Source organism: Telopea speciosissima, chromosome 3 (assembly GCF_018873765.1).
Source record: "Telopea speciosissima isolate NSW1024214 ecotype Mountain lineage chromosome 3, Tspe_v1, whole genome shotgun sequence".
NCBI classification, from domain to species: domain Eukaryota; kingdom Viridiplantae; phylum Streptophyta; class Magnoliopsida; order Proteales; family Proteaceae; genus Telopea; species Telopea speciosissima.
This window is the reverse complement of record NC_057918.1, coordinates 63,167,864-63,239,952: the sequence shown is the minus strand read 5'-3', so window position 1 is coordinate 63,239,952 and position 72,089 is coordinate 63,167,864. Positions and strand designations below refer to the sequence as shown.

The following is a 72,089-nucleotide window of genomic DNA, read 5'->3' as shown; positions in this document are numbered from 1 at the left end:
GGGGAAGAACTGTTGGAAGAAGAACAATCATCCGAAGAAGATGAAAGTGAGCAAGAATCTACATCAGAAGAATCCAATGATGAAGGGTCCGAAGGGGAAGAAGAAACAGAGGATGAGGAACCTTGGCAACCAAGGGCGCTTCTGGAGAAGTATGAGAACATTTGCAGACCTGCACCATGGGAATTATCATTCCAGGTGAACAAGATCCATCGAGATGTGGATAAAATCCAGGAAATGCTCATGAGAACGGTGGTCTTGGATGATAAGTACCAAGAAGAGCTTCAACAGCTGGAACCTGTTAAAGAACAGTGGGTGCTCCCTCAAGCAATTCATCATTTGGAAAATTCTATAAAGCTAACTTTAGCCTTGGCACAAGACCTATGTGGGACTCCTCCTCCGTCTCCGTATCAGGGTAACAGAGAATACCATGTGTGGGCAAGAGCACATGACGATTTCTATATGTGTCATATCAATGAGGGAGGAGTAGTAAATGACCCAACAGGGAATATTCACCCAGTTATTTCAAGCCTGGAAGAGAGGTCCGAAAGTTCAGTTTCTCAAGGAGAAAAGAAGGATCGTAACTTCTATAAGTCATTGGCAGAAGTAAGAAATTTGTACCAAGTGGCTTCGAAAGCCTTTCATGCCATTAGCCAACTGATACTAGAAGAATCTCATACAGTCCAGCTGGTTACTAAAAAGCAAGAAACCTTAACAGGAATCCTAAATCAGGCCCGAAAGTCTATTGTGGCCTTGTCTGAGGAAGGAGGTAAAACCCAAATTTGTCCCAAGGGTCCTCTTATCATCACTGATAGTGACGAAGAAGATGGAGACTTTTGCCCAGTCCAGTTGGTCATAAAAGAAAGAGAGTCAGAGGTTGCGGAAACCAGGAGTGGCCGAAACTTCAAGAATAAGGAGTTAACAGTAGAAAACCATCGGTCTAGCCAATCAACTGCGGTTGTTGAGCCAGAAAACCGAGTACTAGACCAATTGAAGAAGGCCCAAGCTAACATCTCAATCTGGGGATTATTAATGGTGTCACCAACCCGCCAAGAAGCTATTTTGAAAGCTCTTACCAAGGTTCAAGTGCCCATAGAAATGGGGCTTAAGGAATTATCTTACATAGTGGGGGCCACTTATGCCATTCAGTCACTCTTTTTCTCAGAAGAGGATTTACCCTCGGGAGGAAAGAATCACAACCGGGCACTCTACATTACGGTGGAATGTAACAAGAATCAGGTCCCCCAGGTTCTGATAGACAATGGGTCCACCCTCAATGTAATGCCCCTTAAAGCAGCCAAATGCATGGGTTTATCTCTAGACAAGATGAAGTCATCCAGTCAGACCATCAGGGCATACGACAATTCCAGGAGGGAGGTAATTGGGATTCTTACCACTAGTGTCAAGATTGAACCAGCCTGCTTTACCATAGACTTCTAAGTCATCGACATTCAAGCATCCTTCAATATGTGGCTTGGAAAACCATGGCTGCATTCAACAGGAGCCCTAGCATTAAGTCTTCATCAAAAGATGAAGTTCATATATGACTAGAAAGTAATTACCATCTTTGGAGACCCAAAAATGGTGCACACTTTGGCCAACATTGAAGTAAGTGGTTCATCCTTGCAGGAGGTGCAGCTGGGTGGGTTTGAAATTGGCCACATATGTACTACCTCTGCAAGTGAAGAAGATCAGAGTCTAGGGAAATTCCTGATGATGCAGAGCGAGGCCTCTGTAAAGATCATGAAAAGATAAAATATTTTCCTGGACTGGGATTGGGAAAGAACCAACAGGGGATGCCAGCATTCCTAGAGATACCAGCCAATGCCAACTGATGTGGATTAGGATTTAACCTGAAGGACCCAAGGAAGAAAGCCGCAGGACAGAAGAATAGTGCGGCAAATGGTGTGCCATACTTCAAGACTCTAAATGGGTACTTCGTGAAAGAGGGAGAAGACTTCCCTTACTGTGGAAATCAAAAACCATGGTTCGATCAAGAGCAGGGTAAATGTCTGTCAGGGCTTGAAATATTCTTCGGAGATGAGGTGGACTGGATAGCCATGAAATTGGATCAAGCCAGCAAGAAGGAAGTCACAGGGGATCAAGGGATCAGCAAGCTGTTCGAAGTGGCGGTGATCATTGAAGAAGAGGAAGAAGGACCGCACCACATCTTCTTATACAACCTCTCCAAGGATCCATAGCAAATTGGGCAAGAATGATGGAAGATTTCCATATTGATGAGTCTAAAGTTGTAACCAACTCTAGCATAATCCTGTCTAAGTCTGTCTTTGAGTCTGTATCTGAGTCCTGTGAAAATGTCCAGTCCATTGGGTCTATTTGTACTCTTCCCCTTATCATGAATGAAATTGCTGATTCTGAGTATGTTTCTTCTTCTTCTTCCCATTCTTCTGATGATGATAATGTCCTAGAACATCGTAATCTGTTAGAACAATTGGAGCAAAGAAGAGCTCAACCCGTCCGAGAGGACACCCACCTCGTAAATATAGGGATTGATCAATGCCCTCGAATGATCAAAATTGGTGCTTCTCTCAACAATGACGAAACTTCCCAAATGATCTCTCTCCTCAAGGAATTTGAGGAAGTCTTTGCCTGGTCCTACAAGGATATGCCTGGCATCGATCCAAAGATTGTGCAACATGAACTACCAACATATCTGGAGGCTCGCCCAGTCAAGCAAAAGTTAAAAAGGATGCGGCCGGAATAGAGTGTGAAGAATAGGGAAGAAGTCATCAAACAATGGAATGTAGGATTTCTCCAAGTAACCCAGTACCCTCAATGGTTATCCAATATTATCCCAGTCCCTAAGAAAGACGGGAAGGTTAGAATGTGTGTGGATTTTGGTGACCTAAACAGGGTCAGCCCAAAGGATGATTTTTCATTACCCCACATTGACATTTTGGTAGAAAACACTGCAAGCCATGCTCTACTGTCCTTCATGGATGGTTTCTCAGGATATAACCAAATTAGTATGTGCCCAAAGGACAGGGAGAAAACTGCCTTCACCACACCCTGGGGCACATTTTGTTACAAAGTAATGCCTTTTGGGTTGAAAAATGCTGGGGCAACATATTAAAGAGCGGCCATGGCTATCCTACACGACATGATACACAAAGAAGTAGAGGTATATGTCGATGATATGATAGTTAAATCTATTGATCGACAAGGCCATTTTATAGCTCTCAGAAAGTTCTTTGAAAGAATCAAAGAATATAAGCTAAGGCTGAGCCCTCAAGAGTGTGTGTTTGGGGCCAAAGCAAGAAAATTACTGGGGTTTCTTGTCAGCGAAAGAGGGATAGAAGTGGACCCTGACAAGATAAAAGCCATCACGAAAATGCCACCACCCCGGACAGGAAAAGAGGTACGAGGGTTTTTGGGCCGCATCCAGTACGTCAACAAATTCATATCTTGGTTGACATCTACTTGTGAAGCTATCTTCAAACTCCTAAGGAAGAAAGAGCCGAAAGAATGGAATGAAAAAGGCCAAGATGCCTTTATGAAAATCAAAGAGTATCTACTTTCTCCTCCTATACTTGTCCCTCCAGTGTTCGGTGAACCTTTGCTCCTATATTTGTCAGTAGGAGAAACAACGGTCGGATCAATGATGGCCCAAGTTGGCAAGGCGGATGGAGAAGAGCACGCAATCTACTATGTAAGCAGGAAATTCCTCGAGTATAAAACTCGATATGCTCCAGTAGAGAAGTCATGCACATCTCTGGTTTGGGTAACTAAGCGTCTGAGGCACTACATGGTGTCACATCCCGTCAGGTTGATCTCTCGAATGGATCCAATTAAGTACCTCTTCGAGAAACCAGCATTGACAGGGAGAATGGCTAGGTGGTTATTGTTATTATCAGAATTCGACATAACTTATGTCAATCAAAAGTCCGTGAAAGGGTGGGCAATCTTCGACCATCTAGCAGCATTTCCCTCAGAGGATGATTCCCGGGCAACAGAGGACCTCTTCCCAGATGAAGATTTGCACTCCTTAGAAGCCGAACCGACTAAAGAGTGGTAATTGTACTTTGATGGAGCCGCCAATCAAAAAGGATTTGGCGTAGGGGTATTATTGATTACCCTAGAGGATTTTTACTTGCCGATGGCCTTTAGATTAGAATATAGTTGTACCAATAACATAGCAGAGTATGAAGCTTGTGCTATTGGGTTAGAAATGGCTCTGTCTGTAGGGGTTGACAAAATTAAAGTTTACGGAGATTCCTCCGTTGTGATCTGTCAAACACAAGGAACGTGGAAGACTAAGGATGAGAAGCTGAAGCCCTACCAAGTTTATCTGGAACAACTGACTCAATGCTTCAAGGAAATTTCTTTTGAGTATCTACCCAGGGATAGCAATCGGTTTGCCGATGCTTTGGCCACTTTGGCGTCCATGGTAGAATGTGATACCCGGGACAAGATCCAACCTTTCCTAATAGAAAGGAGGATCCGCCCAGCATATGGAGAGCCAGTCAATGCACTCACTGAGGATGGAAGGCCTTGGTATACTCCAGTGGTCGACTACATCAAGGAAAGGAGGTACCCTAAAGAGTTTTCAGAAAGAGAGAAGAGGCATTTACGAAAATATGCTACTCAATTCATCCTCCAGGGAAACTTGTTGTATAAGAGGTCTTATGATGGTATCCAACTATTATGTGTATATGAGGATCAGGCTCAAATCATTATGGAAGAAATCCATCAAGGAATATGTGGACCACACATGAATGCAAGGATGCTGGCTAAGAAAATCCTCAGGATGGGATACTATTGGGTCACTATGGAAGCTGAGTGTGCTGCCTTCGTGAGGCGATGCCATAAATGCCAGATATTTTTCAACATCATTCATATTCCTTCGACAGAGTTGCATTCATTAAATGCCCCTTGGCCATTTTCTACCTGGGGAATTGATGTAGTTGGTAAAATAGCTCCAAAAGCTTCAAATGGACATCAATTCATATTAGTCGCTATCAACTATTTCACAAAATGGGTGGAGGCTCAATCTTATGCAGTTTTAACTTCTGCCAAGGTGGGAAAATTTATAAAAGAGAATCTCATCTGCAGATATGGTGTGCCGCAGCAGTTGATTTCAGATTAAGGCTTGCATTTCAGGGGAAAAGTGGAAGAACTCTGTAACCAATTTGGCATTAAGAGGCATAAGTCTACTACTTACTGGCCACAGACTAATGGAGCGGTAGAAGTAGCCAACAAAAATATGAAGGTCATATTGCAAAAGATGGCAGACACACAAAATGACTAGGCAGAGAAACTTCCACTGGCCTTATGGGCATATCGAACATCCATCCGAACCTCTACCAGAGCTACCTCGTATTCTCTGGTATATGGGACGAAAGCTGTATTGCCGGTAGAAATTCAGGTCCCTTCTCTTGGAGTCTTACTCGATAGTCAATTTCTAGAAGGGGAATGAATAAGGGCCACACACGAAGAGCTCAATCTCCTAGATGAGAAAAGGATGAAGGCCATGGACAATCTCAAGAAATATCAGCAAAGAATGGCTAGGGCATTCAATAAGGGTATCCGCACTCGAAGCATTGAAGAAGGAGATTTGGTCCTTAGAGAGCAGCGAGCTCCAATCCACGACCCAAGAGGAAAGTTTTGACCCAATTGGAGTGGACCCTACAAAGTCAAGACCATATTGCCAGGATAGGCGGTCTAACTCTTTGATCTTGACAGAGAAGATCTTCGGCGATTGGTCAATATGGACCAGCTAAAGAAGTATTTTGTCTGAGATATATGAAGCAATTTTGAACTATATTCGACCTGATTCCTCCAAAGGGATATGTAGGCAACTCGATGTATTCGGGTACGGTCTCAAAAAAAAAACAAAAAAAATATAAAAAAAAAAAAGAGAGAGGGCATTGTGTTGGTTTCCTCCCATAAATTCTGCCAGCCGGCATCCCTTGTACATATGGGTAAATCTCGCTATTTGTCCTTCTATCCCTTGATCTAGCTTAGGAGTAGAGTCATCTAGAGCTGGTTATTAACGAAGGATTTATTCATTCTATGTCGCAAAATGCTAACCCAATCCTTGATGCAAGTAGTATTAGGGGATGAAAGAAAGAAGGACTTGATGAACAGTTGCGCCAGTGGACTCTCTGGATGAATGTGGATGGGCCTACACTTTTACAGGATCACCATTTAATAGTATTGGGAAGAATCGGTTGCTTCAAGCTCCATCATGACTTGCTGAGGGAAGTGTCGAAGTGCTGGAACCCCCAATTGCATGCATTTCGCTTTGAAAAAGTCTGGCTGGCTCCAACCATTGAAGAATTCAGGGCTTGCATGATGTCACCCCCTCGAGAAAAGTTGTTCCTCCCAACTATGAAGAAAGAACACCTTTTTAAAAATTTGGAAGATTTCTTTGCCATGAATAAGAAGGAATTAAAGCAAGTTCTCAATTATGACAAGGTGGATGCGTTGAAAGTTGTGAAGATCTTCAACAATAATAGATTTGAAGAAAAAAGACAGATCCAACGTAGAAAGTGGGCGTACTTATTCTGTATGATTGGGAGGTACTTGTTAGAATCTCTGGGAAAAGGCATGTCTCCAATGATTGCAGAAGTAGTTAAGCAGATTGAAGAAGGATGCGACATCGCTCCTACCATTTTAGCATAAACATTCAAGTCAGTCTCAGAAATATGGAATAGACTACCTTCATGGATCTCCAGCGGTGTTCCAAATGTGGTTGATGAAAAAACTAAAGTTGATAACACCAATTCCGTGTCCTCACCTCCGACCTATGCATTATCAAAAAAAAAGGAAAAAGCCAGAATTCCACAAGGTCCAAGACTGGAAGACTGTCCAAGAAATCCAATGGAACTACCCTTGGATGAAGGCCGAGATAGAAAAACCAGAAACACTGGGGTACAATTATGTGAGATTCATGGGTTTAACTCACACCAGTTTTTATATCCCTTCCTTAGTATCTCCGAGGTAGGAACATCCTAAGATGGAGAATTTTAGAACTCCAAAGATGTGACACAAGAAGTGGTGATTCTGTTATCCGAAAAATGTTATAAATAAGTGATATCAATTTGATGTTCCTATCTTTACTTGTTTGTCTATCCTTTCTCAATTTCTCTGTCCTTTCTCATGTAATGAAATCATTTACCAATGGAATTTGTGCTTCTAAAGAAAGGGATGGAGTCTCATGTGCATTTCAAAGAAGAAAATATCCAATGAATTCATAAAAAAATTCGTTTATGTGTACAAAGAAAAAAAAAAAAAAAAGAGAAGAAAAGTGTGCATAAAAATTGCACCAGTATCCATACAAAAAAAAATATATATATATAAACAAAAAAAGAAGGAGTGTAAATGTACATAGTTGTAACAACATTTCCCAAAAAAAAAAAAAAAAGAAAAAGAACAAAACAAAAAAGAAGAGGAGGAGTCACGGCTCAGGGGAGTAATCATCAACATCCAAGCCTTCCCCCTCTCCACTTTGGGACGCCATCAGGGCATCTCTCTCGACTCGACCCACGTGAGGTTGAACTGCAGCTGCTCATTCGCAAGCCTCAGTCTCTCAATCTCTCTCCAACAATGGTCAAGCTCAACCCTCTAAAAAAGAGAGGGGAAAATCAAAAGATAAGCATGAATAAAAAAAATAGAAATAAAATAAACAAAAAAGAAGGGGGGGAAAGAGATGAAGCATTACCGTCCGATGGCCCGCATCAACGCGAGATATGATCATCTCGTCCATACTCGCCATCATATGCCTCATGTCGGCGTATCGGCTCGCGTCCACCTGGATAAGATATCCATTCGAAATATCAAGAATTTGAAAAGACAATGGATAAATGTTAGGAAAGTTAGGTGTGCTCACCCCATCATAAGGAAGGGGGAGGCCTAGGTCAGCGTCTGCAGCCTGAGGAGGTGGCAAGATGACCTCAACCATCCCAGGCTCATGGTGGCGGATAAACTAAGAACGATATCCTGGGATGTGGTCATCTGGACCAGCAATCCGCAAGGCTGGAGCCTCTCCAGAAGGCCCAACACTTGACTCTGCCTCCATCGCTCGAGAGGTGCGAGAAGAGCTCCCACCACCATAGACCCCTAGAATCACGGGCCGACCTGGAAACTGCCAAGAAAAGAAGCAAGTCAAGATAAAGGCTAGTTTAAAAATCTAAGGAAAAGAGGGAAAAATGGAGAAAATCTCACCTAAGGCCCCTCGCGTGTGAGGGGGATGCAGACTGTCTCTCGGAGAAGGAAGTTAGTAAAGTCTATCTCGGCTAGCACCAGCCTCGTCGCAAGCTCACCAACCCTCCAGTGCTCGATCTCCTCCCGATCCATCAAGGCTGGCTAATGGACCCGAGTAGGAGGAGGGCAGGGTACCAAATGAGCCTTAGACCACTGCAGGGACACTCGCTCTCCCAAGTAAAAGGCAAACCCCCATGGGCCCTCGAAGAGGACCCTATGGGTGGAGAGAGCTAGGGCCCTATCAAACAGGTCTGGCTCTAAAATCATCTCCCCCAAATAAGGGTTGAGAGAAGCCTGTCAAGTAAGAGTCAAGATTAATGCAAAAAAAGAAAGAGAAGAAAAGAGAGAATAAGATAAACAACCAGTTTAGATTTACCTCGGTAGGCTGCAGCTCATTCAGGAGGCCGCGAATGGACCCAAGGTCCTTATGGCAACCGCTCCTGAGCAAATGGGACTTACACCATCACGTAGTCCGAGGTAAGGTGGTTCCGGGGTCATCCCCAGGTCTGAAAGTGGGGACTCGGAACCGAAGGATCTCATAGCTCCACGTCTGTAATAGATAGTCGTAAATGAGCTCAAATAAATAAAAATAAGATAGAAATAAAAAAAAAAAGAGAGAAAAGCAAAGTTGAGAAAACTTACCCATAGGACGTAGCAGCATCCGATCAGGTTCGGCGACCCCACAACCAGATAGTCCAACATATCTAGGAAGTAGGCGTACCCCGAACAGCCCCAATCGTAGCCCGGGCCCACGTCAAAGTGCTAAAAAAAGTGAACATATGTAGCATCGGCTGTCACTTTACCCATCATGTCGCTGAAAATCACTTCGGCTAGCAAAAAGAGGAGGAAGCATCGAGCCTGCTGATCCTGGAGGCCAGACAGTGACTGGTCTATAACGACCCTCTCGTCCCAGGCACCCCTCAGGACCGACGCAAGGATCTCTCTCCCAGTGACGACAATCCCCAGCTACTGCCTGTAATACTTTAGGCACTTTGACGGCTCCGTCGAGGCTATAATCCTCTCCTCCGGAGTCAATGTCATGGGTACCCCTCCAAAGGGTAATCCCGTGATCATGTAGAAATCTAAGGGGGTGACAGTCGCCTCACCAAATGGAAGGTGAAACGTATGGGTGCTAGGTCACCACCTCTCTATCAAAGCCCTTGCAGTCGGGTTATCCAACTCGCAGGTTAGGGATGAGACAATGTGTCCCAACCCGATCTGAACCACCCACTACTGTACCGCCAGGCAGAGTGTGCGGTACCACTCTGAAATAGCCTCCAACCCACAATACTTCTTGAGCGAAGGAAGGGGGTTGCCCTGCAAAGAAAAATAAGGTAAATGGTTAGCCAAAATAGTTAGGACAACAGTTGAATAAATAAATAGTAATAAAAAAAAAAGAAGGGGGAGGCATTGCCTCGATTTATGTGCTAAAAGATACTTAGGGTAGTGTCTCATGGCATCGCTTTGATTTGCATGCCACTAGGTGCCTAGGATGGTATCTAGAGGCGTTACCTAGATTTGTGTGCTAAAATACACTTAGGGTAGTGTCTGATGGCATCACTTTGATTTACGTGCCACTAGGTGCCTAGGATGGTATCTAGAGGCGTTACCTTAATTTGGATGCCAAAAGACACTTAGGGTAGTGTCTCATGGCATTGCTTTGATTTACGTGCCACTAGGTACCTAGGATGGTATCTATAGGTGTTACCAAGATTTACGTGCCAAAAGACACTTAGGGTAGTGTTTGATGGCCTCGCTTTGATTTGTGTGTCACTAGGTGCCTAGGATGGTATCTAGAGGCGTTACCTTGATTTGCATGCCAAACGACACTTAGGGTAGTGTCTGATGGCCTCGCTTTGATTTATGTGTCACTAGGTGCCTAGGATGGTATCTAGAGGTGTTACCTTGATTTGCGTGCCAAAAGACACTTAGGGTAGTGTCTCATGGCATCGCTTTGATTTGTGTGTCACTAGGTGCCTAGGATGATATCTAGAGGTATTACCTAGATTTGCGTGCCAAAAGACACTTAGGGTAGTGTCTGATGGCCTCGCTTTGATTTGCATGTCATTAAGTGCTTGGGGCAGAATCTAGGGATGTTACCTTAAATCTATGCGGTGAGGTATGAAGCTAATAATATAAATAAAATGCATAAATTGAAAGGGAAAGAATAAGACTACTGACCTGGCCCCATATGGAGCAGCAACCATGGTGGGCAGTTTTGACTAAAGTAACCCCTGAAGGGTACCATGTAGCTCGTGCGTCGCGAGCAATAGTGCTGAGCAGTAGCTCCCTGAGAGACTGGTGCCCTCGTCGACGAAAAGACACGATGTGAGTGAATAAAAAGAGAGTGAAGTCAAAAATAAAAAACAGCAGAGTTTCGCAGCAGAAATGAGAGTGAAGAAATGAGGGAGGAACCCTCAATTTATAAGAATTCTCCATCGCGCCCACGACACCGTGGAAATCTCCATAGTCCCGTGGGACAGCGGCCCATGACATCGTGGAGGTTTCCCCACGGAGCCGTGAAGTCTGGGACCGAGCCGTGTACACGGGGCCGTGCAAGCACGGTGCCGTCCATACACAGGGCTGTGCGGACCCTCACACGACGCCTTGGACAAAAAAAAAAAAAAAGAAAGAAAAGAAAAGAAAAAAAGAAGAAAGAACAAAAACAAAAAGAAAAAACAAATCCCCAGTGAAATCCCTCAAAACTGAATGCTTTGGTCGAGTGGTGCCTTATCACCCTCCAAACTTGATGGTTTCGGTCGAGTGGCATCTTATAACCATCAAAGTTTGACTTTCGGTCGAGTGGTGCCTTATCACCCTCCAAACTTGATGGTTTCAGTCGAGTGGCACCTTATAACCATCTAAGTTTGACTTTCGATCGAGTTGTGCCTTATCACCCTCCAAACTTGATGGTTTTGGTCGAGTGGCACCTTATAACCATCCAAGTTTGACTTCCGGTTGAGTGGTGCCTTATCACCCTCCAAACTTGATGTTTCAATCAAAGTTTGATTTTAGATCGAGCGGTGCCTTATCGCCCTTAAATTTGATCTTTGGGCCGAGTGGTGCCTTATCTAGATCTTCGGTTGAGTGGTGCCTTATCACCCTCAAAATTCTATCTCCATTGGAGTCCCTCATATTCGATCTTGTGGGCCGAATGGTGCCTTATCTAGATCTTTGGTCGAGCAGTGCCTTATCACCCTCAAAAATTGATTGAGCAATGCTCACAAGATAAGGATTTGGTTCTTCCGAGTTTTTCTTTTGAGGATTATCGAAAGATTTCATCGTGATTAATTGCCTATTTTTAGCAACTCTGTCGCCTTTGAGCAAAGCGTCAACAGTACATGCTCTTGGTGACAAAATTAGTTGGTCTTTTGTCTTTACCCTGCGGCTGTTAGCACAGGCCTCGGCCAAAGAGGGGCAAATTGTAAACATTGATTTTTGTCACCCCCTAATTGGCGATGATGACAACGGGACATGGCGATGGACGACACACTCTCCCTCTTTCTAGACCCAAGATACCTGATCCATAAGACTAAGAACCATGCTGAGCACAAAATGACCCATTTTAGGCCCAAAAACAAGGAAAAATGGCACTACGCCCCCATGGCGCTGTGGACTCCTTCCCACGGTACCGTGGGGATGTGCACCAGATTTCCACGGCGCCATAAGGGGGTGTGACATCAGCTTGCTGACGTCACCCATGGCATCTTGGAAAAGTCCCCCACGGCGTCGTGGACATCTCCGTGGCGCCGTGGAGGACTTATTTGGCCAGGAGAGAGAGGGGGTCCCTTCCTATAAATAGGAGGGTCCTCTCCCACATTTTCCAAGGAATTTTGGGTAGAGAGACCCTCCCCAAGTAATTCCTACCCTCTTTTCTCTCTTTTCACCCTCATTTCTCCTCCTTCTCCCATAAGAGTGTGAGTGAGTGAAGTTTTCTTGGTTGCGGATAGATCCTTCGAGTATCCCTCTGAGTATAGAGCGTTTTTGCTCCTAGGCATTGTTATCGCGTCAATGTGCGGCTAACAATCAAAACCCTTTTATTATAGATATTATTCTGTCTATTTACTCCTCTCCAAATCACTTGAAAGAGCCGTTACTCTGCCCAGAAAGGAATCGGCGTCAGTCCATTCGTCTATCTCCCCTGAGCCAGGGGAATACAACCATACAGGTATAATAACTGCATTCTTGTTAATTCAATGTAGTCCTTTCATATTCCATCGTTTTAGTCCGTATTTTTCATCTATGTAATGTAGTTTATTATGTTTTAGTTCAATTCATAGCATCTAAATGTAGTTCATAATATCCCCCATCCCCGGAATAAAAGAGAGAGAACATTCGTCCTTATGTAGCATCTAATATAGAGAGACTGGCTTTGGCCGAGCGAGGTCGGTGCCTAACACCTTCCCACACTCGTAACCTGACCCCTTACCCAAACCTCTGGTCAGATCATATGAAGTCACGTAGCCCGATCCCGTTCACAACGGATAGGGCTACACTTAATGGGTCCTAGGCCCTAACCCTAGGTGGCGACTTCATATTATATTAGCATATTTTAATGCATGATCCCAATTCCCTATTTATCAATATTATACATTGACAATATTATCCATATCCATATACATATATATATACCAAACCCTATGTCACCATATATAAGGGCTGAGGAACCCTCGTCCCGAGGACCACGGTACTTACAGCAATCATATAGATACCAACCGATCTTTCCAACCAAGACCTTTCAGATTTGAAGCCTTTTGGCTTACTGAACTAAGTTACATGGATGTGGTACGAGAGGCTTGGCAAGCTCAGAAAGTCAGGGGTTCCCCCTCCTTTCAGATCTACAGGAAATTAATAGCCCTACAAATAAGCCTCAAATATTGGAATAAGCATCAGATTGGAAATATCTTTCAGAACATTGAAAATGTTAAGGCCTATCTGGCATCTTTATATAATATCAGGCCTTCATTGTGTGATGACCAATGGTTCTTGGAGGAAAAACATCACATAGCAATTCTTAAAAAGTTAGCTCATCAAGAGGAAATAATATGGCAATAGAAATCTAGAAACAATTGGTCCATGAAGGGAGATAGGAATACAAAATTCTTTCATCTCACAACAGTCAAGAGAAGAGCAAGAAATGCAGTGAAATTCATCAACTCTGGAGGGGTAACAATAACTGATTCACAACAGATTGGGATAGCCTTTCTAGATTATTATAAGGATTTGTTCTCCACCTCTAATCCATCCATGGATGAAAGTTATTTCGAACCGATCAGAGGGAGAAATTCCTTGGAGGATAATAGAAGACTGGTGGCCCCAGTCACGGAGTTGCAAGTGTACACTACAATGAAGAAAATGGCTACCAATAAAGCCCTTGGGCCAGATGGTTTTTCTGGTATGTTCTTTTAGAAGACCTGGTCGATTATTGGAAAGGAAGTTTCAACCTCCATTATCAAGTTCTTCAATACTGGTACCTTTTCCCTCTCCATCAATCAGACTTATATTGCTCTCATACCAAAGGTGGACCATCCTTCCTCGGTCTCTGAATTCAAGCCCATTAGTCTCTGTAATTTTATTTATAAGATCATCTCGCGGATACTAGTGAAGCGATTGCACCCACTTCTCAACAAGATCATATTTTTTAGTCAGAATGGCTTTATTAAAGGCAGACACATTCAGGACAATGTCTTGATATGCCATGAACTTCTGCAAAAAATCAAGAATACTTGGTGAGGCAGCAAGGGCTATTATTCCCTCAAGATTGACATGAATAAGGCCTATGATAGAGTTGAATGGCAGTTTTTAAGAAGTGCACTCTCGAATTATGGTTTTGATCAAGCTTGGATCCAACGAGTGATGATTTGTGTGGAAAGTATCTAACTGGAAATTCTACTGAATGGATCCCTTCTACCTTATATCAAGCCTACTAGAGGATTGTGTCAAGGGGACCCTCTTTCATCCTATCTATTTGTTCTCTGCACTGAGGTTCTATCAACCAAGTTGGCTATTGAGTTGCAAGAAAGAAGGATCCAGGGGTTGCAAATCAAACGAGGTGGAGAAAGAATATCTTATATGGCCTTCGCGGATGATCTTATTTTCTTCGGGGAAGCGACTATGGCCGAAGCAAGATTTTTAAATAGTGTCCTCGATAAATATTGTAAGGCATCAGGGCAAAAGGTCAATCTCAGTAAGTCTACGGCCTAGTTCAGTCCTAATGTTCAATCGACGATGAAGCGCCAGCTAAGAGAGTACTTTCAGATCATTCCAACTACTCCCCTCGATAAGTATCTGGGCATACCCTACACCAATGGCAAGTTATCCAAGCAACAATGTGAAAATCTTCTCTCAAGGGTAACCAACAAATTACAACATTGGAAAACACAATATCTCAGCCCTGCAAGCAAGACTATATTGATTCAAGCTTCTCTTTCATCAATGCCGCAGTATGTCATGTCCTGCTTCAAAATTCCAGCAGCGGTGCAGAACTCATTGGATAAGGTCAGTCGTAGCTTCTACTGGTCTAATGGAACTTCATCTTCTGTCCCTACTATCTCTTGGAACTCCATTTGTCAGCCTAAATGGAGAGGGGGATTAAACATTAAAGTTGCTGCTCCGATGAACCTGGCTCTTCTTGCTAAGAAGGGGTGGGATCTCATGCTGCCTCCTTCATCCTTGTGGGCTAGATTAATGAAAGAGAAGTATTTCCCCAACACTAGTTTTCTTCAAGCCAGATGCCCAACGAGCGCCTCATGGGGCTAGAAATCAATTTGCTCCACTCGTGATCTGCTGAGGCTAGGTATTTTTCATCAAGTGGGTAATGGCAATACCATCAGTCCGTGGACTAATTATTGGATACCTGATAGCCCCCCTTCTGCAGCTCCATTCCCTCTACTGGCTCATGCTCCTTCCTCGGTGGATTTTTTCAGTGAACCTCACTCCGGACAGTGGAACAAAGAGAGGATTTACCACTGGTGGCCCCCTGATGTGGCATGTAAGATTTTATCCATCCCAATCCCCATCTTTCACACTAAGGATCATATAGGATGGCGTATTACATCTTCAGGAATGTTTTCAGTCACCTCGGCATATTCTCTAGCGATTGACAAAGGTGCACAACCAATTAATAAGGCGTGGCTCAGAGTGTGGCATCTCCCAACGGCTCCCAAGATTCAGCATTTGATCTGGAAAACACTCCACCAGAAACTCCCTCTTCCAGATCTCCTAAATCTACGTGGATTCAATCAAAATCCATTTTGTCATATATGTCAGACTCAGTCGTAGACAGCCTCACACTTATTCTACTCGTGTGATAAAGTGTGGAATATTTTGATGCAACATCGGATATGGCTGATCGGGTGGACCATGATCGCAACCACCCCAAAGAGCTTAGGCGTTCCACACGGGCGCGCCAACCATCCCAACGCCTTCGGCACATCACCTAGGTGCCACATCATGTCTTGGAGCACAAGTTATTGGGGCCTAGCATATCTTCTAGATTTTAGAATATTTACCTTCCTATTTATTAGTTTCTATTTGTATGTAGGAATATAGGCTTTCCTATTTATTAGTTTTCTTATGTGCTTAAGATCTTTTGTGATATGCAACTTGGGTTGCAAGTTTTTGCAGTTTAGGAAGGTTTCCATTATTTCTAGATTTTATTTTCCAATCTTACCAAATATTTGTAACCAATTCTTGGGCTATAAATCCCCAACCATGGAATGGAATTGAGACATATTTTGAAGAAATATTTGTGCAGCCTTTGCTCCAACCGATCCTTGAGAGATCGCCCCTCCTTGGCCTTGAAGAGCCACCCATTGGCAGCCTAGAAGAGTGCCACCAGCCCGCGCCTAGAAGAGCGCTTCCAACTCGCGACCTAGAAGAGCCGTAGCTCCTCACCACTATCACCTCCACCGTGCCACCTTCGCACTCCCACCTGATGAGCACATTTATGTGTGAAATCTTAGGGCATAAAACATACATTTTACCACATTGGACAGAGTTACTCGGTGCTTTCTTGTGCTTTTCAGGTTTTAGGTGAATTCTTGTGAAAATAGAGGAGATAATGTTAAGAAAATGTTTTTAAGCTGTTTAGAGGTGTTAATGACTTGGATGCGTAGCCCATCGAGTCAGCTTCGTAACGGTTCAAACGACACTTGATTCCGAGTTGAAACGAAGAAGTTACGGTCGTTTCCATAACGAAGCGCAAAAATGGTCTATAGGGGTTTATTTGTAATTATTGACAGTCGATCAGGGACAAAGTGAAGCGAAAGTTTGGATTCTAGGAGCTTTAACATAATAACCAAAAGTTATATTTCCTGTACCTAAAAGATTTCATTTGGAGGGCTCTGGACAGTCCAACTTCAACTTGAGATATCTTGGGCTCCCGTACTCCAAATTGGACGAAATTTGTGTCTATTTTGGGTGATTTTTTGCAAGGAACACAATGGTGAGGCCTATATAAGCACCCCATGCTCCACGTTTTCTGAAAGACAGAATGGGTATTTTAATTATTCTTGAAGGAATCCTAGTCATCACCCTTACTCTCTCTCTCCTCCAACTTCTTAAGGGCACTTCTGGAATTCTACATGGGATAGATTTATTTTGAAAGATATTCTCTCACCTATGGAAGTTGAAAAGTCAAAGATGCTTTGATTTTATTGCTTGGAGAAGATATCTACAAAGAAAAGGAAGCACTTGTTAGAATTGGAAGTTTACTTTTCTAGAAATAGAAGGTCTATGTAAACAATCTTCTCTTCTTCTTCTTTCTATTTTTTTCTTTTTTCTTAGGATTCAAGGCATTGTAAAAGAAGAAGGAGAAGAGAATATTCTCTTTTCTTAGGGAATATTTCTCCTACAATTCCCTCTTCTCTCTTCTCCTCTCTTCCCCCTATAAATACCCCTTGCCCTTTGGCTTGTAACAAGTTAGTTTTTTAGTTCAGTTTTTAGTTAGTTTCTAGTTCAATTTTAATTCAGTTTTTTAGTGTAATGTTTACTTGATTCACATAGTGAAATTTTCTCTTCTTTTCCTATTTTTGGCTTAAGTTCTTAGTTTTGATTTCAAGTTCTTAGTTTTGATTTCATAAGTCTAGTTTAATGGTTGTAATAGTTTTAGTTTAAAGCTTTCTAGTCTAAGTTCCTATGTTGATGACAAGACATGGAGATTTAGAAGAGGAAGCCATGGTGAGTTTATTCAAGTATTCAAGCACATCAAGGTATCTCATTCTCTAAACCCTTAATCTCATTCTCCCTCTCCTCTATCTCTCTCTATCTTCTTCTTCTTCTCCCTCTATTTCTTTTATTTTTTTTTTATATGGTTATGGTTTGTGGATGCACTTTTATTCCCTTATTCCTTTTTATGTGGTTATTATGTGTGGCTGTATTTTTATTCCCTTCAATTTGCGTTAGTCTAATAGGTTAGATGCTCATGTGTTAGGACGCCAATTTAATCCCTTAATTTTGTTAGATGCTTATGAGTTAGGATGCATTAATTTTCATTAATTTAATTAGTTTAATTTAACACTTTAATTTGATTCACTTTGCATTACTTTTAAGTTAGTTAAATAGAGTGGCATATATCTCCTCGTGTTCGACCCGTAGCTATGATTGACCCGTACGCTTGTGGTATTATTTTAATTCAAACAAGTTTTTGGCGCCGTTGCCGGGGAGATTATTGACCACTTTATTTTTTTGATTTTTAAGTAATTTGAAGTGCTTTAGTTTCTTCTCTTTCTCCTCTTTCTTTAAAAAAAAAAATAAAAAATTTTGAAAACCTCTTCTTGTTTCTCTTCTGTTTCAAATAGTGTGCGCCCAATCTAAAGTCCTTCATATGCCCAAACCCAGCCAATCTTGGTGCCCCTTGATTCGTTGGGTGGTTTGGATTGGCATGTGACTTATCTTTGGAGGTGACCACTCTTGATAACAAGAAAGCGACATAGTGAGAGCATTGGAAACATAAACGTATAGTAGTCCTCCACCCTACATCAAAATCCATTTGGAGTCGCCCGTAGGTGGCTCGTGAAGACTATACGGGTTCCCTTGCTGTTAATCTATATGGCAACCTTACAGCTTTGGAATCATTGTTTCGATTTCTGAGGGATAGATGCACTATCTACCTTGGGCTCCCTCTTGTTTTTAGTTTTTTTTTTTCTAGTCTTTTATTTTTCTTTAAACTTTTTTTTATGGGAGACCTCAATTTGGGATAGGTGGTTAATTTAGAATAATGGGAGATACACTTCTTTATAAGACTTTGGGGGGAAAGATGGACCTATGCTAAGGCAACCATGATTTTGGAGGAAATGTTTAAACAGGTTAGGGAAGCCAAAAGTAGTGAGATAGAGAACAATTTTGCACCACCCCAGTACAATTTTGCTCCCCAACCCAACTATGGGCTTTCGGGAAATTTTGATTGGTCACATCCCCAGACTATCCATGTTAAGGAAGGATGCCCTAATCTTTATGGGGGTAGCAATGGTGATGAGAATGTGAGTCCTCAATTTCAATACAATTCTTTTGTTACTTACAATCACAGGTGGAGTGATCATCCCTATTTCTCGTGGGATCAATGGAATAACCAAGCTAGACCACCCAATTTCCAATATCATGGTCAATATGGTCCTCCAATGCCCAACCCTCCATTGAATTTCAATGGGCCACCTCTCCTTGAACCATAGCACGAACCCCCTGAATTTCAGAACATGGGTGAGGAGGCCAGACTGAGTGAGCTTGAAAAATGCATAGACCTTCTCACAACAAGCCAAAATACCATGGAGAAGCAACTCTCTCAACTGATAACCATGGTGCAAGAGGAGGAAACGGGTGCATTACCTAGCCAGCCTGAACCGCCCCATCCCCAGTTTAATGATATTGAAAGTCCACCACCCCAATTTGAGGTTAATGAGAGTCACTCCCAACAAGATGCTTTTCATGACAATTTATTTGTTGAGATTGAGTCTCCTAAAGATATTAGTGAAGTAAGGTTTGATGAGCTACCTGGGGAAGTCCACCTTTTGCCTGAAATTTTTGATTTTAGTGAGCCTAGTGAATTTATTGATTTAGAATCAGATTTTCATGATAACATAGAAAGCCAGGAAATTTGATCTCCCCCTCTCTCTTTGAAAAACTTAGATAATTGTCATTTTGAGGATTTCATTGTCTCACATGTTGATTTGTCCAAACCTCCTAGGTTTGACAATTTTATTGAGGACAATGTTAGTCATAATGCCTTTCAAGCATATTTTCGTGATCCTTATTTGGCAAATCAAGTTATGCAAAGAGCGGATAGTTGTATTGCTAGGATTGATTTGAGTAAACTTCCAATTTTTTATGATTATTTAGATGAGGTTATTCATAATCCTTTTTATGCTTATTGTGATCCATTTTTGATTGGTTTTTCAAAGAATGATAGGTGTTCTACATTGCAAACGGGAGAGGAGGGACGGATTTATGGCCTGAGTTTTAATGCCTTCATTTTCCACTATCCCATGAGGATAGATTTTTCTATTGGATATGCCTCAGTTGTGCTTAACTTCCATATTATTTCTCGCTTTACTAAAATTCATGGTCGAGTGTTTTCTGGGTCTGAAGCTATTTCTCCATTTACTGGCCATGGATTGAGATTTCTGTTGCTGCTTCTAGCACTTTTTGTAGAGCTCATGACTCTTCATGATCCTCTTTGTTGATTATATTCGGTAAGCCCCTTCATCTCCACCCTTGTCCTTATTCTTTCTTTTATGCATGCAATGAGGACACTGCATGAATTAAGTGTGGGGGGGGGATGTTGGGCTTAATTGGTGAATTTTGATTGTGACAATAGTTTGATTTTGTGCATATGTCTCTTTGATTGCAAAGCGAGAGAAAGAGGGAATTAGGTGTCCTAGCATGCAAAATAATAAAAAATATCTTTTCAAGGATGGTAATTGGTTTGTATCCGGTGAGAGGGATTGAATTGGAAAATATGAGCGTTATTTCATTTGATGGCTAGATTCCTCTATATGTTTTATGGACCCTTTGATCTTTTGGCTAGTAGTTGAGACCAATTTGTTTGTGGCAAGGTAAGGCATGAAAGTGGAAGTGAATGAAAAAAAAAAAAGGAACAGAAAAGAAAAGTGGAATTCCTTGGGACTAGACAGGGCACTGTGCCTCATGAAGCAGGGTGACTTGATCAAAATTCCTTGGAAGGAAACTCAAAAAAAATTCTTGCATCAATGTCTCAATGTCTTTATGGATATATGCAAAAAGCGAAGCTACCAAGTATTTGGGTGTCTGGTGTATGCTCCACCATGTCATTCAGAGAATAGTAGTGGAGTAGAAATAGAGTTTGTGGAAAAAGAAAAAAAAAAAAAAAAAAGACAAGCTTTTGCCTTAATGCCTGAAAAGAAAGAATGGTCAACAATACTCAATGCCTAAATCTTTGGTTCCATCGATGCTATCAGTGATTTACTTGAAGGTGAGTAGTGTTCAGAAAATATGAGGAGATCCCTTGACCTTGATGCATGCTTATTACTTGAATTGATGTGGGGTGATAAAATTCAAGTGTGGGGGAACCTTTGGCCCCTTGATCTTTAGTTGAGCACTTTTTGGAATTATGTGCACTGTCTTACTTATGCCATGATTAAAATTTATAGCATTTATTTACAATAGAATTTTGGGTGTATATTCACTGCAAACACCCACGAGACACAACTCGTCCACTAGGGGTAACCTAGGGGTTTAAAGGCTTGTTGCACATGCTAAGTGCCACCGTGATTCCTACGAAAGTGAGTTAGGATTTTCTGCACTCTAGGTTAGTTTTTGTTCTTGCTTTACTTGAGGACAAGTAACGTTCAAGTGTGGGGGAATCTGATGAGTACATTTATGTGTGAAATCTTAGGGCATAAAGCATACATTTTACCACATTGGACAGAGTTACTCGGTGCTTTCTTGTGCTTTTCAGGTTTTAGGTGAATTCTTGTGAAAATAGAGGAGATGATGTTAAGGAAATGTTTTTAAGCTGTTTAGAGGTGTTAATGACTTGGATGCGTAGCCCATTGAGTCAGCTTCGCAACGGTTCAAACGACACTTGATTCCGAGTTGAAACGAAGAAGTTACGGTCGTTTCCATAACGAAGCGCGAAAATGGTCTATAGGGTTTTATTTGTAATTATTGACAGTCGACCAGGGACAAAGTGAAGCGAAAGTTTGGATTCAGGGGCTTTAACGTAATAACCAAAAGTTATATTTCCTGTACCCGAAAGATTTCATTTGGAGGGCTTTGGACAGTCCAACTTCAACTTGAGATATCTTGGGCTCCCGAACTCCAAATTGGACGAAATTTGGGTCTATTTTGGGTGATTTTTTGCAGGAAACACAATGGTGAGGCCTATATAAGCACCCCATGCTCCACGTTTTTTGAAAGATAGAATGGATATTTTATTTATTTTTGAAGGAATCCTAGTCATCACCCTTACTCTCTCTCTCCTCCAACTTCTCAAGGGCACTTCTGGAATTCTACTTGGGATAGATTTATTTTGAAAGATATTATCTCACCTATGGAAGTTGAAAAGTCAAAGATGCTTTGATTTTATTGCTTGGAGAAGATATTTATAAAGAAAAGGAAGCACTTGTTAGAATTGGAAGTTTACTTTTCTAGAAATAGAAGGTCTATTTAAACAATCTTCTCTTCTTCTTCTTTCTATTTTTTTCTTTTTTCTTAGGATTCAAGGCATTGTAAAAGAGGAAGGAGAAGAGAATAGTCTCTTTTCTTAGGGAATATTTGTCCTACAATTCCCTCTTCTCTCTTCTCCTCTCTTCCCCCTATAAATACCCCTTGCCCTTTGGCTTGTAACAAGTTAGTTTTTTAGTTCAGTTTTTAGTTAGTTTCTAGTTCAATTTTAATTTAGTTTTTTAGTGTAATTTTTACTTCATTCACTGAGTGAAATTTTCTCTTCTTTTCCTATTTTTGGCTTAAGTTCTTGGTTTTGATTTCAAATTCTTAGTTTTGATTTCATAAGTCTAGTTTAATGGTTGTAATAGTTTTAGTTTAAAGTTTTCTAGTCTAAGTTCCTATGCTGATGACAAGACATGGAGATTTAGAAGAGGAAGCCATGGTGAGTTTATTCAAGTATTCAAGCACATCAAGGTATCTCATTCTCTAAACCCTTAATCTCATTCTCCCTCTCCTCTATCTCTCTCTATCTTCTTCTTCTTCTCCCTCTATTTCTTTTATTTTTTTTTATATGGTTGTGGTTTGTGGATGCACTTTTATTTTCTTATTCCTTTTTATGTGGTTATTATGTGTGACTGCATTTTTATTCCTTTCAATTTGCCGTCAGTCTGATAGGTTAGATGCTCATGTGTTAGGACGCCAATTTAATCCCTTAATTTTGTTAGATGCTTATGAGTTAGGATGCATTAATTTTCATTAATTTAACACTTTAATTTGGTTCACTTTGCATTACTTTTAAGTTAGTTAAATAGAGTGGCGTATATCTCCTCGTGTTCGACCCGTAGCTACGATTGACCCGTACGCTTGCGGTATTATTTTAACTCAAACACCACCATTCTACCTTCTTTCCCCTCTCATTCTCACCAGCCCACGTTACCCCCATTATCTCTCTCTCCATCCTTCTCTCTCCCACATTACCCCCTCCGTCTCTCTCTCTCCCATGTTACCTTCTCCATCTCTCTCCCTCTCTCACGTTACCCTCTCATTCTCACCATCCCTTACACTCCCATCACCATATAAAATATAAAACCCACCATCCCTTTATCATCGCATGTGTTAATAGTTCGCCTTCTCAATCTCCCTTCCATTGAGCGATCCTAGATCTCTAGAGGAGATCCCCATTATTTGGTATCAGAGCCGGATCGAAGAGGAGATTACTTTCATGGCACCACGCCGAGGAGGACGCATAGCCCGTATCATAGAAGTTGAGATGCACGATGAAGCTACCTAAGCTGAGACAGCCCTTCTTCGACGTCAAGTTGCGGAACTCACCCGCAAACTTGAGTTGATGCTCGCTGCTTCGCAATGGATGAGCCAATCAGAGGAAGAAGTAGGAGATGGCGACAGCCATTCCTCCACAGATGAAGACTTGCGCCATGCTCGAGGAAGAGGACCGTGGGCTAGAAACACATGCTCCCCTCAACCTCCACGTGAGTAAGACTGGAACCGTAAGCTAAAAGGGGACATTCTAGATTTCAAGGGTAATGAATCGCCTGATGAAGTTGTTGACTGGCTTACCCTTGTGGATGAAGTTTTTGAGCACCGAGAAGTCCCTGAAGATAAACATGTAGGCCCCATAGTCATGCGACTATGAGGCAAGGCGGTTGCATGGTTTCGGCGAGAGAAGAAGACACGCCAGATTGCCAATAAGGATCCTATCACTAGATGGTAGCACATGGAGGAGAAGCTACGAAAACACTTCCTCCCCACTAGCTACAAGAGGGAGCTCTACCAGCGTTACCAAAATCTTCAGCAAGGCACCCGCACTATTGACCAGAACACCAGTGAATTCAATGAGTTTCTTACCCGCAATAACATTGGTGACACCGAAGAGATGCTCATGAGCAAGTATTTGGGAGGGCTGTAACCCCAAATCCAGGAAGTGCTTAAAGTCCTTGATATATGGGACCTCGGAGATGCGCATCAGCGTTCTATGAAGGTTGAGAAATCGTGGCAACGGTGACAGTCTACATGTAGCCAGCGATTACCCTCTTCTAAGGGTACCTACAACCCACTTTTCAACCAAGCAACCATAGGCCAACAAGTAGCAACCAAAGCATCGCAAACCCCTGCATCGGCTACAGGCTCGCAGATCAGTAAAACTGCGACCCCGCAACCAACTTCTTCTCTCAAGTGCTATGCTTGTGGAGAGTTAGGACATCGTGCAAGCAACTGTTGCATTGTAAAGAATAGACCAGTCGGCAAGGGACTTTTGTTGGAGAATGATCCTGATGCGCCAGAGGATGAGGAAGCCAACTTGGAGAATCCCCAGTATGATAGCCAGGGTGATCCAGAAGGCAAAATTCTCTGTGCAAGTTCTGGCAAATTCCTCATGATGAGAAAGGTGTTTCTCACCCCCCGTCATGAACCTAATGGCCATTGGCTCCGCAACAACATACTCCACTCGGCTTGCACCATGGTTGGCAAGGTGTGCCAGTTGATTATCGATTCTAGGTGCTGTGAGAATGCTATCTCTAAAGAAGCGGTTCGGAAATTGTAGCTTGAATAGAAAGAGCACCCTACCCCTTACAAGATAACCTGGTTGAAGAAAGGTATTGAGGTAACTGTTTCGACAAGTTTGGTGCGATGTATTGCCTATGGATGCCAGCCATATTTTACTAGGGCACCCCTGGCAATTTGATAGAAAGACCTTGCATGATGGGTATAAGAACACTTACTCTTTTATGTATGATGGAAAAAAAATTATTCTAGCCCCATCCAAGGAGTCCTTGAAGTCCCCCCTAGCCGAATATGGCTCCTCCTCTAATTTACTTACATTGAGGGACTTACGGGGTGCCATGATAGATGTGGACGTTGTGTATGTGTTGCTTAATAAATCTGAAAGTGATGGTGCTTCACATGTTGTACCTAAAGAGGCCAAGCCTTTACTAGCCGAGTTTCATGATGTGTTTAAAGACCTTCCCATGGGTCTACCCCTTATGAGAGATATCCAACACCAAATTGATTTGGTCCCTGGAGCTCAACTACCCAACTTGCCTCATTATCGGATGAGTCTGGTTGAACATGCAGAGCTACACCGGCAAGTTACAGAGCTGTTGAACAAAGGCTTCATTCATGAAAGCCTTAGCCCTTGTGTAGTACCGGCCCTCTTGGTTCCATAGAAGAATGGCACTTGCAGAATGTGTGTGGATAGCAGAGCGATCAATAAGATCACTATTAAATATCGCTTCCCTATCCCATGCCTTGATGATCTATTGGACCAACTTACTGGTTCTACCATTTTCTCTAAGCTAGATCTCAAAAGTGGTTATCACCAGATCCGGATTAGACCAGGGGATGAGTGGAAGACTGCATTCAAGACCCGTGACTGCCTGTTTGAGTGGATGGTAATGCCCTTTGGTTTATCCAATGCTCGTTCCACATTTATACGTTTCATGACTCAGATCTTGAAGCCATTTTTGGGACATTTTGCTGTAGTGTATTTTGATGATATACTTGTGTTTAGTAAATCAACTGACAAGCACTTGCGGCATCTTACCATCATTCTCTCTGTGTTGAGGAAAGAGCACCTATTTGCAGCTCTGAAAAAATGTTACTTCTTTCAAACAAAAATCCTTTTCTTGGGATTTGTTGTTTCTGGTGTAGGCATTATTGTTGACGATGCCAAAATCAAAGTCATCCGGGATTGGCCTACCCCATCCTCCATCTTTGATGTTTGTAGCTTCCATGGTCTTGCTTCCTTTTATTGGAGGTTTATTTCACATTTCAACTCCATTGCAGCGCCACTCAAAGCTTGCATGAAGAAAGGTGTATTGGAGTGGACTAGCGCAGCCCAGAAAAGCTTCGAACAGTTGAAGGAGAAGTTGATTTCAGTGCCAGTTTTAGCCCTACCTAACTTTGACCTTGTGTTTGAGGTTCATTGTGATGCATCAGGCATAGGTATCGGCGTAGTTCTTAGTCAAGGTGGTCGCCCCATTGCCTATTTTAGTGAGAAGCTTAGCGGCGCAAAGCTTTGTTACAGCACCTGGAGTTCTATGCGATTTGTCGCACTCTAGAGCACTGGCGATCTTACTTGATCCACAAGGAATTTGTTCTCTACACTGACCATGAGGCGTTGAAGTATCTTGTAGGACAACATAAGCTTAATTCCATGCGCACAAAGTGGGCAGAGTTCCTTCAGGAATTCACTTTCAATATCAAGCACAAGGCTGGCGTTCAAAATCAAGTGGCGGATGCTCTTAGCAGAAAGAAGAGTTTGCTTACCACCATGCGCAACACCACCCTTAGCTTCGATACTTTTTGGGATCTCTATGAAAGTGACCCCTACTTTTCTAAGGTGTTGATTGATGTGCAAGGAAGGACCACTACCGACTTTATCATCCATGATGGATTTCTATTCAAAGGAAATCGGCTGTGTATTCTCGATTGTTCCCTTCGCCTGAAAGTGATTGCAGACATACACAATGAAGGACACTTCGGAAGAGAAAAGACTCGATCTACAATTGGTGGGCTCTCGCTATTTTTGGCCTAAGCTTACCAAGGATGTACAGCGTTTTGGACAACAGTGCCAGATTTGTCAGACTTCGAAGGGACAGTCCACCCATGCAGGCTTATATATGCCATTGCCCATCCCTACTGCACCGTGGACTAATATCTCCATGGACTTCGTTCTTGGATTACCTAAGACTCAAAAGGGCATGGACTCTATTTTTGTGGTGGTAGACCGTTTCTCTAAGATGATGCATTTCATTCCTTGTCGAAAGACGATGGACTCATCTCGCATTGCAGATTTATTCTTTAGAGAAGTCTATAAGCTGCACGGCTTACCCCACACTATTACTTCTGATAGGGACACCAAGTTCCTTAGTCACTTTTGGCGGCAATTATGGAAGAGTATAGGGACGGCCCTGCAGTTTAGTTCAGTCTTTCACCCTCAAACTAATGGTCAAACCGAAGTTGTCAACCGTTCTTTGGGAAACTTGCTTCGTAGTTTGATTGACGACAACCCCCGATCTTGGGAACGTCGATTATTCTTGGGTGAGTTTGCATTCAATAGCTCTATGAACCGCTCCACCAGCCTTAGTCCTTTCATGATTGTTTATGGACAACAACCTACATTTGTAGTGGACCTAGCTCCAATCCCATTCCCGGACAAGCCACTAGTAGAGGTTGAAGAAATTGCATCACAGTTGCGGCGCATTCATGATGAGGTGCACTGAAAGCTAGTGACCAGTAACGCTACCTACAAGAAAGCAGCCGACCAGCGGCGTCGACAGGTTCTATTTGAGCCCGGTGATTATGTGTGGGCTTACTTACCGCCTGAACGTCAACCAGCCGGTACCTATGGCAAGCTCAACGATAGGAAAATTGGACCTTTGGACGTCTTGGAGCGTATCAATGACAACGCCTATCACTTGAAGTTGCCTTCCCATATTCGCACTCATGATGTATTCAATGTGCGACATTTGACCCCTTACCATGGTGATTCCTTTGATGATGGTACTGCGAATTCGGGGATGAATTCTTCTAAACTGGGAGGGAATGATGCAGCATCGGATATGGCTGATCGGTTGGACCACGATCGCAACCACTCCAAAGAGCTTAGGCGTTGGTCCACACTGGCGCGCCAACCGTCCCAACGCCTTCGCCACATCACCTAGGCTCCACATAATGTCTTGGAGAACAAGTTATTGGGGCGTAGCATATCTTCTAGATTTTAGAATATTTACCTCCTATTTATTAGTTTCTATATGTATGTAGGAATATTGTTTTTCCTACTTATTAGTTTCCTTATGTGCTTAGGATCTTTTGTGATATGCAACTTGGGTTGCAAGTTTTAGTAGTTTAGGAAGGTTTCCATTATTTCTAGATTTTATTTTCCAATCTTACCAAATATTTGTAACCAATTCTTGGGCTATAAATCCCCAACCATGGAATGGAATTGAGACAGATTTTGTAAAAATATTTGTGCAGCATTTGCTCCAACTGATCCTTGAGAGATCGCCCCTCCTTGGCCTTGAAGAGCCACCCATTGGCAGCCTAGAAGAGCGCCACCAACCCGCGCCTAGAAGAGCGCTTCCAACTCGCGGCCTAGAAGAGCCGTAGCTCCTCACCACTATCACCTCCACCGTGCCACCTTCACACTCCCACCATTCCACCTTCTTTCCCCTCTCATTCTCACCAGCCCACGTTACCCCCATTATCTCTCACTCCCACATTACCCCCTCCATCTCTCTCTCTCCCACGTTTCCTTCTCCATCTCTCTCCCTCTCTCACGTTACCCTCTCATTCTCACCAGCCCTTACATGCCCATCACCACATAAAATATAAAATCCAACATCCCTTTATCATCGCATGTGTTAATAGTTTGCCTTCTCAATCTCCCTTCCATTGAGCGATCCTAGATCTCTAGAGGAGATCCCCATTATATTTGGAGACAAGTAGGCTTGCTACATCTTTTCAACAATGCGGACATTCAATCTGGAATTCTCTCGGCTTTACAAAGTCCTCATAACACCAATAGAGACACCAGGTGCCAAGTTGCTCTCTTCTGTAGTATTATTTGGCATATTTGGACTGCATACTAGGATCTTGTATTTCGACAGTTATCCTTCAACCCTGCGGCTATTACACTCAGAGCAATTGGGACTGCTAGGGAGCAGGAATAGAACATCATCGAGCCTTGTAGGAGAGTAGTAAGGTCGGTCCAAAGAGCGCCTTTTATGAAATTTAATGTGGACGGAGCAAGTTAGGGTAACACTGGTCGCGTAGGAATGGGAGGAGTTTGTCGATCATCTACTGCCTCTTTCATCTGTGGTTTTTCTCAAGGAATTGGTTGGAATTTCACATTAGTAGCAGAAGCTCTGGCTATACAACAAGCCATGAGATTAGCCCTTCAAATGGGTATCTCATCTATCATCGTGGAAAGCGATAACCTTCTGGTGGTGAATATTCTTCAGAACAACACTTTGGAAACACCTTGGAAAATTCACTCTATCATCCAGGACTGCAGAATACTAGCTACTTGTTTTAACCATATCCACTTTGTTCATACGCTTTGAGAGGCTAATTCAGTAGCGGACAAATTAGCCACCCTTAGGACCTCTTCTCCGAACAGCCAAGTATGGATTGATACCCCACCCCATGAATGTATTCTCCCCCTCTTCTCCGACTCTATTGGAACGTTGTTTCAGCGTTAATACATTTTTTTTATAAAAAAAAAAATTAAAATTAAAATTAAAAATTAAAAAAAAATAAAATAAAAACTCAGCCTGAAAGTTTGTTTTATGGTCCACAAACCTTCCAAAGGAAAAAAAAAAAAAAGAAAAAAGTCGGGCCATGTTAAAGTGGACCCCATTTGAGTTCACTAGACTTCTTGACAAATATCAGGACATTTTTGGTTTTGACATCCGACACAACGGAAATTCGTTGGCTTCTCCGTCTATTGCTCTTCCAAATGATGCATTTGCTTGACCTTTAATTTCTGCCAGGCCCGCCATTCTGGTTCTACTCCACCATCGTTCACACCACTCTCTTCACTCTCGTTTGGGATCAATACCTGTTAGGTTTTAGGGCCGGTGAAAGGGAGAGAGAGTGTTGGTCTGCTTTTATGCTAAGCTTTCCGTTATTCAAATATGGACGGCACAGGCCGGGCATGCCTGCATGCAAGCTTTCTTGCTTTGCGAAACAGTTGCTGTTATCATTCGCGCATGTTTAAAGGAGGAGACTTGGTCGGTCTCTTATGTATAGCTACGTAATGGCTTAAGTCACGCTAGCATCGGCAGCCACAACTGAGTGCCTAGCGCATTGGCTTGAAGCTTCTGTTTGAAGAGTAGGCGTAAGGGGACGTCAGTCGATCGACTCCTCTCACATGTTTGTGAACCGAATTTTTTTCATGTCCTGTCCCCTGGCCGGTACAGTGGTCCAGTTCCTCTCATAGGAAGGCGGAAATGACGCGAAACTGCACTGCCCCGCATTGCTACACTATAAGGAATTGGAGAGGTTCTGTGCATCAACTGTTCAGATAAGCTACAAAGGAGGTCACCATCCATAACGGTAATGGTTCCATCAAGGGCAAAAATTTTTGCTGCTACCTTGTTTGCAAGAACTTTCATGCTACTCGGGATCGCCATCAAAGAAATGGAATGTTAGAAAACAAATATCAAAGGAAGGAGAGGACGGAGAGATAGCCTGAGTTGAACGAGAACGCTCTGTCCTTGAGACAGTATTTGCACCCTATTACTGCACTGGGTCGCAGCAAATCTGCTTCCCAAGATAAAATAGATTGGACTGATTACTAATTTGCAGAGACAGTACTCAGTTGAAACTATCAGAGAATTTGTTAATGCCTGACTGACTGAAATCGTACAACAAAAATTGAATGCTTTGGACTATCTATTTCACCTTTATTTATAGTGGTAGATGTACCCCTTCAAGACACTTCATAGAATGGGTGTGTCCATTGACATGAGTGGACATGATTAAAAGATTCTAATCCAAGCACTTATCGGTAAGTGTCTTTTGAAGATATCCCATGGTATAGGTGTGTCTCTTGGAGATACCCCATGGTATAGGTGTGTCTCTTGGATCAATGGATTAGATTAAAAGATTCTAATCCAAGTGCTATGAATGCACCTATACAAATGGATATGTCTCTTTGAAGATACATGTCTCTTGGATATGTCTCTTTGAAGGTACATGTCCCTTAGCAAAAAACTCAGGCCAACATTGAACCAAATAATGACCCAAAACCGCCAAAAAATCAGACCAACATTGAACCAAGAATGACCCAAAACCGTCCACACAATTATTGAAAAAATTCCAACATGGAATATTTTACTTCTCATTTGGGTTCACAAATATCCTCCTAAATTTGTATCCAGCTCTCCTCCAGTCGTGGCGAGTTTTAGAGGATCCAGCCCAGCAAAAACAGGGGTGTTTCTGTTGGGTTGGATCCTCCAACTCCCGCCACGGCTGGAGGAGAACTAGATCCCCTAAATTTAGTATTTTTCTACATACCTTTTAGGATTCCATTTCTTCAGTTGAGAGGCCGGTAGCAGAAAAGTTCCTTCAACCCGGGTAAAGCAAAATTTCATCCAAATCAAGACGAATTGTTCTATGATTCACCTAGCATTCAATACTTTGATGGAATTGACCCGAGGTCCATATTCAACCATGGATTTCATTCAGAGAAATACAAATTCATTTACTATTTGAAAGTGATAGAAAAAGAGTTTGCGCCTTCACGTATCATATGGGAAATTGCCCCTTAAAATTGACCGATGTCCATTCATTCCCAAGTATGGATGAGCTGCAATTCATACTAATTAGAAATTGATGAATAAAAATAAAATAAAAAGAAAAAGATGAGTTTTTTTCTATTTTTCGTTTTACAAAATTTTGTCATGTGTAAGAAGAATGTTCTCTGTGGGAGAGGGTACCACCTACATCCTCACTCACACCCAGAAAAGATAAAATGATCACCTCAACCCCATGAAAGGTTGAAATCCCACCTCCCAAAATCCCCCACAAAGAACACATTACCCTTTATCTTATATGTATTAATGAATAAAGGAATGCTAATGCACCGATCCTGACCGCCAATACAACGGGTCCCCCACTTCATTGAGTGGTTGAGAGTGCCCGGCCATAAGCCTTCATGCATGGCATATTGAATTCTTCCAAGTCATTAGCAAAGATTCCAATGTAGTGTTGAACCCTTGGTTTAATCCGTCACAAGCCAGGGAGACTAGAAAGGAGCAGTTTGGCAACATGGCCCAATCATCGTCTATTGGCGGCTGAACCTGGAAGAGGTCCTTCGGGCATCTACTTTTCAATGGGGGGCTACAAGAAGAAGTTATCATGTTCAAGAATTGGAGGCCGTGGACCGGGTTTTTCTGCATTCCAAGTCCGATGGAAGAAGTCCTTCGGGCATCAATTCTCAAGGGGCAACAGGAAAAAGTCATCTCGCGTTCAAGAGTTGGAGACCATCGATGCCGTGCGTGGTCGTAGACCATCGAAAGTTACTTCCAAACAATAGTTTCTTAGGTCCCATTTTTTAACGGGGACTTAGTTAAGGTGGGAGAGTTGGGGTGGGAAAAGGGTAGTGCGGCACTTTAAAATCCCACTCTAATCCTGTTTGTATAACCTGGGGTGGTGAACTCACAAAAGCTTAAGGAACAATATTAAATATTTTGTCTACTGATGTAACACTTGAAAATTCCACCCTTATGCTATTTAAAGTCCCACAAAAAAACAAAAGACTTTGGTTACTATGTTCATGAGAAAACTAAAAATCTCACCCCTGTTCCCTAATCCACTACATTATGGGACTCAGTCTCACAACATTCCCATCTCATCCTCCTCAAACAAACGGGGCATTAATGATGGTCGCATTTTGGAACATAAGGCCCCGTTTGTTTAGAAGGGATTTAAGTGGGATGGGAGAACTGGGATGGAAAAATGCTAATGTAGCACTTCAAAATCCTACCCCAACATTATTTAGTTAATTTGGGGTGGCAAACTTACAAAAGCTTAGGCGATATCATTAATTGTTTTCTGGCATTTCAAAATCCCACCCCTTTGCTACCCCCAATCTCACCAAATTGATGAGACTTTAATTATTGTTCATGGGAAAAGTAACTTTACCTTAACATTTCCATCCCAATAAAACCCCACCAACATGTGAGTCTCATCTTCCCAACAATCCCACCCCACCTTCCCCTCTAAACAAACGGGTCATTAGAAAAGATGGTGGGGGGTGGGATTGTTTGGAAAATGGCGCCACGTGTTGGTGGGGTTTTATTGGGGTGGAAATGTTGAGGTAAAGTTATTTTCCCACGAATAGTAATCAAAGTCCCACCAATTTGTGTTAAGAAAACAACGCTCAGAATGACAATATGTAGAAGAAAATGCAAAATGAAAGAGAAACACATACACACAAGACAAGATTTACGTGATTCACCACCAAGAACGAAGTCTATGTCCACGGCCGAACGATAGTACGAAACCAATAATCTTTGTATCAAAATACAAAACCATCTCTCACCCATCTCTCAAAGAGATAACAACATTATATAGGAAAACCCTAACCCTAGAAAGTACATAAATGCTCCCCTTAAAATCATCCGATTTGGACCTGAACCGAAATAGATCGAAATATATCAAAACGGGCTCTCGACGAGCTCTTCAGGGGTTAGCACCTATGACGTTAAAGTATGCACTACTTGACCATTCTGACGCGTTTCAAAGACGAAACTACCAGCCAGCCGGAAAATTACCACAACACTCTGGACTGGGATCAGGCTTCACTAATACCACTTTGGTGGAACTTTGAATAAACTAGGGGTGGGATTTTGACGGATGGATCACCTATTTTTATCTAGTGGAATGTGGTGGAGCCCAATACAATATGACTGCAGCTTGGGATCGCTACTGCGTCACTCTACCTACGCATCACGTCAGCACTTCCCTGTACTCGTTAAGATCCTTTCCTCCCGCAAAGTGCCCACACAGCAAACCAAAAAATGACAATTTGGATTGTATAGTTTGGTCATATATCAAATTTTAACCTCGGGGCCCTTGTAACCGATATGGCTAAAAAGTGAGATCCCAAACATAAATGCTTGTATCTGGTAGTGGCCAAGAAGGAACCACATTGTTTTCTTCACAACCACCTACAATTCCTACTCTTCATGATTCATCATTCCCTTTTACCAAAATAAATAAATAAAAATTGATTCATTTCCAAATATATCTCTTTCTCTCATACATACACACACATGCACACATACACACATGCTTACACCCTCTATAAAACCATAAAGGCAGCAATTCTCAAAACACACTTTGGAATTGGAAAACCCAAAAAATTGAAATCTTGAAATCACTTCCAGACTAGTAATGCCTCCACCAACCACAACTCAATGGCTAAGCTTGGTAGGTATCATTTGGCTTCAATCCATCAGTGGAACAAACACAGATTTCCCAGCTTACTCATCTCAACTTAAGCAGCTTCTCTCAATCTCTCAAGTTCAACTCAATAATCTTGCTTTTGCTTCTGATGCTGGAAAGCTATTTGGTTGGTTATCTGGCATTGCTACAAATTATTTACCTCTCTGGTTAGTCCTTTTAATTGGTTCCATTCTAGGAATGATTGGTTATGGAATCCAATTCCTTTTCCTTATCAACAAAATCTCTTCTCTATCATATTGGCAATTCTTCTTTCTAACTATTCTAGCTGGAAACAGCATTTGTTGGATCAATACAGTTTGTTATGTTATGTCAACTCGAAACTTCCCATCAAATAGGCAAGTTACATTAGGGTTATCAACAAGCTATGCTAACTTATCAGCAAAGATTTATACTAATATTGTAGAATGGTTCTTCCCTTCTTCCGCCAAAAGGGCACAAGGGTACCTTCTTCTTAATTCAATGGTACCTTTAGGAGTCTGTATTCTTACTGCACCTCTTCTTAGAGAGGTTGAAGTGGAGAAAGTGAAGTATATAAAAGGTGGGTTCATTGTAATTTTTATTATAACAATAGCTACCGGAATCTATGCTATGTTTGGCAGCATCGAAAAGATTTCCGCCGGTTTTTCGCCGTGGGTTCATGTTTGTGGCATGGGTGTTCTCCTAGCTGCTCCATTAATGATTCCTTTGATCAATTGGGTTAGAGTGGTTTTGAAGGGAAAATTGTGGTGGACTAATAGTATGAGGGAGAGAAGAATTTATGATCTTTCAGTAAATGAAGTTGGTGTTTCAGATAGAATAGAGATTGACATCAAAGAAAAAGAAGAAGAAGGAGTTGTAGTTGAAAAAGATATTGAGATTATTAGAGTTAAAGAAGAGATTGGTGTGAAGTTAATGGTACGAAAGTTAGACTTCTGGTTATATTTCTTTGTTTATATGTTCGGTGCAACACTCGGGCTTGTATATTTGAACAACCTTGGTCAAATAGCTGAATCTAGAGGCCACTCAAATGCGACTTCTTTGGTCTCATTGTCTTCATCTTTTGGGTTCTTTGGCCGTCTCATGCCATCTCTCTTCAACTACTTTTTCTCAAAGTAAGTCCTCTTTTTTTGCATTCTTTTGTCGTTTTCTTTAAATGCTTAATTTTAATTTGTTACTATTTATTATTGGTGAAGCCTGATCTCCTCCGTTTTAATCCAGAAAGTATTGTTGCTACTTTGGTGGGCTGTTTTGCCGCCTTCGAAGATATTACTTACTTGTCCTATATCTTCAATTTAATATATTATTTGCCCTATGTTGATTTGTATTTTGAATCAAAAATTTTTTTGCTGTTAGCAGCCAAGCAAATGGAATAATTCACTTCCCCTTTGGGTTCACAAATACGCTCATAGGTTTTAGTATTTTCTAAAATACCCTTTTAAGATCCCGTTTCCTTGGCTGCCAGCCTTTAGCCGGAGCATTCCTAAAATTCTGTCCCCTTGAATCAGACCGGGTGGATTTTTTTTTAGGGGGGGGGGGGGCAGCTTTGTATTTTCGTGGATTAGGGTTTTCTCTATGTTGTATGTATACATAGTGGTCATCTCTTTGAGAGATGAGAGGACTTGAGAGAGGTTTTGTATTTTCTTCACAGAAATAGTGGATCTGAATCCCACGTAAATCGTTGTCTTGTGTATGTTTTTTCTCTTTCTTTTATTTTATTTATTTTTTATTGCAAATTGCCACTCTGCTGCGTTGTTATTTCCTAACACGTACTGATGTTTTTCCAGGAGTAGGTACATGGTTTCAGGAGTAACATGTATAGTAATACTGATGGTTCCAATGGCTGGAGCATTCTTCTTACTTCTCAACACTACTAATCTCTCTCTATACATCAGTACTGCCATTATCGGAGTCTCTACTGGTGCAATTTCTTCCATTGCTGTTTCTATGACGACGGAGTTATTTGGGACAAAGAATTTCAGTGTGAATCACAACGTTGTTGTCGCTAATATCCCGATAGGTTCGTTCCTATTCGGTTACATGGCAGCCATTCTTTATCAAAGAGCTAGATATGAGGGACATGGGAAATGTATGGGTGTTGGATGCTATAGGAAAACTTTCATCATCTGGGGATTTATTTGCTCTCTAGGGACTCTCCTCGCTTTCTTCCTTTATCTTCGGACTCGTAAATTTTACTTGCAGCGGCAATTAGAGTAGAAATTGAGAATTGATACTCGAAATACATACATATGCCATTAGAATCAAAGGTATATATAAAGATATACTTTTCATTTTTTGATGATTGATGTGGTTGTAACAGTTCTAATACAGATTTACCAAAAAAAAAAGTATATAGATACTAATAAAAGTAACAATTTTGGAGTATATTGAGTTCAGACATTGTTGAGATCAAAAGTTTATAACTGTAATAACTACTTCTGTTGCTCACTTTGTAAAAGATATAGTGGAATTCATGTCGGCATGCGCTTACATTCTGCCTAAGGTATGGACAAATCCTCTGCATGGTGTATAGTCATGTTTTCAACTGTTGGATAGACATGACCGTGTACAATACATGACCCTCACTTCATTTAATAGTGAAAGGCAGGATTGTGCACGATGCAGAAAACCTTTTTCAAAAAAAAAAAAAAAATAAATGTTATAATGATGATATATTTTTTTTAAGTTGATTATTTATTTCTCTTTTCAAATCCAATTAAGAATTTTATTTGAAAGCCGAATCAAAATATAATGGCAAAATTATCATAGAGTGTCTAATCCTATTGAGGTTGGTAATATGCACTACAAGAAACTTTGGTTTTAGAGGTAGTAAATACTAGTTCTAAAGATCCTAAACCATTGTAAAAAGATTTAGTAGTGGTAGAGAAGACAGTTGTAGATCCGCTACTAAATGTGGCACAACAATTGCTTAGAGGTGGTTTATGTAGTCACTCACGTTTATGGAAACCGATCTTCTACAGCGCAGTTGCCCGAGCGGCTATAGCAGCGCAGGCACAATGAGGTGTGCAATGACCACCTTACCCTTGCTCAGACAACGTGCTCGGGCAAGGGTAAGGTGGTAAATGCATGCCTCACATGGTCTGCACTGCTATGACCGCTCGGGCAGCTAGGCCGTAGAAGATCTGAATCCTACGTTTATACCTTATTGATGGGGGTTTTATTTATTTATTTATTTTTTGGTAAGAGAAACATCTATTGATGATCACCGTTAACATTCAAGCCTTCTGTAACAGAGTCTACAGATAGGCAAGGGTCGGAATTGGGCCAAACAGTCCTACCCGTGACAGACTGGGCCCTCCTGGCCAGGGAATCCGCGATAACATTAGCGGCTCTTGGAATAAAAGAAAACTGGCATACATCAAGATAAGACACAATATACCTAATATCCTCGACAATAGAGTGAATGGACACAGGTATAGGCCTAGTTATGTCTTGCAACTACAGAATAAGTTCTCTATTATCACTCTCCACCATAAGATTGTATGTCCCTTCCGAAATGGCCTCAAGCATGCCTTCACGCACTACGAATGCCTCTCCTTCCAAAATACTTGAGAACCTCTGCTGATCAGAGACTGCAAGACGAGGCTGTCCCAGATGGTTGCGCAGTAGAAAACCAATAGGGGGGTTTCATTTAGGACCCTTAAATGAACTCTTTTGTGGTAACTTAAAAAAAAGAAAAAAAAGATTATGCGGCAGTGTTTGCCTTCAGTATTGAATGGTAGAAATAAGAAAATGAATGAACTACAAAAAAATAAAAAAATAAAAAAAAATTTGCCATGGGGACAACATTTGAAGAGAAAAGGTATGACAAACCAAATACCAATAGACCGGGCAAATTCCCATCATGATAGGTAGAAAAAGAAATGAGATCCATTCACCATTGGGACCAAATTTTACACTCCATCAAACACCTTATCATGGAGGTAATCCGGTGGAAAAAAGTTTGTAAAAATAGAGATAAAGAAGGACCCTTTTCTTTCAGGTGAATGAAAAATATATTCAACAACGCACTAAAATTCAAGACCATCCAGAAAGGGGAGAAGAAGGTCTCATTAAATAGGGTGGACCCCTAGGGGAGAGTTACAGGAAGAAATGAGACAGAAATGCTTCAACTAGACACACTAAGAAGGTTCAATTCCTACAAGAATCTGGGACAGCCGGAATTTCCCTCCCAAGTCTGCCACCAATTTCGAACTTGATACAATCCCAAATCTGTTGGTTGGTGTTGGACTTATCCGTCCAAGTTCTCAAATTCTTTTCATACCAAATATGGTAGATAGTGGTGCAGAACGTAAGTCTCCCCACCCAATCGTTGCAAGAATTCCTTTTGAAAGCAGAAATGACTAGGGGTGTAAATGAATAACCGAAATCCGTGTCTGTATCCGTTTAGCCCTATCCGAATCAGTCCGAAAGCTAAACGAATGCGGATACGGATAGACTATAGCTATCCGAAAAGCTATATTTACATGTAAACGGATAAAATATCTGATCTGTATCCATTTAGCACTATCTGAATCCGTCCGATAGCTAATTAGATGCGGATGCGGATATAGTACTATCCGAGCCGAATCCGATCCGTTTACAGCCCTAGAAATGACCCATCTCCATTTACTATCGAACGAAAAAATCTAATGTTGGCCTAGCTATTCCTTGGTTTCTTAAGCAGGATTGGATTTCCCTTGAGTCTTTTCATAGCGCTATTCGATCAATGGAAGATCTCTCACTGCTTCACGGAAGTAAATCCCATTGTGGATTTCCTTGCTAAGCTAGATGCAAAGTGAGGTGAATCATCTCAATGGTTTCTTGATTTTCCTCTTTCTATTAGAGAGGCTTTGCTGGAGGATTCGTTGGGGCTTGCGAGGTTCAGATTTAATTAGTGTGGGTTTTCTCCCCCTTTTCACTTGTTAGGGGTTAGTTATCCCTATCTTTGTTTTCTTGTATTCGTCTGGGTATGTTTGGATGTTATACATTTGTATTTTTTCTCTCTTTAGATACATCTTGTGATCTTTAGCAAAAATTAAAAAAATGGTACATCTTCTATGTTTTAGAAAGTTGGGCTTGCCAATTCTGTTGGCCCAATCTTTGATTAGATTTGAAGTTTTCGAAGTGGAATCCGTTTTTGGGCTAGGTGAAATTAAATGTGGATGAATGTTCTTTAGGGAATCTAAGGAGGGTAGGCACAGGTGGCATTTTCAAAGATTACATTGCAGAAGTCTTGATGACTTTTAGTATTTATCTTGGGCATAATTAATACAGATCGACTATGAAGCTGAATTCGCTGCTCTCATCAATGGGTTATAAAGCCATGCAGTTGAGGGCTAATTTCATATGGATTTAATGTGACTCAGACGTGCTTTTTCAATTCAATCTAATGTGATACCATTGTTTGTGTTGTAAGATTGGATTTTCCTTCAACCTTTGCTGTCATCCAATGTTTGAAAAATAACACACTATACAACGAGGCAAACCCAATTATGGATTATCTTGCAAAGGAGGCAACAAAGCATGGAGTTTCGTCTAACACAGTGGATTTCCCATCTTATATTAAAGAGTCAAGATTAATGGACGCTCAATGCATACCGAGATTCCAGTTTTCTAAGTGAATTATGCATGTTTTCTTTGGGCTGTTTGGATCTCCCCTGCTGATGGTAATGTCGAAGATGGGAGAGTTCATTCAGAGTTTTGTTCTTCTTGTTCATTTAGGTTTTACCAAACTCTTATCTTGTACTCTTTTCTCTTTTAATCCTTTAATATAATTGGATCTTTTTGCGAAAAGAAAAGAAAATAATGACACCCCAATGGCTAGATTCCCTTTGAAATCCCTAAATCTGCAAGTGCTATGCTAATTAATTAAAGAAAAAAACCAATTAAGGTATGACCATGGCTCGTAATATTGGGATCGGTCAGGGCTGATAATGATCCACATAGGTCAAAATCAGTTTGTATCGGTGAAAAAAAGACAAAAATCAGATTATGCTGGATCGTTTCCCATGGTTAGAAAATATTAAAAAATTATGAAAAATAAAAGTAAATCGGAAAATCATGGCCGATATTGATCTGATCCAGGTGAATCGACCGATCCGATCCCAAGATTATGAAACATTAAGAAACACAATGACCGACACCGACCAATCCAATCCCAAGATTCAGGTGATCCAACCGAATTGACCAATCCAGGGAACGATCCACTAGTACCAGACAAGATTGATGTAGGGCGATACCAATCCGATCTAGACGATTTTTACCGATCCAATTTGAGATTACAAACCATGCATGGACTGAGTCACATCTAAAGGAAGTTAACAATTCTAAATTTTATGTCCTAAGTCATGGACTTCCTCAGAAGCACACTTATTAGGAAATCGTTGAAGTCTGAATTCTTCTATCTTTGTTTTGATTTCTTGGCAAAATCGGCGGCAAAAAGAGGCTGGCATCCCTTCCTTATGTTTCTTGTTTCCCTAATTCGGTAATTAATGCTCTTCTAGATGACTTTATGGGGCGGCTCAGATATCGTTTTTCTCCTTTAGTGTTAAGATGAGATAGTCTTTCATCTTAATATCTTAGTATCTTATTCTACAAGCTGCGCCTAGGTACATGGGGGTGGACGTAATGATCACCCTGCCCTTGAGTAGTAGGCTCATGTGCCTGGGTGCAACCTACGCTGCGGCACAGAGAACATTCTCTCTAATGTTTTATTGTATTTTACCTGATTGTACTTGGACGTTAAACATTTGTATCTCTTTTTTTTATTATTAATCTCGAATGGGAAGGATACATGGATACATGACAAGATTTCTATATGGATTAGCATGACCTTCTTGATTTGCTTTATTATCTTCCATTAAACGAATGAGTCTGGTCCATTCCTGATTTCTTTGAAGTTAAAGTCGGTTAGTGTTTATGATATTTTCATAGGAAGCATTTTAAGCCACACAAACAACTCATAAGGCTACATAATGCTGTCTTAATCATGATTAATTTCCCACCCAACCCCACCCCTACCCGAATGATTTCTTTTGACAATTTTGTTGAGTTCCAATCAGTCCTTTACTCTTATCGGTTTGCAACGTCTTAACTAGGTCTAGCTCTTGTGGAGCGGCTACTTTAACTGTAGTTATCACTATAATAAGAGATGGAAGGGGACCCAGAGCTACTGTTACATGGATGCAGGCCTGGGCACTTGGCCTAGGTAGCCCGAATTCAGAGTGAGAGAAATTCATTGTATTGATCTTGAAATTAAATACAACCCAATAACCTGCGGGCTTACAAGGATGGTTACTTACCCAACATCCATAGTCAATATACCCCCATCAAGTTGAGGATCCAAGGCAGCGGATCTTCAATTTGTCACACAAGAACTGAAAACATGTAGTAGAGAGACCTTTGGTCATGATATACATTAGTTGATCTTGAGTGGAAGTGAGTTGAACTGTGAGCTCCTTTTTGGCAATCTTGTCTCGTACGAAATGAAAGTCAATTTCAATGTATTTGGTGCAAATATGAAAAAAAATGATTGGTGGAAAGATAGATTGCACAAATATTGTCACGTTACAAGATCGGAGGTTGAGAGAATGTAAGACTAAGTTCCTTGAAAAAAGACTCAAGCCTTTGCAGCTGCATCAGCAATAACTTTGTATTTAGAGTTGGTAGAAGATGGAGCAACAGTTTCCGCTTCCGTGAAGTCCAAGAAATAAGATTATGATCAAGGAAAATAGCATTGCCCTCTATAACTTGTGATCATCAATATCAACAGCCCAGACATCAAAGAATGATTGAAGCTGTAGGGTGGTAGACCGTTAAATAAATAAACCATTAGACTTGGTATGTTGTTAATAACAAATAATGAGTTTAATTAGTGACCAATAGTCGTCAGTGTGAATATGCATGAATTGATAAGAACGGTTAATGACAAAGACAACATCTAGTCGCGTCAATGTATTAGAGAGCCACAACTATAGAATGACACTACGTACCATCAGGATGTAAGACACCCTTGAAGCAGACAGACAGGGAGAGGTGCAAATTGGTGTGAGACAGGGGAGGTTGAGAGAATGTAAGATTAAGTTCCTTGAAAAAAGACTCAAGCCTTTGCAGCTGCATCAGCAATAACTTTGTATTTAGAGTTGGTAGAAGATGGAGCAACAGTTTCCGCTTCCGTGAATTCCAAGAAATAAGATTATGACCAAGGAAAATAGCATAGCCCTCTATAACTGGTGATCATCAATATCACCAGCCCAGGCATCAAAGAATGATTGAAGCTGTAGGGTGGTAGACCTTTAAATAAATAAACCATAAGACTTGGTATGTTGTTAATAACAAATAATGAGTTTAACTAGTGACCAATAGTCGTCGGTGTAAATATGCATGAATTGACAAGAACGGTTAATGACAAAGCCAACATCCAGTCGCATCAATGTATTAGAGAGCCACAACTATAGAATGACACTGCGTACCGTCGGGATGCAAGACACCCTTGAAGCGGACAGGCAGGGAGAGGTGCAAATTGGTGTGAGACAGGGAGGTTGAGAGAATGTAAGACTAAGTTCCTTGAAAAAAGACTCAAGCCTTTGCAGCCGCATCAACAATGTATTTGGAGTTGGTAGAAGATGGAGCAACAGTTTCCGCTCGTGAAGTCCAAGAAATAAGATTATGAGCAAGGAAAATAGCATAGCCCTCTATAATCGGTGATCATCAATATCACCAGCCCAGGCATCAAAGAATGATTGAAGCTGTAGGGTGGTAGACCTTTAAATAAATAAACCATAAGACTTGGTATGTTGTTAATAACAAATAATGAGTTTAACTAGTGACCAATAGTCGTCAGTGTAAATATGCATGAATTGACAAGAACGGTTAATGACAAAGACAACATCCAGTCGCGTCAATGTATTAGAGAGCCACAATTATAGAATGACACTACGTACCATCGGGATGCAAGACACCCTTGAAGCGGATAGACAGAGAGAGGTGCAAATTGGTGTAAGAACTAGATTACCTTCTCTCATACCTGCCCTATGCAATAGATCAATAATTTTTTGCTAAAGGTCAGCAGATGATTGTATTAAAGAAAAAAATTAAAAATAAGTTACAGATATAGAGTTCGACCAACATGTTGGAGCACATTCCTCACCTTCGGCATGGCCATCAACAGGGAAGCACTCCACCACTAGACATACAAGGATCACCCCCAATCACCTAGAGAACCTATATCTCGGCCATAAAGTAGCATCCCACAACATCTCATTGCCAATGAAACCTGGAGCAGCGTCCCAGGTACTAGATATCCTTTTAAAGCTCCCCTCTTCGCTAACATATCTGCAACCCCATTAATCTCTCTGTAACAATGGGTTATCCTCCACACCACCTTAGCAAAGTAGCCACTGTAAAACCTCCAACTCTGCTGAAATTCCCAAGGAAGCGAATTATTGTTCACACAACTCACCAATGCAGCCGAATCGCTTTCAATCCACAAATACTCCACCTGCAGCCGTATCGCCTGTTGTATGCCATAGAGCAGACCCTCAATTTCCGCCCTAAAGTTTGATCCCACACCTATGTAACAAGTGAAGCAGCGTCTAGTTTGCCCGTTGTGATCCCTTAGAATTCCTCCAGCACCTGAATGCCCTGGATTCCCAATAGAGCACCCATCTATGTTAAGTTTGACCCATCCCAGAGCTGGTGGCTGCCAAAACATTTCGGTAATCGGCCTGCTAGGTTGCCGATTAACCTTGAGAGAAAGTTTCCTTGATAGCAGACGGTCAGCCACCATAGAAATTTGTACCAGTTCCATAGTTGAAACATCCATTAATTCCTTCCAAATACCTTTTAACACAACTGTATGAGTGCGTTGTACATTCTCGAACCTCCGCCTATTTCTTTCCATCCAAATGTGGTATGGCACTAGAATGACCAATGCTGGCCATATTTTTTAGAGCACCACACCTGCCTTTTTCCTCCTCCACCATTAAAACAGCTCTTCAATCCATCTTAGATCAAACATAGACAGTACTGCACCGCAAACCCTGTTTGCAAACTCACATTCAATAAAAATATGATGGCTGGACTCCATGCTCCTATAACACATATCACACCTTGATGCCCCATAAACAGCATGCTTTGTAGCGTTCTCATCAGTTGGGAGGCTTTGGTGCATTAACCTCCAGCCAAAAACCGAAGCTCTTGGCGCTAATCCTCCTTGCCAGACCAGCCTCGACCATCTACACTGAGGTTCATGAACTCTCATCCTCTCCCATGCAGACTTAACCGAAAATACACCAGAGTCCGTCAAGGCCCACACCCTTTTATCATCGTACACAGTAGTTAGGAGCTTTATCTGCAAAATCTGATTGCATCTCTCCTGCAGCTCCGGAGCTCTAGGGACTGGTAAACACCACTCGCCATCACCAATATAATCCGCAACCTTGTCTTGCAACAACCTTAGATTTGTGACATAAGGCGCTATGGTATCATATATACGCTGCCCATTCACCCACCGATCGAACCAGAAACTTATATTCTTTCCGTTTCCAATTATCCATCTTTCGTTATCCCCTACCATCTCCCACACCTTTTTAATATCAGGGAGAATAGAAGATTTCACCCCCTTCTTTAAAGACCCATCCACCTTAAGCAGCCTCCCCCTCAAGAATTCTACAAATCTGGAATTATCACACTTAATAAACCATGCCAACTTTGCTAGCAGCGCTAGATTTATCTCCTTAAGCCTTCTCACCCCCAGTCCTCCCTCACACTTAGGCTTACACAGCTTGTTCCACCTAACTGTGATAGACTTCGACTTATTTGCGTCCCCACTCCAAATGAAATTCCGGATCCACCGTTCCATCAACTCCACAGTCGAAGCCGGCCATACGTACACCGAGAAATTGTGCACAGGAATGCCACACATCACAGATCTCACCAAATTCCACCCTTCCCACCATAGATAGAAGTCTACCTTTCCACCCTGCCTGGAATTTATCAACCAGGGGAAGAATAAATTCTTTTTCACCCTTCCCTTGAATAACTCCACACCAAGGTATCGAGTAGGAAAGACACACTCAAGAATCTGCAGAACCTCCTTCACCTTACCTCTTCTCAGATCTGACATAGCCCCAACAAAAACCCTTGCTTTTCTCAAGGTTAATTTTCAGCCCAGAATAAGCTTGGTAGCAATCCAGAAACATCTTAACCCTGCGAACACATTTCAAATCAGCATTCATAAAAATGAACAGATCATCTGAATACAGAAGGTGAGACGATGATAAGGTGTTTCTAGGGCCAGGAATCCCCTTCACTAACCCCCTCATCCTCAAATCAGTTAAACCATGACAAAGGACCTCTTCAGCCAATATAAAAAGGAAAGGGGTTAAGGGATCACCATGCTTTAAGCCTCTCTCCACCCCAAAGTACCCAACCGGACCACCATTAGTTAAGACCGACATTTTTTTAGACCTCATCATCTCCTTGATCCAGCCAATCCAGGAGTGAGAAAAACCAATCTTGCCCAACACATCAAACAAGAACTTCCATTCCAGCGTATCATACACCTTCTGTACATCTAGTTTCATCCCCAATGTTCCCCCACAGCATTTGGAAGCCATCATATTTGTCAGCTCAGAAGCCACTCCTATACTTGAGGTGATTACTTTCCCCTGTTGGAACGCCCCATGTTCTTCAGAAATTAACTTAGGAAGTAGCAAGGAAAGCCGGGTTGCCATTATCTTAGGAATAATCTTAAAGAAAAAATTGCCAAGACAGATTGGGAGATAATGCCCTACCTGCCTAGCATTCTCCACTTTAGGGATCAAAGTGATAAAATTATTATTCACCCCTTTAGTAATGACCCCAAAATTTGAGATTGCATAACATACCTCCGGCCCAATGATGTCTTAACAGACTCTATATAATGTACCTGGGAACCCATCTGGTCCAGGGGCGCTAGCCGGATCCATCTCAAAAACCGCAGTTTTTACCTCCTCCGCGTCAGGGACAGCCACCAGCATTTTATTCTCCTCATCTGAAATAAGAGTTGGAACATGGTTGAGCAGCTCCTCCATTGCAACCGAGGTCCCGCCCCTATAGAAGGTCTAAAAGTGACCTGCTATATGAGGACCTATACTCGCTGGATCCTCCAAAATCTCTCCACCTGTCATCTGCACCTGTCAAATGAAGTTACTAGACCTCCGAAGCTTGGTGGATAGATGAAAAAATTTGAAGCATCTATCCCCAAACTTAACCCATTTTTCTCTGGAGCGTTCAGCCCATAACTTTTCCTGTAGCACCAAAATTTTCTCATGCTCATTCTTTGCCTGACATTCCAGATCAAATAAATCATCACTAAAGCCTTCCCTTTCCAATCTCAATTGAACCTCCTCTACCCCCTGGTTCGGTTATACTCTACCTCCACATGCAGAAAAGTCTCTCTAGCCCATTTCCTTAAAGGTCCTTTAAGCCGCTTGAGTTTTTATGCCACCACATAAATCGGAGTTCCACCTACTGGCTGGTCCCACGAATCCTTCACAACCTTCCTAAACTCACCATGCTCCACCCAAAACCGCATCATACAAAAAAGAACATTATCTGGTCGTGGTACATTACTAGATGATACCATAAGAGGTGAGTGATCAGAGTACCCTCTTGGCAGCACCCGTTGCCCACACCCCTCAAAAGTGTTCATCCAAACCTTATTACCAAAGCTACGATCGAGCACCGCACACACATTGCCCACCCGCTTATTGTTCGACCACATGAAAAAGCACCCCGAAGAGGGAATAGGTACCAACGCAACAGTGTCGACCATAGCTGAAAATTCCTCAGCCAAACCAATATTAAATCTACCCTGCCCTCTTTTTTCTTACGAAAAGAGATAAGAGTTGAAGTCACCCAGAACCAGCCATGGACAGCTAACTCTAGCAACCGAAACCAGATCAACCCAAAGCTGCCGCCTCACACACCTCCTACAATTTGCATGAACAAATGAGATCATCCCTTGAACCCCCCCCCCCAACCATCACTGAGCACGTGAGCTGCTAATCAGACCCAATAATGAACGATGGAGGGACCAAGTTGACCTTCCAAAACAACCACAGGTTTGGGACCCCCTCCTCTCTGTTATTAAATAAGAAATGAGAACAAAAGCCCAGCGCTTCGAAAAATTTCACCGGGCATTTTCTTGGCTCCACCTTTGGCTCTGCAATGCACAAAAACAGCGGGTCATTCACCCGAATAAGCATGCGAAGATGTGAGCACGAACGTTTATTCGCAATACCCCGAATATTCCAAAATATACACTTCATTAATTTCTAATGGAAAGAGAACTTCGAGTAAGGCGTCACACTGCAACCCCACCCCCCTGGGCTTTAGCTTGAGCCATAGCCTCATCCACCATAGCCAGCTCCTTACCCTTCTTCTTCTTCCAATGATCCCCCATCGAAGATGATAATGGGCCCAAGTCATCACCAGCTACCTATCCATTACCTTGGCACTTACCATCGACAAGAGGAATCAAGAGATTCTACTTCAAATAGGCCTATCGATTCTGGTTCAGACCGGGTGCTTGCTCAACCTCTCCATTAGCTACCACAAAAAGGACCACTTCAATGCAGCCCCCTCCAATTTCACTTCGATCGGGCGTACCCGCCTCCCCATGAAGCCCACCCACCGGGTCCCCATTAACTTGGTCCGACTCAGCCACATCACCCCCAACAGAGATCGAGCACTCAACAAATTGCGTTTGCTCAACAACTCCAACCTCCTCTCCTAAATTCATGGCATTAACCTGGGTATCACATGGAAGAGACCCCAAAGACTGCATCCACCCCTCCCCCAATCCATTGGAAGACCCATTACCTTCCTGAAAAATAGGAGCTTGATTCCCACGTGGAGAATCCATGTGCAATGCGGATTGCACTCTCCCTCCATCCTTCTGAACTGAATTCCTTACCAACGCTTGACTCCCTGCCACGTAGACTCCTCCTGCCCCCAAAACACCATCCCCTAACGCAACCTCCGCCTGCACTCTCTGCCTGAGAAGCTGGCCATGACCATGCTCCCAGCAACGCCTCGGCTCATTGTCCTGAACATAATGTGCACCTGGTATCACAAACTCCTCCCCTTTCTCAGCAGCCTTCATCACACATCCCTCAACCCAATGCCCAAACCTGCGACAAATTGAGCACCGAGAGGGGGGATCCTCAAAAACTACCTGTTGTTTGAACACGAAAGACTCCGACGATCCCTCCTGTTCACGCTCCATAAACAGCTCCTCCACACGGGGCAGGGACTCATCCACATCAATACACACCCTTGCAAAATGGCCATAGGGAAAGGACCTAGTTCTCCTATCGATCGCTACCGGCCTGCCGATCGCATTCGCTACAGAGAGTAGAACCTCCTCGAGCCAATATTCCTGTGGTAAATCTGGGAACCTGATCCACGTAAGCCTATGGGTGATGGAATGCTCATTAACATTAAAATCCCTACGCCATCGTTGAAAGCGCAGCAGCTGGCCATCCATCCTAATAGGGCCACGTTTCCATATATAAGCCACGTCCTCTTCACACTCAAACCGGAACAGCACAAATCCTTTCCCTAATGACTTCAAGCACACTTTCTGCTTCAATGACCACGACGCAGCAACGTAGACCCTTAGCTTATCCATGGTTGTATACCTGAAATTTGCCAAGGAGGGAATAACAATGTAGCTCCACCTATGCCTGATATGCCTATTGCAGTATCTTGATACGAGTTAGATTTCCATCCTTAACCGCAGATGGAAGGTTCTCCACTACCGGTAACATCACCCTTCCTACCACAGCCGCATAAGACCTTGGCCTTTCCAACCGTTTGGCACCAGAAGTCTCGTGCAACACCCCATCAGGCACAGCCATCCCCTGTGCAACCACACGTGAGAAAAATTCCATTATCAATCATTGGCCCCGGAGCAGAGCCACCACCTCTTCTCGATGACCATCAGGTTCTAGGGCATCACCCTGAGCCACCCCACCCGCCAGCGTCTCTCTCGCCAGAGCTTCTCTCTCCTCACTCATTCTTTTTCCTAGCTTAGCGAAGCTCTTTGTGACCTTTTACTTTCTTACTTGGTTTTTACTTCTCACTTCCATGATTTTGATATCTGATTGAGTAGCATATTTCCATACTTGGAGGATCCCTGTGAGTTCAGCTTCCAAAATTTTCTGGGAATTGAGATAACCTGCAAAGGTTAGAACAGCCTGCCCAACTATCACAATGCAAAAAACTCAACTTGTTAATCTTAGTTGAGGTTCAAAAAGGCCTTAGTGTTACAAGCACAACACTACTTAAGCATTTCAAAACTTTTGTAGATATCTCCACTGAATATTCTGGGTCTCCCTTCTTTGGCAATGTAGATTAGGTTTCAAAACACAAGTCGTAGGAAAAAAAAGACAGTAATAGACCCTTAGAGTGAGGAACAACCTCAATACTCAAAAAGAAGTGGAGGGCTCCCAAATCATTGATAAAAAGTAGTAGATAATTGATGCAACAACATGTCCACCGATCTATAGAATTGCAGGTAATAAGAATATCGCCCACATAGACTAAGACATATATTGTGACGTGGACATGTTTGTGTATGAACAAGGGCGGGTTAGTTTAGAAAGCCATGAGCCTAAACTAAATAAGGAATTGAGAGAAATGATGGAACCATGCTCTTGGGGCCTATTTAAGGCGATAGATAGACCGATGCAATTTGCAGACATATTCCAGATGAGACGGGTTTGTGAATCCTTATTGCTATTCCATATAAACATCCTCATTCAAAATCGCATGCAGAAAGGCATTGTTCACGTTAAGTTATTTTATTGGCCACCCTTGAGACTCTACAAGGGAGAGAATGGTCCTAATGGTGGTGGGTTCCACAATAGGGATAAAAGTATTAGTATAGTCAATGTCATACTATTGATGGAACCCCTTGGCCACGAGATGAACCTTGTGCCGTTCAAGGGAGCCATCGGTCTGCTATTTGACCATGTAAAACCATTTGTTGCTGTGGGATCCAAAAGGTTCTAATTATATGATGTGAATTTTGGATACAAAAATCGTTGTATAAAGTGTGTTTGGGTGTACTAACATTTCTGTTAATGTGCTAATAGTTTTATTTTACCGAAAGCATTTTAAGGAGGAATCATCGAAGAAAAAAATTATATGTTGATTGGAAGAGGAACTGTTGAGGACGAACTTACGCGAGCTAGAGTTGGTTGTCTGTGGAGTTGAAAGCTACATCAAATTGAAGAATCTTTCAAGAAAAGATATTAGGATTGATTTTAATTAATTGGGTTTCTATGAAATCCTAATTTACATGATCCACAAGATGTGGAACACCCAAAGTAAATAACATCAACAAGACCTAAAAGGGAAAACCGAAGAAACTAGGTGGTTTTGATTTAGAAAAATGTCTAAGTTTACTGATCATGGTCTTCCATGAGAAGTGGCTGACAATCGTGCCTAAATGAGAAATTGAAGAAAATTTTAAGTCATCTCGGACAGCCAACCATGCATAAAAAAGATAATCTATGAAAGGACCTGAGGAGATTCTGTGTATGTCCGAGAGATATTAGAGTAAGTCATCTTAGGATGGATGATCGCATCATCTTCTGTGACCAGATTATGTCTAAATTTGAAAGCATTAGTCTTGAGTCCTTGGAGTCACGGTCTTTAGTGATAACCATGCGGTCTTCCGTACAATAAAATTTAATGCTACGTGGTTGAACATTGATTTGTCGTTAATGAAGTACTTGGACTCTAACCACTTGTGTGGGATTCCTAAACATCTTCAGTGATGTTGAGGAGCTCTAATAGTTAGCTTTTCTTGGTAAATACATGTTAAATATTGGTGACCAAAATGATTTGAATACTTCCCAAAAACTTTGATTAAAAGGGAATCTCCAACAACTAGTTTTTTTTGTAAATACAAGGATGATTCAAAACCATTTGAATGAAAAACTTAGCTTGACTCTAATGGCTAGTTTTTTGTCTATAAAAATAGTGAGTCATTTGTTGTTATATAATGAATTAACAATTTTTTTTCGCCAAAAAATCATGTATATTAAAAAACGAAAGAAAATAGAATACAAACAAAGCTAGAGCTAACTAGAAAAACCAAACATAAACTGCCAAATGAAAACCCCACCTACGACATTGCCATCAGCAGGGGATCAAAAAGCAGACTGGAAGAAACTAACAAAACAAAGTAGCCAAACTAAAGCCATCGGAATCTTGGTCTTCCCTGAGCATCAAATCTGAGATCCTCTTCAACTGACGTTGGCCAATAATCAATAGGAGCTGAAGTTTTGAACTTGGCGGCTGATTTAGCAAGAAAATCAGCCACCAGGTTAGCCTCACAAAAGCAATGGGTAATTTTTCATTCAGTACTCCCAATAAAAGTCTGGAGATCAAACCACTTTTGTTGAACAAACCACGGAAGCATTAGCTTTGACATCATAATTAGCATTGCGGTTGAGTCGCACTCGATCCACACCTTTGTAAGGCGAAGCTCTCTAGCCTGATCTAACCCCATAAGCAACACATGAAATTCCTCCTCAAAGTTGGTAGCAATACCAAGAAATGATCTAAAAGAAGATAGAACCTTGACAGTAGAATCCCTTATAACTCCACCTACACCTGCCTTCCAAGGATTGCCAAGCGAACACCCATGAATATTAATTTTAAACCATCCTAGCTAAGGCAGGAGCACAAATATACCTCTAAAAGGAATTTTGGTTTGCTCTAGGGAACAAGAAAAAAAAGGCGTACCCAATGCACGAGGCTCCCACCACTGCGGAGTCTAGAGAGGGTCATAATGTACGCAGCCTTACCCCTGTTTTGTAGCAAGGCTTTTTCCAGAGCTCAAACCCGTGACCACTTGGTCACAATGGAGCAACCTAACCATTGCACCAAGGTCCACCTTACTCTGGGGAACAAGAATCTTCAAAAATCTAGAGCACGTCAAATCAGCAACTAAAGGCATACGCCCTTTGAAACTAGGAGCCAGATCCCTGAGAGCCCGAAGAATTAAGGATAAAACTTGCCTAGGATTCCTTGAGATGCCGTTGTACCTTCTTGAATTTCTTTCTAGCTAACTGTAGTATGGGATCAATATAAAGCCAGTAGACCACGCATCATTAAGGCCCAAGAGCCTTATTTTTTTGCAACCGCCACTTACTTAATAATTGGATGTTATCAAAGTCACAATTTCATACAATGTATAAAAAATGGGAGAAAGTTCTCTGTGCCACAGCGCAGCTTGCGCCCAGGCACATGGGCAGCCTGTGCAGGGGGTAGGGTGGTCATTGCGCCCACCCCCATGTGACTGGGTGCAGGCTGCACTATGACACAGAGAACAGCGCCCCATAAAAAATATATAATAACAGTTAAAAGTTAAAACAATAATTTTGATATTGAAAAAAAAAAAAAAAAAACCTCAGAATGGCATTATATTGACATGAACCTCTACCCATTATCTTTTTCCAAAACTAATAAATCACAACAATACATTATATAACCAAGAACAAATTTCTACACACACACCAAAAAAAAAAAAAGAAAGAAAAAAAAAAGAGTGGAACAAATGATGATTTCCAACAATATAATGAGGCATCCAAACCGCCAGGGAAGGGTACTCCAACACCTTCTCTTTCTACCCCTCTTCTCCTCACATGAAATGACATCGCTGCCCACTTATGCAATCATTCTGTCTCTCATCATTGATGCGCTCCCCTATGATACTTTTCCAAAAAGTCTCTCCAATAATATAACTATGGAAGAATGAACGCTACCTGGTTGTGTGCGGTGTGTGGTTCCTGCACCTCCTGCAACTAAACACAGGGCTGTGCAAAATGAATGCCACATTCTCATAAAAAGACGGAAATCCCTGAAGGCACAACGGTCATTTTGTGTAGTCCTGTGTTTGGGTGCAGGGACTGCACACCGTACACGACTAGACTCTATTCCAATATGGATATAAACCCCCTAATTACCAGACCCAAAGCCCATTGACTTTTGAGGGTCGTGAGTTGAGTCCAAAGTTCAAGCAACAAGCTAATTTTGCTAGCACTTAGTGACCCAATCCTTTCGATATGGATGGTGCTATTTTGGACCTTTGGATTCATTTCGTAAGAGTAAAACCATCTACAATCCTCAAATTAATGTGCTTATAAAAGTATGCTTGTCAGGATCTGACCCGGTCATTAGTCCAATTAGTAAGCCTTAGCCCAAGGCAGTTTAGGGCGAGGCTCTAAGATGACATGTTCAGTCCAATGGCCCAGCATGGCCTTCACTGAACTATGAACCATGCTGAGATCTAACTACTTGCATGTATATCGTATGGGGAAAAGTTCGGACATTGTCCGTGTGTGGATTTTTTTCTCATTCTCCCTCACAAAAAGTGAAGGTCTCACATATGTTTTTTATTTTATTTTTATGTTATCTATTTTAAAAATGTGGGATTCACATGAATTGATACCTTTTTCAAAGCGCTAAGTGGTGATAGAGTGCAGATTCATTCCCACATGCACTATACGAAACCCGTTCCCATATCATATACAACCGCGAGATGTAGTATATGGATATATACATACAGGAGAGGGTTCCCTAAACTGCCCGAGTGTAGTTTCGGGCCAATAAAGGAACCCCTTTTGAAATTTGACAAAGGGGACTAAGAGGGGCATTTATGTCATAGCACCCCCTCACATGAACAATGATATGCGAGGAGTGTGCAATTTTATTTTTGAGTTGGCGCTATACACAATTTTTATTCTATTGGCCTATCTCATTTTGATAGGACGTGCGAAGCCATACATATAGTGCACAAAGAGCGTCCATGGGCCAGCCCAAGCCCATAATGAACCCCATAAATGCTCTATCGAGCTCATGCCTGGTACGTGAGCCTGGTCCTAGCGCAAAACATTATGGGCTAGACATGACCTGCATCTCCCGTGCCCAAGTCCACCTCACTTACATTCCATTTAATCAGGAATTTATAAACTTAAATGCGTATTGGATTAAGCAGAGAGAGAGAGAGAGAGAGCATTGCCTGTGTGGGCCCAACATTCACACTTCCATTCTGACCATGTGGACTATACTATTTTTCAGCCCCTCATTGGATTTGGTGTGCAGATTCCTTCTTCCTTTAGGAAACCCCCTCTCTCTCTTGATATAGATATATGCGAAAAAGATCTCTGTCCGGGAGTGTGGCCTACGCCAGCACTCCCATGAGTCTATCTCCCTCCTTTCCATGTGAAAAGACACCTCTGCCACCTTGTTTTAAGGAGGAGAGAGATAGACTTATGGGATTGCTGGCATAGGCCACACTCCCGTACAGGAAACTGCTTCCCTAGATATATATATGGGAAGAGACTGCTTTCCCGTCACATGGCCCTTATGCCAAAAAATAACGCGCGAAATTACTATCGATCCCAGTGAAATAAAAAGGGTTTTTTTTCACGTACCCCCCCCGGAGGTTTGACATAATTATGGAAAAATCCCTCCGTTTTGAAAAATTCTGTGTGCCCCCCCTGAGATTCTTAACAGTTAACAGATATCCCCATTCCGTTAGTCTAAGCCTAACAGTATTAAATCAAGGGGGGAACTGACAAAAATGCCCTCATCTTCCCCAAATCATTTTCCCAAAACCTGCACATAACTTCCCTTTCTCCTTCCATTTTTGAACCCTAATCTAATTAAAAGTCTCAACCCATTTTCTCCGTCTAATCCCAAATCCAAACCCATCTTCTATTTCTAAAACATGAACACTCTCTCAAAATCCATCTCTGCCACAGTGATTTCCATTAATGGTTTGTTTATTGGCTTGTAAAGCACAAGAGCCCTCTATTCATTCTATTTGGAGGATGGTAGTGGTGTTGTAGGATGTGAACCGTTGAAGCTTCCCCGTTTCTGCTCAATGTCCCATATCTCTGCAACTCATTGGGCTTACCGTTTCTGCTTAATGTCCCACAGCCATTTCTGCTGCTGTTGGTGATAAAACTCCCAAACACTCACACGCGGGGATCACACGTGGTACGAATAGTGCGGGCGTGCCAAAACCTTTGCGCAGGTTCAAACGAGGCCGAGAACAGCCTAATCTGACTCCTTACCAGGCTAGTAGGTTTCCCTCCTGCCTAAGTAGCTCTAAGGTCTTTTAGGTTAAGCCAACAACTACGAACTGCAGCCCGAGCTGCTATTGCTCAAATGAAAAGGAAAAGAACTTTGAGACACAAACAACAATGAACTGAAATAGTAAATGTATTAACCAATCATACCAGATACAAGTGTGAGCCTTACGCATACACCCCTGCTGTCCTTAGTATGTGACCGTACATTCCCTTCAGCCTCAAATGACAAAAAGCAATAAAGAAATGTAGAGAAAAAACAAGTAAAGGTAAAACGTAAAATGAGTAGAAACAAAATGCTGGTTGTCAGATGTGTTTTTTTGTGTGTCCTCCCTCACGGATATGCCCTCCCCCTTATATAAGATAAGCCTTGGCAGTTATCAATCTGCGCAACCGCTCCCTCTAAGGCCATCCTCTTCCGTCCATATCTCCCAGCCTCCAATTAGGTGCTGCCATGCAAGCCACCATCCCTGCTCTCACTCCAACTGCTGCAGCAGTGGCGGGTCCCACCAACGTCATCACCATCCTCGCTCCTTGTGAGACGCAGACCTGCGCCTGGTATTGCCTGTGTCTTTAACACGTGGGCCACCCCCTAACCGCCATGGTGCACCCATGTTCTGGTGCTCTCTCTCGACCTTGGCCCAACACCGAGCACCCAGCCTTGGTTCTCTCCTAGTCCTGCCCGGCCAGAACCAGGTGGTTTGGGCCACAAACAATGCCCCTCACACCTTCCTGAGCGATGCCACATGGCCCAAGCTCAGAGGAGGTTGTGGTCGAAATGGTAGTCACCTCCAGCTAATCCATAGCGCGCAGACTCCCTTACCGCTTCATCTTCTCGGGCCATTTGGGATTTTAAATTTCAAACCCCCTCCGCCATAATGATGGCACAAGTTCCAGCCCATCATTAAGACCCCTGCTGATTATCGAGAACTCTCAATGGAGACTCTCCCTGCCTGGCTCCTCATATCGCCCTTCGCCCATCTTCTTCTCCATTCTTTCTTTCTCACCTCTGCCCAGCCCCCTATCCTGACGCCATGGCCAAGAAAAAAGAACCAACGGCGGCGGAAGAAGTAGAAGACCTCCTGGCGTGAAAGCGCTCACTCTTGCCTTCCTCGGTCCTGACCGAGGTACAGATCCCTTGCTCTGAGCCCTCTACTTTTAGACTAGGCCCAGCCTTCGCCTCTAAACCCCATGGCCTGTCTAACTTCTCAAAATACAACCAAGAGTAGCTGCTCGCCCAATCGCCAGACCCCCTGCAACTCAAGGATAAGGCCTTTGCGCGCCTATGGCCTCATTACCTTCCAGACTGGAAAACCTAGGTTGACAGAGTGGTCTGCAACTGCTCTGAGCTGTTGATCAAACTTGGTGTTCTCCACGCCCTTCAGCTTTCAACCACTTTTGATCCTCTTGACCGTCCCCTGCTCCAGGCTGCACTCCAGTTCTGGTCACGGTCTACCAATACCTTCCATTTTCATTTTGGAATGGTAGCCCCAACCCTTCTAGATGTCGGAGTTCTCACAGGCCTGAGGGCAGAAGGTGAAGAGTTCAACGGCTCCTCCCTTGGCCTGGTCAATGCCCACAAGGCTGAAATATAGCACGATCTCGAGTTCACCACGTCTGCCAGCTACAGCTTCTACCTGCGGACCTACCGAGAAACCCGTGGCTCTATTTCCCCTAAAGAGCTCACAGCTTTCTTCCTATTCTGGATCTTCCGTTATGTTGCTTGTGTTCGGTCAAATAAGATCTCCAAGACCTACCTTTCCCTGGCCAACGCCCTAGGGCGAGGCCGCGTGGTTGATCTAGCCTCTTTCGTCTTGGCCACTTTCTTCCAGGGCTGTAACAACATTACTGAATCTGACTTTGATTCGGCGGGGGCCCATTCTGGGTCCTCCAGATGTGGCTTCGTGCTCACTTTACCGAGCTGTACGCCATCCCTTCGCCGCTTTTGGTCTGCCTTGTGGCCAGTTATCTATTTGCCTCATCCCCTCATCATGACCTGAAGACCCTGCATGTGTATTATGATTTATTCTCTTCGTTTGAGCCCGACCCAAGTGGCGCTTTCTTCCTCCCCTACCGGATGGGAGAGTCCATCCCTGAGTGGCTTTCGTTAGCCATTGACTGTCCTACCTCTGAACCAGCCCTATGGGGGAAGTTCCTGGTCTATCGAGACCTTCATGTAGGGATTAACTTAGAGCCATCAGGCAATAATACCTGCGGCTTTGAGATGTACAACCCCCATTTCTGCACTCGCCAGTTCGGCTTCTGTCAGGCAATCCCTTGCCCCAACTACTATTCAATTACGGACTACGCACTGGACAGGATGATCTACATGTGGCCGACATACTCCATGCATCGGCCATGAACGCCTTAGTCCTCTCACAGTTCGAGTTGCAGTTCTTTGTCAAGGAGCCTTCAGCAACCGAAGATTTCACGGCCTGGTGGAGTACATACTTCAAGTCCCTTTCACCCCTTCGGTCTTGTCGTAAAAATGGCAAGCGTCTTCCCTCTTATTCAGGCACCACCAGTCATTAGATCGCTGCCCCGAAGCAAAAAAAAAGCATCAGTTTCCAAGCAGACCGCTGGTGAGCATTAATCCTCTTTTCTCACTCTGCAACTCTATCCTTCCTTTGCTGATCGATTCTTTTGTGACCTCAGCCAAATCCTTCGTCAGGCCGACATCCTCCATCCAGTTAGCCCCAAGTGACCATGGGTCCACTCCGAAAGATGATGAAGACACTGAAGATGACTCCCCCTGTAAGTAACAGGCCAAAAAACACAAGCCCGATGAAGTCTGCCCAATGTCAGGCCTCCCTGCCAAGTATGTTTCAAGGAAGTCAGCCCGCAAGCACCAGGCCCCATGCCTCCACTGCAGCATCTCCCTCGGTCACCTCCCGCTTAGTAAAAGACCGTACTCAGTCCAGTGCCCGTCTGAAGTAGGTTTTTATCGTGAAGTCTCCTCAGGTTGTTGTCACTAGCTCCTTAGAATCTGGATCCTCTTCTCATTCGAATGGCGTCTCCGAGGGTGGCTCTAAAGAAGAGGAAGAGGAAGCAGAAGAGACCGGCACGGAGGTGCCTGGTACCTATGATGTGGCTGAGCCTAGCGGATCCAAGACCCTAGTCCACAAACCAGCTTCTCCATCTCCTTCGAGTCCTACCGTTCTTGCAGCGACCCCCACGGTATGTGTATCTTGGCTCCAACGCTCATCTCCTCACCTGTACTGACTCATCCTTCTTCTTCTCAGGTCACGAGCCTAGAGACTCTCCTAGCCGGCCTGAGTTCGTCTGATGATGAAAAAGAGACCGGCGATGCCTTAAGCCCTGGACTCATTTTTGCCTAGGTGACCGAGGCAAAAGCACTCCTGTACTCTTTCCTACAATCACCCTTATGAGAGGCCGTGGGTGCTGGAAACCTGACGTCTATTATCGAGGTGCTTCGCATGCTACTGTCGTTGCCAGACCTCCCCGTCCCAGTCAAGGCGTGGTTAGATGGGACTATGCTTTAATGTTTGATATGACCACCTCGGCCCCTCTTGCCCTCCAAAATGCCCAGAAGAACGAGGCCCTTCTCAAGGAAAGTGATGTCATGGATGAGAACTTGCAAAAACTACGGGACGACCTCAAGATGACTGTGGACGAAGTGAAAGAAGGACAGGACCGCTTGGCCCAAATGGATCAAGACATAGTAGGCTTGGAAGCTCAGATTACAACACTACGGTCTGATAGAGCTGCTCTAGACCAGGAGGTTAAACAGAAGCTTCTAGGCTCCCAGGCCGTGTCCACAAAGGCCACCTCTGTCAGAGCTCAAGTCAAGCAGCTGAAAGCATTGAGGCCAAGTCGTGAGGCCAACCAGACCATAGCTAATGAGCGCATCGCAGTGATGGAAAAGAAATAGAATGAACTTCGTGAATCCACCCCCCCCCCCAAGACTTTCTTTAAGTGGGCCTGCGTGCCTTCCCTTCCCCTGCCAAAAGAACAATGATATTTTATTTATTTTTCAACCTTTTGTTGTGTTCGGCCTACTCAGGCCGTGTTTGAACCTCTTTAAGAGTAAAGCCTACTTTCCTTTAATTCATGGCCTCGCTCCCACGGTGTGGTACCCTTGTGTTATTCACCGCAAATCCCAGATCGTAGGATGAAAACCCCTAAGGAACTTCCCGTTGATCGACCTAATCTGGATGCATCCTTCCAAGTCACGCAGCCTGTAGGCCCCACCCTGGAGCACCTGCCAGATCGTAAAGGGTCCTTCTCATGTTGGGGACCATTTGCCTAGTCTGGGATCCTTTGCCCCAACCGGGAGTATGGCCTTCAAGATGATGTCTCCTTCTTGGAAGTGCTTTGGGCATATCCTTTTATTGTAAGTGGTTGCACCTTTCCTCTTCTGGACCTACATCCTATCCAGCACGGCCAAACACTCTTCTTCCAGATCATCGAGCTCAGCCATCATGGCCTCGCTGTAGGCTGTCGGTGTGAGTCCCTGTTGGAATGCCACCCACATTGATCTTACACTAACCTCAACGGGTAACACTGCATCGTGATCGTATATCAACGCAAAGGGCATAGTGGTCGTGTTGGTCAGCTGTAACGTCCTGAATGCCCATAATACCTCAGAGAGCATGTCTGCCCATCTTCATAGGTTGTCATCCACAACCTTCGCTAAACAACCTTTGAGAATCTTGTTACTTGCCTCAGCCTAACCGTTGCCTTGTGGATAGTATGGGATGGAATGGGTGAATGTTATCCCTCACTCTGCTACAAATGCTACCACCTAATCCCCAATGAAAACACTATCGTTGTCGTACATAACAGTCTCAGGCAACCCAAACTTGTGAATGATGTGACTCTTGAGGAATTGGATGACTTCGGCCTGGTTGACTCCCTTCATTGGCACGGCCTCAACCCACTTGGTAAAATAGTCTGTGGCCATGATAATGAAGCAATGCCTCGACATCGCCGGCGGGGTAATCTTCCTTATGAGGTCCATAGCCCACCCCCTGAAGGGCCATGGCTTGACCACTGGATTAAACTCTTTTGCTGGTAGTCGCTGTATCGGTCTATAGGTTTGGCACGCCCAACATCCCTTGGCGTATTTGACACAGTCCATGGTCATAGTTGGCCAGTAATACACATGGCATCGAATCAACCATCTCATCTTAGGACCAGCCTGGTGTGCCCCATAGATGCCTTCGTGAACTTCGGCCATTCAAGCTAACACACTTGAGTAACAGGTCATCTTTTCCCTTTTTGTAAAGGTCTTCCCCGATCAGTACGTACCCCATGGCCCTATCTCTGATCCTTCGGTCAAACCTTGGCTCGGGGTTGCTTAGGTATCGGATGATTGGTGTCCGCCAATCGGGCTGCGTGTCTTCGACGTGGTTGACCTCTAGGCCGCTGCCTTCACAGATCATGGACCGTGCCTACCTTTTAATGACGATGGTTTTTTTTGTACTACCTTCTGGTAGACCGATTCCAGATGCCGCTTGCGCTAACCCGTTTGCGGCCTAATTCCTTGATCGTGGGTCAGTGCCAAACCACTACATCTTGGAATCCTTCGATTAGCTTCTTGGCCTGCGCAAGGTAGTCCACCAAGTGTTTGCTCTCACACCGATACTCCCCGACCAGCTGCTTGATCACCAGCTATGAGTCTCCGACGATCTCTACGGTGTTAGCCTTAAGGCCCAGAAGCAGGCCTAGCCCTAGTATGAGAGCCTCGTATTCGGCCTGGTTGTTTGAACAAGGGAAGTCAAGCCGAAAAGCTACTTACGTCTCTGTTCCTTCTGGTGATCGTAAGATAACCCCTGCCCCAGCAGCCCACTCGGTCTTGGACCCATCGAAGAAAAGTTTCCATGGCATTAGTCCGACAAGAGAGAGCTCCATCACCTCCTTGGCGGTCTCCATGGGAGGATGATCTGCAAGGAAGTCTGCCAACGCCTGACCCTTGACTACTTTCTGGGGGACGTACTGGAAGGCAAACTCAGTGAGGGCGAGAGTCCACTTTCCAGCCCTCCCCCTAGAAATTGGGTGCGTAAGCATGTACTTAATGACATTGGTCTAGCAGACCACGTCCATCGTTGCTGGCAGGAGATAGTACCTAAGGTTGCTGCAAGAGAAAAACAGTGTCGAGCACAGCTTTTCGATCGTGGGGTATTTATGCTCCGTCTCTATCAAGCCCGACTTAGGTAGAACACCGCCTGCTCTTTCCTGGCCTCATTGTCCTGTGCAATTAAGCTCCCTATCGAACCCTCTGCTGTAGACACGTACAATTTCAGAGGTATCCCCTTCCTTGGAGGCATTAGGATCAGAGGCCTTGTTAAGTAAACTTTTATCCGGTCAAACGCCTCCTGGTGGGTATCGTCTCATCTAAAATCTTCATCAGCCTTCAACTTTAGTAGTGGGGAGAAAACCTTTGTCCGGCCTGCGAAGTTAGCAATAAAGCGTTTAAGGAACTTTACCTGTTCCAAAAACTTCTGTAGCTCCTTCTTATTTGTAGGCGGCCTTACCTCCTAGATAGCCTTAACCTTGTCCTTGTCTACCCCAATTCCTTTCTAATGAACCAAAAACCCAAGGAAGTTATCGGCCTCTACTCCAAAGGCACATTTTAGTGGATTCATTTTTAGACCGTGGCTCCTCATCATAGAGAACACTCGTCTCAAGTACTCAAGGTGTTCGTGATCCTACTCCAACTTGACCACGACGTCGTCAATGTAAACCTCAACAAAGGTGCCGATCATATCGTGAAAAATGGTGTTCATTCCCCGTTGGTAAGTGGTGCCGGCATTTTTTGACCCAATCGGCATGACTAGCCATTCATATGTCCCTAAAGCGCCTCGGGCAACGGAAGGCTGTCTTTGGGACATCCTCCTCCGCAATGAAGATCTGATTGTATCCAGCGTGGCCATCCATAAAGTACATAATGCGATTCTTTGCTGCAGCGTCAACCAGCATGTCTGCCACCGGCATTGGATATTCATCTTTGGGGGTGGCTTTGTTTAGGTCTATAAAATTGATGCACACCCTTAGCTTCCCGTTCTTCTTTATGATTGGCACTATGTTTGACACCCACTTCACATACCTGGCGGTCCTGATGAAACCTACCTTAAGTAAACGTTTGTTTTCATCCTTGATTTTTAGGGCGACATCCGATGCCATTCGTCTGGGCAGTTGCTTTACCGGTCTGTAGTTATCTTTAATGGGCAACCAATGTTCAACCAACCTTCGGTCAAGACCAGGCATCTCAGAATAGTCCCAAGCGAAATAATCTTTAAATTCCTTCAATAGACTTACAATATTCCCCCTTAACTCGGGTGGGAGTAGACTACTACCATAAATAGGTCGGTGGTCCTCGGCCGTTCCTAGGTCTACCTCTATCAATGGATCCTGGACCTCCGCTAATGTTTCCTCCATCTTTGGTGGTGTAGGTGGCAGATCTTATAGCCTGACTTCAGGGCCACCTATCGTTTGTTCCTTGGCCAAGACCTCAGCCACTAATCCTGTTTTGTGAGACATCTTCTGCTCCAGGCTCACAACTGTCAGCCGGCGCATTATGTCTATTACAACCTTCTAGCTTGTCTTCATAAGTAGTCTTCATTAGTCTTCCTCCATCGTTGTCTGAGATTCGATAAGGCTTTTGTCTATGGTCCCTTCAACTGGAACACTTCTTCCAGGATCGTAGATGAGGTAACCAAGGACGTAGGCCTCCCATGCTCATCTGTTTTAGTGAACTGGATAGAGCCGATGCACCCATCGTACAAAGCGACCTCCACATGGCTAGCGTCGACCATGAACTGTCGATTATCGACCATCATCAACTCAATCTTCCCTTTTCGCCATAGTACCAAGAACTGGTGCAAAGACGACGAGACGCATGAATTCACGTGGATCCAGTCTCATCCTAGGAGGGCGTTGTAATTGGCCATGGCGTCCATGATAAAGAAGGCCGTCAAGGACGTATGATTCCCCACCTTTAGGTCGATCGGGAGCACTCCTCTTGGCCTGGTGAAGCCACCTAGGAAATTTTTTACCTACACATCAACGGGTAGTAAATCGGTCTTGTCTCAGTCGAGCCATTTCATCATTATTGAGGGTAAGATATTCACCGCCGCTCCATTATCAACCAAAACCCTGGTTACTGGTTTGCCATCCATATGAGACTGAATGTACAATGGCTTCAGATGCCGCGTCATCTCACGAGTTGGCTCCTCTAACATGTCGGCCACCTTCCCCCGTGGGATCGAATTGTCAAAAGTGTACTCTGTTTCCTTGGTGATGACTGTCCTAACTTTGTCTTTAGGGTCCCGCTGGTTTGGGTCATCGCAGTCTACCTTCTTCTCAGCCTGTTCCTGAGTGGGCACCAACTCTATCCCCAATATTTCTGGATGCGAGGCCCCCTCGTCTATGTCTCCTTCCAACTATGTCGCCTAGCCGGGCTGATACTGTAATGTCTTTGGCAGGACGTACACCATTGAGACCTGTACCTGAGTGGGATCGTGTTGAACATCATTTCAACCAACCCCCCGAAGTCGATATCTGACGAGTGGATGGGGCCACTGTTGTCCATACTGTCAACTCTTGGGCTGGCACCCATCACTATGTCTCCGAAGACTTCAAGGTCACTGTCCTCGGTCTTATAGTCTGATACCTCTGGCTCCAGAGCTCCTTCTCCCCCTACAGCATCGTCTGGGTCTTTTGACCCTGATGCCCCTTTGATCACCTGGCTCTGTTCCTTGAAGCTTATGCCCTCTTTGACCTGGATCTAGGGGAATCCCCTAGCACGACTCTCATTGATCTGGGCCTACTGGTGCTGTCTTTGGGCCGCCCTCTTTCTCTGTCGTCTTTTTTTTTTGTGCTTTGGACAGGTGAGTTGGATCAGGGCTGGCCGGGAACTTTGGATGCCTTGTAACCTTCCATCGTTCTTCATCTGTCTTTGGAACAACCGTCCTCGGCCTGTAGCCCTCCTTGTACTGAGCGGGCTCCTATCCAGAGTATTCTGAGTGCGAGTAGCCAAGCCCGCACTGTTCATACGTCAAATGCCTCCTTACTGGAGCCCTCCCAAGTTGGTCTTTGGCGGATGGCCTAGAAGTGTGTGATGCCTGATAAGGAACTGGCCTCCTGTCTGTTGGATTAATCTCCTCTCGGAGCCCAAGGGAAGGTCGTGTACCCTGATCAGACGACGCTTGGCCTAACCAAGCTGTGTTTCTGTTTCCTCATCCCTTGATTGGACAACTGCAACTGGGACAGACTTCTTGGTGGATCCTTGGTGCTTCACTCAGCCTGGGTGTGCTAGTCCCAAGTCCTTCTGCCCCTCTTGCTTCCTCTTGCAGACTAAACTCATAGTAGGGATTCACTATGGGCCGTTTTCCCCTCCTTCGCCGTCTCTGGAACCTGACCTGCTCTTTAGACTGAGCTGGCACATTATTGGACCGGCCCATGACAGGGGCCCTGGGTCGCTCAGGAGGGGCCAGGCACGGCTGCGCCATTTTGCCCGCTGCATCCCCCAGATTACTCGCTGCCCAGCCACTGTTGGCCTGGGTGCCGAAAGGAGTGGCCCATGGGCTCAAACAGGATCTTGACGACCGCACCGCTGGATTCGACCTGGGTGGATGGCTCCCCTGTCCGATCCTCACAGTTGGCGCTACATCCTCTCTTGGTCCGGCCATCCTTGAGAAGTCGACGCTGACCATGTTGACTGGGAAAGGGTCTTCATCGACCATCATGACCCCCTTTTCCTTTTCAGGGAACTGCAAACGTCTAGCTATAATTACTTTCTGTAAGGCATTACGTAAAACACACAGTTAGTAGCAGCGTGGGTGCGAGTGTTGTGCCACTTACAATATTTCTGGTCTTTTAGCTCGTGATTGGGCGGTATCTGGTGCCCTGGTGGCAACTTAATCTGCTTATCCTTGAGCAACTGGTCAAATATCAATTCGACCTTTGAAATGTCAAAGGAGTATACCACCTAAGAATCAAAGTTCCTTTAAGGAGCAGCCTTGGATGGCTCGGTCTGCTTGGCTTGATCATTCGGCCTAGCCAGAGCCTTACATACATAGGGTTTTCCTTCTGCGATTTCTGTAGCGTCTACCTCAAACTCAACATAGTCAACCTGATTTTGCTCACTGTTTCCTAACAGCGGGAAGGCGCGGCTAGCTGCATCCTTATAATATGTTCCAATAGAGGCCGCTTTTCATTGACCCTCCTCTTTTAAGAGTTGTTCATAGGGCGCGGCCTGCAGCACCAGCGGACTGAGGTTAGCAAAGTACTTACTAGCAAACCTTTTTCAGAGCTCAAAACTGAGTCTCCCCAAGGCCATCTTCGCGTATTCAGCCTCGGGCAAAGTGGTTGGACATTTGTATTTGGTCGTCTTGAACCGGGTAACGAACCTCTCGATAGCCTCACCAGGCTCCTGGGTCATTTTGGCCAGGTCCCCTATGGTGATCTCAGGCTCGGTCCGGTAGAACTGAGTGTGAAAAAGGTCCTCCATTGCCTGCCAACTTTGGACCGAATTGGCGGGTAAATTAAAGTAGCAAGTGAAGGCCGATCCCGTAAGGGAGTTGGGGAACAACTTAAGCTTGGCCGCTTTCAGTTCGCCCAAATTACCACACTGGACCGTAAAGTGGGTTATGTGTTCAATAGTGGACACCTTATCCTCGCCTGAGAACTTGGTGAACTCTGGGATCTTGGGATTCCTACCGAGGTCCACTGCATCAAAATACTCGGGGTAGGGCTTCCTATATGCAGGACATGGGGTCGTCCTATAGAAAGGATTAATGCTGTCTTGGATGATCCTGGCCAGTTCTCCCCTGTCAACTATCAATGGTACCCCTTGAGCGGCTAGATAACCCACCGCGTCTGGCGGCCATTGGTTACCGGGGTAGGCCAGGCCAGGCTAAGTGTTTGGGAACGCCTCCGGCCTTGGTTCGAATCCGGGCACACTCTCCCTGATGTTCTCCCCTATGGGTCTATACCCAGGCACTCTGATGGTCGCACTGCCACGTCCTAGAGGGGGGTATCCTCCTAAAGGAACAGCGTTTGGCCCTGTGGCGGTCGTGTTATTGGACCCCGGGATGGACCTGATGCCCCCTGTCTGGGCAGCACTCGCAGCCACTGGCCACTGCAGTGCCTCTGGGATAACCTCTACGGGCGCATGGCCTGCCCCTAGGGTTGTTGCCTGATTAGCACCCCCCTGGATGCCTGTGGGAGGGCTGTTGGCCACATAGCTCCCAACCAAGTTAAGGAAGCCGGGTGGGGCAGCCTGATACAGGGGATTGATGAAAGTCATCGTTGGCAGACTGACCCTAGGCCAGTCCCCAACAACGGGATTTTGGCTCAAACTGCTGCCATACGCGGCCCCGAGCCGGCAAGCCTACCCGGCCCACCTCTAGTCCTCTACCTTCGGCCCCTGTGCGGTCCCATCAGGTGGTGTGACCGTGGCGTTCGGTCTTGCCCCTGGCGTGGCCTGCTGCCTCAGGGCAACAAGGGTTTCACGGAACTCCTCGAACTGACTTTGCTGACTGGCTATGGACTTATCAACCGCAACCATCATGTGGCGTAAATCATTGAAAATGGGTCTAAAGACGTCCATAAGCTGATGTATACTGCCCGCGAGGGGGTCTACAGCGTCATGCACCATAACCACTAGCTGATGCGCTGAGTCATGGCTGGCATTACTGCCATGTGAACCGCATGGTTCGTTCTCGGCTTGGTTTACAAATTCAGCTGTCGTGGGATTCTCCATTTCTTCATCCACCATATTTTCCTTTTGGGTACGAGGACGTCCTGGTCCTTTCTTTTGCCTGACTATAGTAATCGTTGGCTTATAAGGGTCCCACCGGGAGTGCCAAAATGTGTTGGTGATAAAACTCCCAAACACTCACACGCGGGGATCGCACGTGGTGCGAATAGTGCGGGTGTGCCAGAACCTTTGCGCAAGTTCGAACGAGGCTGAGAACAGCCGAATCTGACTCCTTACCAGGCTAGTAGGTTTCTCTCCTGCTTGAGTAGCTCTAAGGTCTTTTAGGTTAAGCCAACAACTACGGACTGTAGCCCAAGCTGCTATTGCTCAAATGAAAAGGAAAAGAACTTTGAGACACAAACAACAATGATCTGAAATAGTAAATGTATTAACCAACCATACCAGATACAAGTGTGAGCCTTGCGCATACACCCCTGCTGTCCTTAGTATGTGACCATACATTCCCTTCAGCCTCAAATGACAAAAAGCCAAAAAAGAAATGCAGAGCAAAAATAAGTAAAGGTAAAACGTAAAACAAGTAGAAACAAAATGTTGGTTGTCAGATGTGTTTTTTTGTGTGTCCTCTCTCACGAATAAGCCCTCCCCCTTATATAAGATAAGCCTTGGTAGTTATCAGTCTGCGCAACCGCTCCCTCCAAGGCCATCCTCTTCAGTCCATATCTCCTAGGCTCCAATCAGGTGCTGCCACGCAAGCCACCATCCCTGCTCTCACTCCAACTGCAGTAGTGGTGGGTCCCACCAACGTAGTCACCATCCTCGTTCCTTGCGAGATGTAGACCTGCGCCTGGTACTGCCTGTGTCTTTGACATGTGGGCCAGCCCCTAACCGCCATGGTGCACCCACGTTTCGGCGCTCTCTCTCGACCTTGGCCCACCCAGCCTTGGTTCTCTCCCAGTCCTGCCTGGCCAGAACTAGGTGGTTTGGGCCGCAAACAACTGCCCATTTCATATAAACCTTACCAGGATCACCGACTTCATACTCTACAGGTCCATATTCGTTCTCTATCTGCATAAAAGCACTACGAGAGAAGTGATCTTTCAGTTCTCATATTCAAAATGGGGTGAGATCAAAGATGAGAATGTGAGAATGGAGAGGACTACTTGAGCCTATCTTAATGTTCATTTACCTGAGACATAATTATAGGGCCACCCTGAGATTCAAACAATCTTTCTACTTCCATCATACCCACAATCTTGTATGTGAATCTTTGCATTGCCGACTTCATCATAATCACTTAAAATTAATATTTGAACATAAATTTAAAGCTAAGGGTATCAATTAAACAAACCATTAATGGAAATCACTGTGAACTCGGTTTTGGCAAAGATGGGTTTTGAGAGAGGGTCCATGTTTCAGAAATAGAAGATGGATTTGGATTTGGGATTAGATAAAGAAATGGGTTGAGACTTTTAATTAGATTAGGTTTCAGAAATGGAAGGAGAAAGGGAAGTTATGTGCAGTTTTGGGGAAAATGATTTAGGGAAGATGAGGGCATTTTTGTCAGTTCACCCCTTGATTTTAACACTGTAAGACCTAGACTAACGGAATGGGGATATCTGTTAATTGTTAAGAACCTCAGGGGGGCACGCAAAATTTTTCAAAATTGAGGGATTTTTTCATAATTACGTCAAATCTCAGGGGAAGTACGTGAAAAAAACTCATATAGAAAATTCCCTCCATGTTGATACCCTTGCACGTTCTCCTTGGTCCTTGCACTTGTGCAGGGCCATGGGACCAAGCAACAATCTCTTGGACAATACTATATATATACTCCTTTGCTCCACTGGTACGAGGGCCATAGAACCAGGTAGCGATATCTTGCACTATATACATGAAAAAGAAAGGGGACAAATTTTGTAACAGAGATCAGTTTCATAGGGTACTTTAGTAATTCTATGCATGCATCCAACATTGGATTACCACAGGGTGTACCTATACCTTTGGCCATTGGATGGTGATATCACATGTGAACTTCAACAAACATTTTACAAGGGAAATAACAAAGACAATCGGCCGTTTTGGAGGTGATAAAAATTCCTCTATCGTACTCTCAGCATTCCATTAGTGATGTGTACAATAGTTTAGCCAAATTTCACTCCATAGTTGTTAGAGGCTTCTAACTGTTACACTATTTGTGTTTCACATTCTCATGAATAAGAAAGAAGGGTTTTTATTAGGCTTGTAAAAGGAACGGATTCGGCTTGGATATGGATTGGATGTGATTGGATCTGGATATTCCATGGCCGAATATGGATACCTCTAAACGGATTTGGATACGGATCAAATTCGGATTTTTGACCATTTATTTACATATCTGCCTTATGTAACCAGGACCTTCCTCTCCTTGACGGATACGATTCACTCTCAATCCATATCTCTCAGATCATGAATCATTTTTCATTATATTCTAGAACCTTTTGAATCTTAAAAAACGCTCAAGATTATTATTTATTAAATTTTTTATTATTAAGTATTCAGATTTTTTTCTAAACAGATTTTTGTGAGAGTATTCAAATTTTTTTTTTGAATATCTCTAAATAACTGCTGACGTCCCTAGATGGATAGATGCGGATCGAATGCGAATTTTTCAATTATCAATTTCCATCCCTAATTTTAGTCTTTCAAAATTAAAAAATAAAAAAAGGAAAGAAAGATTTTTAACCTCTCAAAGCATTTAAGTTGGCGCCTGAACACCCATTCCTAGTCAATAGCAATCATCATTTTGATTTAGGAAGTTTGACAAGAACCATTGGAGGCCAGTTGTCGTCCTATTATTAGAGTACATGTCTAAGTAAACATCAGGTAGCCAATCTTTTCAATCACCGATTTTGAAGGATTCATGTGTATTTGTTAATTGGTTTCCAAGAGTTCCATCTTTTTGACTTTGGGCCTCCGGTGTGTGAGTAAGTCACTTTTCAAAACCTAGGCGAACCTACAACGCTTTTAAACCAAACGAAAGCCTCTCCTATTTTCTCGGGGTTGTTCAATTTTCATAATGCAGCTTTCAGCTCCAATATTATCGCACCTACATCAACACTTCACAGATATACAATCCAAAAGTAACTAACAGAACTCAACAGTATAATGTTTTCTCTCTCCTAGAATTAAATTGTACACTAATAAGAAATTGGCCAAATGTTCTCTGTGCCGGGGCCCAGGCTTTGCACAGGCACATGGGAGTCATTGAAATGAGTCAAATGACCACTTTGCCTCTTGAATCCATCCGAATCCATTTAGAAGTATTCGTATTCGCCTCCTGAGTCAAATGCGAATTTTTGATCATTTATTTACATCTCTGCCTTATGTAACCCGGACCTTCCTCCCCCTACCGGATACAATTCACTCTCAATCCATCTCTATTAGATCATGATTCTCTTTTCCTCATATTCTAGATCCTGTTGAATCTTAAAAAATCCTCAAGATCATTATTTAATTAATTTTTTATTATTAAATATTCAGATTTTTTTCGAACGGAATTTTATTGGAGTTTTTGGATATTTTTCTAGATATCTCTAAACGAATACGAATATCCATACACGGATATGGATGCGGATTGGATTCGGATTTTCGAATATCCATTTACATCCCTAATTCCTGGTTTTGGGTCAATGTAATTAACTCTTCGATCAGATCAACCATCTAGTAATCCTAAAGACCAAATTAATGACCCTATTCCCACAGCACCTCCACCACCGCCCATGTATCACCATCGCCGAAAAAGAAAAGATGAAGCCTAGAATTTGATATCAGGCAAGCGTCGAAGTCCTCTATTGCCGAGCTGCCCCTATTGCCTTGTGCGCCCCAACACAGAAAGGATGCGAAAAGACCGCCTTACTCTTGCCCAAGCGCCTTGCCAGGGCGGAGGTAAGGTGGTCTTTTCCGCCTTATTGCATGTGAGGCACACGAAAGTAGAGGATCCAGATCCTATCAGGCAAACCTTCACGGTCCCAATGGAGGTAAGTCCGGTACCTCCTCATATTACCAAATCATATCATCAGCTGATGTGATTTTTTTTGGGGAAAATATCACCCCCCCCTCCCCTCTAAGTTTGTCTAATATCAATCCAATACCTAAGTTTTGAAAAATATCTACCCCTCCCCTACTTTATAAAGATTCTATCAACCGTACCCAAACCATTAAAAAACTCCATTAAGTGATGATATGGCATGTGCAAAATTGATAAAACCCCAAAATGCCCTTAGTATAAGCATATTCCAATTTTGCCCTCCCCTACTTTCCCTTTTGCTTCTTTCTTCTTCTTTGTCTTCTTCCTCGGCCAGCACCACCATCATCACCACTTCTTCTTCCTAGAAGTACACAGTACATTATTGACGGGTTTGGTGCAGTGTGGCATTTGTGTACTGCAAGTCTGCAATCCTTTTGCCTCTTTTCCATCTCTCTCTCTCTCTCTCGCTCTCTCCCCCTACTTCTTCCTTCCTGTTCTAAAATAAAACCCTCACTTGTAGTTTCAATTACTTTCCATTAATTTTTCCCTTTTTGTTTTTTTTCATCTGTTTTAAGTCTCCGATGTGCTCATGTGCCAGTTCCTGATCTCTCCTTTAAAATCAACTTTAGTGCCTGAAATTATACCAATATCAGAATCCCAAATTGGTTTCTTTCTAAAATATTCTTCTTTTTGTTTTTTGATTTATTATTTTCATCTCTCCGACGGCCGCCACGATTGGCTGTGATGTCAGGGTCCAGTTCTTGAGTCTCAGACTGATGAAGCAATGGGGTATTCAGCATCCCATTTCTTTTTCATCTTCAATATCAATTTCAGCTCTGAAATCTGATCTGGGTTCTCTTTGAAGCATTCACAGTACACGAATCCTCCAAAAAATTAGATCCGTTCTTCGCTCTTGAAATAGTAAATTCCGGGTGTACTTAGCCATGGGTCTCTGTTTCAACAAGGATAAGGTTCAGGAAGCAACTAAACAAAAAGCTAATCGGTACTAGTAGTGTAAAACGAAGGAAACAAACAGTAACAGGGGCTATCGGAGGATTATGGATGAATCAAAAAAACCCTTTTTTTCGCTTGTATTAGATTTTTAATTTTCTGAAAGACCCACCAGAGAGAGTGTGAGAATAAGAACAAATAGAGAGGTAAAAGGGGAGAGAGAGAAAGAGAGCAGAAGAACTGAAGAAAGATGAATTTGAGATGGAAATATCAGAGTTCAGGGAACTAAGGAATGGCGGAGCATTTGGCAGGGAAGGGAGGGTATGGGGTTAGGAGGTTGAACCACTGGTGTTCCGAGAGGAAGACGAAGAAGAATCACAGATTCACATGGCTATGTCTCTGAATACTGAATTGTCAAATTTGTTAAAGGGCTCTACAATATTTAAAAAAA

The 72,089-nt window shown here is 43.3% G+C and overlaps 2 protein-coding genes across 2 annotated transcripts; one reads left to right on the top strand and one right to left on the bottom strand.

The window, feature by feature from the left end:
* The first annotated feature begins 33,779 nt into the window (after positions 1 to 33,779).
* LOC122656237 (protein NUCLEAR FUSION DEFECTIVE 4-like) lies at positions 33,780 to 36,051 on the top strand. The gene is made up of 2 exons (XM_043850720.1): positions 33,780 to 34,949; positions 35,622 to 36,051. The coding sequence occupies exons 1-2, from the start codon at positions 33,787 to 33,789 to the stop codon at positions 36,049 to 36,051; spliced, it is 1,593 nt and encodes a 530-aa protein (XP_043706655.1). The 5' UTR covers positions 33,780 to 33,786.
* A 7,768-nt stretch (positions 36,052 to 43,819) lies between these two features.
* Positions 43,820 to 45,911, bottom strand: LOC122655395. The gene is made up of 4 exons (XM_043849591.1): positions 45,767 to 45,911; positions 45,154 to 45,685; positions 44,944 to 45,045; positions 43,820 to 44,822 (listed from the first exon to the last, which is right to left on the bottom strand). The coding sequence occupies exons 1-4, from the start codon at positions 45,909 to 45,911 to the stop codon at positions 43,820 to 43,822; spliced, it is 1,782 nt and encodes a 593-aa protein (XP_043705526.1).
* Positions 45,912 to 72,089: the final 26,178 nt, after the last annotated feature.

Bases quoted from the DNA above. Each gene is read 5' to 3' on its own strand.
- LOC122655395 (XM_043849591.1), bottom strand. From the start codon at position 45,911: ATGGAGGAGCTGCTCAACCATGTTCCAACTCTTATTTCAGATGAGGAG. The intron at 45,686-45,766 runs GTACATTATATA...TCATTACTAAAG, and splicing joins TGGACCAGATGGGTTCCCAG to GGGTGAATAATAATTTTATC. The intron at 44,823-44,943 runs GTAAGGTGAAGG...GATAAATTCCAG, and splicing joins TATGTCAGATCTGAGAAGAG to GCAGGGTGGAAAGGTAGACT.
- LOC122656237 (XM_043850720.1), top strand. From the start codon at position 33,787: ATGCCTCCACCAACCACAACTCAATGGCTAAGCTTGGTAGGTATCATT. The intron at 34,950-35,621 runs GTAAGTCCTCTT...ATGTTTTTCCAG, and splicing joins TTCAACTACTTTTTCTCAAA to GAGTAGGTACATGGTTTCAG.